The sequence below is a fragment of the Larimichthys crocea genome, chromosome XVII (assembly GCF_000972845.2).
Source record: "Larimichthys crocea isolate SSNF chromosome XVII, L_crocea_2.0, whole genome shotgun sequence".
Taxonomy (NCBI): domain Eukaryota; kingdom Metazoa; phylum Chordata; class Actinopteri; family Sciaenidae; genus Larimichthys; species Larimichthys crocea.
Window position 1 is genome coordinate 16457943 of NC_040027.1, and position 52074 is coordinate 16510016.

Genomic DNA, 52074 nt, shown 5'->3' on the forward strand with positions numbered 1-52074 from the left:
TCTTCCGGCTCCCAAATGGCTCTTCATTTAGTATCACTTGGAGCCTTCTATCTTAGCCTAATTTAGCAATTATGAATGCCATTTGGAGTTTTCATAGTCTTATTTTTATGCATTTTATAATTACAACATTACAAAAATAAATAAATAATAAAATCCACAGTTAGGGGTGGGCAGTTCTTAGATGTCTGTGCAATTTTACAAGTTCTGCACTCAGCTTTGCAGTGTTCAGTATGTTGCTGGATGCTGCTTCTTTTACGGTTTCTGCTCACTTCTTCACTTCTGCCTGCAGGAATTCTCAGCTGACTTAAGACTTAAGACTCGACTCTCCTCGACGGGAGTCTGCGCTTCTCATTCGCTACAAAGCATCGGCTCTTAGAGCCGACTTGTTCATGAACAACACATCACTAAATTGAACAACTGCACACACGCAATGACCTGACACTGGGAGTACTGTGGTAACTTAATAAAACAACTCAACTTAAAGTCAACTCACTAGCTTTTCCAAGAGCTTTCAACTGCATCTCACAGTCTTCTTCAGGTGCTCCATGACTACAAGCTTTTTACCAGAGCTTTCAACTGCATGCCTCGGGCTTCATTAATTAAAAACACCTCTTAGAGTCTAACATGTATTATTATACAGCAGGCATTTCACACTTCTGTCTTCGGTCGGGCATAAAAACTGAATAAGTGAGCACAAAAGAAACATTTTACGAAGGAAGTCAATAATTATATTTTCTTCTCTCAAGAGAACGGCATCACCTTTGTACAATATGTTTTCCTAATAAATCAACACAATGTTAATCTCTGGAGAGGAGCTGTAATGGAAGCTATCTGACTATTTCCTGCTACAAGCGGTGTTCGACAGCAGATATCCAAGAGAAACTGAGACAAGCCCATCAAAGGAACTGCAATTTGCTGTAAGGACATCTTCAATATCCGGTTTACTGTATTTCAGCCAGTGGACAGTAGGTTACGCCTCAAAATACAAACGTCATCCCAACGACAACAAACCTTGACGTGTGAAGGTTCCTGACCTGCTCCCTCCGTACTGACCCTGCTACGTGTTCTACCTTTTTAAGTGTTGTAGCATTCTAAGACTAATTCATCGACGTCCCACAGTCTCTGCGGCATGAGTCACAGCTATTGATTGAGCCACTTATACCGTCAGCATCCACCAATCCACCAATCCATCCACCCACTCATGACCACTCCTTGCTGTTGAGCTCAGGTCATATACTAGTGCAGTACAGCCGCGTGTAGGAGATAAGTTGTGAAATGTAATATGTGTTAAGTATGTGAGATCCTGAGAGCACTTTACAGGAGAGGGCTCTGTCCTTGACAACAAGCCTCAAAGAGACAAAAGGGAGAGGACAAAATTTAGTGTACAAATATGACAGACAACTTCTAATCTAAGCAAGACGTATTCTATCTATTCTATTAACAGACATAACTAGAAAACATATTACTGTCATCAACTGCTGCTGTTAAAGGTTAAAATGGCTGTAAGCACAAAAAGGAAAATCAAATTGTTATATTATCAATACTAATCTGTTGAGAAACACACAGACCCTTTTCATTAATATACAGTGTGCAGGGAGAGCATGAAAGGAAGACATCACTGTGAAATCAAGTCATTAGGTGAAAGCTCATTTTTACTCAAAAGGTAAAATATCTGATCTGGTTACACACATCAGAAAATGTGAGAAATGTGCGTGCTGCCATGCAAATAATCTGAAAACAGTCCAATCAGCAACACTATGTGTGCCCCCTCAAAGATTATTTCCATTTCATTACAGTCACTCAGCCAGCTTTGTTTGTCTGAGCCTACATTTTCCCTTTGAACATCAACCGCACCTTTTGTCTGAAACTGCTGTAACGTTTCCAGCAATGATCAGATAGCGCTTCTGCTATTTTTACTTCTAAATGCGACACTGGCCCAGAAAAATAAGATCGGAGTTGATTAGCTGAAGCCTTCAAACCCTTTGTGCTGCATCTAAAAAGGAGGCCTTCATCTCATGATACACAATAGAAACGAAATATGCAGATATAACTAAATAGCAGGCTCTCCCATTCATCCTAGTTAAGCATACTCAGAATACCAGCTATTTCTTTGAACCACTGAATGACTAAGGACACATTTTTAAAAAAACATTTATTTTAGAGCAATTGTCAAGTGCTTAGTCACTCCAAGAAGGTAAGAATCAAGAGTAAACAGACACACAATGATGTCCAAAAGCCCCTTAGCTTTTCCCTTCACATTTCTCTTTCTCAGAGTTTTGTATCCCCCCCATTTCAGTACAGTACATGATTTCTTCATCAAAAGTCTCCTCAAACTTCTCCAGAAAAGGTTTAAAATGTTTGAACATTGTGTCAGAGAGCACCCTGCCATCCAGTAAGTGATGGGATCGACGATAAGGTGAGATAGTCGCAGAGGCAGGTCAGCACGCCGGAGGGGGGGGCGAGGTCTCCACAGCTTGAAAATGCTCGCACACCAGTCACCGGCAATTACAGCTTTGCAGTTGAAACCTTTCTGCTTGATCTTATCGAGTAGTGGAAGTGTTGCTGAGTGATGAAGGATTCAGTCAGTTCGGCACGCACTCACACACAAATATATACACCTGAATATATCCACTATAAGACGTACTTTTCACTGATTGAAGTCCTAACATTCCTATTCGGTGCTGATTCCCTCAGCTTTCGCCTGGATGAGTGTCCAACCCTCTCCTTCCATCAGCCCACTAGTCAGTTAATCAGGCGTCTCCAGTAACTCCAGCATCTCCAGCCAGCACCGTGAATCAGGAAGAAGGCAGGGTGCGGCCGGATCAATGTCCTGATGTCTGTGGGAGACAGTCGAGACCCTGGGGTTTGCAACCTCCCTGCTGAATTGTGTCAAATCCATTCATCTCCCTCCGCTGGCTCGCCCTCACGGACCTCTCAGCTGAAGAAATAAGTGGATTCTTTCACCTGTTCGAGATCAAAATCACCTGGAGAGACAAGAGGCGAAGTGTCAGAGCAGGTTAACATCTGTGGATGGCAGTTACACAAATTACATTTACTGAAGTTTTAATTATAAAGAAAACTTAAAAACAACCACGTACAGGATGAATTTGGCACAAACCAGTCAGCATAGCATTAACAAGAAACACAATAAAAATTATTGGGATATCCATCTAAAAATTATTTCAGTGGAACAAGCTTTCATTGCCTTTTCTTTAACTTAATACTCACAATGTGAAGCTAGACCTGTGTTAAGGCAGGATGTGATGTCACATGTTCAATTAATAAAATCAATGAAATAACTGTTGTTGATCAGTTAAAAACAAAACAAAACATACTAGCGGCTCTGTGAGGCTCTACTTCAGTCAACAGTGGTGCTGATGTTGAGCAGGTATAATGTTCACAGATATGGGTAAAATAAACCAAATTATTGCACAAATTTAAATTTTGACTGGATGATAGAGCAGTCGGAGGATCACCAAAGTCATTACAATAAATCCTAAGAGGGACGCGACTGTCTAAATATTTATTATTTATCAAAACATTTTAAGTGAAAGCCATCAAATTCATCCTTTGGGAACCATGAATGTCTGGACCAAATGTCAGTTGTGGATTTTGACTGACTGGAGCACTGACATGTAAATGTAATTATCTTAAAAATGTCTGTCACTTTGTATTTTGTAAGATTTTAATTTTTAGAGACTTGGACAATTTGCACAGTGATCATTTTTGCTGATTAATGATCAATTAAGGAAACTGCCAAGCATTTAAAGATGTAGGTGGGATGTAGCTAGTTTTGAGGTGTCCTGACTCCAGTGAAAAGAGTTCATGAGATGAAGAGTAGAAGTTATTTCATAAATGGGTTGAACTTTAATTTTTAAATTAGATATAACTTCTTAGTTTTACTGGGCGCCGGTAAATTTTCGATGAACTTTAAAGCGCAGCATGAATAGTAATTTTAGCTGAGGCTGAGGCCTTGTCCTTGTCCTGTACTCTGTGCTTTGCCTTGTGCGCTCTTTGTCTCTCTGACAGCTGCGTGCACCAGCAGGAGCTGCCGTGTGAATTATTGAGGAAAGACCATAAAAAGCTTAAGAATGCAAAAACCTGACGTAGATAGAGTATGATAGGTAGACGTGAACGCTTAAAGCTGAAATACAAACCAAGTACATAAATGTTTAGCTGCTTGTGACAACATTAACACACGGGTGGTATCGATAAACTCATAATAAGTTTCTGCTCATTAATATGCTAATCCTCGCAGCAAGGAGCGACAAACTTCACTCTACTCTACACAGTTTATTTCAGAATTTTACTTTTTATCTTGTGTTTTTCTTAAGTTACTGTGGATTCCACTCTAAAGAGAAAGGACGTGTTTCTTGACAACTGCTCGCCTTGGGTCTTACTTGCAGCCTCTGTGGCGTTAAATGACACCCAAGTACAAACGTCAGTGTTTAAAATAGAAAAGACATGAGCACACTGAATAAATTAAAGCATTTACTATCCTAACAGACAGCTACTGTATCATCAACAGTCAGACTCCAGCTGGAGAAGCATTAGCGTCTTTGCACAGTCATGGCTCGGAGTTATTCAGTGAACTTTCCGGCCTTTGTGGTCATAGATGCACCTGATTTTCTGATCTGCTGCCAGATTATGCAGAGTGAAACCAGACTCACCTTATTAATAAGTTCAGGATCCTTCATAGTGAAGATTATAATGGCTCATATTGAACACAGTGGGCATTCAGGGACAGACACAAACACACACACACACACACCTGACTGGTCTCAGCCACATAAGCTGATTATGCAGAGGAGGAACACAATTAACAGTAATCAATTTATACAACCCAGCTGTCGGTGCCAAGCAGACAGTAAGTGTACAGATGGAGATGAAGCGAGGGGGGTTACATAATAGCAAAGCCTCCATCCACCTGACTGACAAAGTGCCTCTGTAGCTCCGCTCTGGACAACAATGGGCAGATGCTCGCAGTGGCGTCAAAGCAAAACAGAATCTGGACCTGCTGGTGGACACGCAGGCAGGCATGAATCCAGCACTCATGACATAAGCTGTAAATTGAATTTTAGCCAAACTCAGTGGCTTTTCCTGTTTGAATCAATCATGTCTGAGCAACGCAGACAGCTGGACAACCGACTACAGACAATGGGATAACTATACAAACAATAGGCGACCGCAATTATACAACAAAACAGAAGATACGGGATTGTGCAGGAACGCAATTTAATATCGTACCGCAAACAGAGCTTACATAAAAGGTCCTCTTCAATCCAATTAGAACAAAGAAAGAAAAAAAACAACAGCTCCCTGTGTGTTCTCCCTCAAACAACAGTCGAACCTTTGGCAAGACCAGGGGAGCAGACAGCTGCATACAAACTGACCTGTCTTGGGCACTTTGGCGATCAGCAGCATTAACCTCCTGTACTCCTGGTATTTCTTGCTAATGGCCTCAGTCCTGAAAACAAAGGAGAAAAAAAAAGTTAAGCTTTAGTAACTTTGAGAAGATCATGTTTGTGAGTACTGACTCAAAGACGACTTTCTAAGTTGTTTCAGTCCACATTAAAGTCTTCATCGGTTCTCAAATGATGGTACGACGAAACTCTTCAGGTCTAGCTCGACAGCGTGAGCTTACACGCGAGTTGTTTTTCAGTCCGAACAGCCAGTTCAGCGAGTAACCGCTTTAAGACTGGCACATATTACTAGTTTTAATGTGATGTGGTAGAGGTGGCATAACACACCTGTTAATGTGCGAGATCTGACTGGTACACTCAAAAAGTATTTTAATCTTTTACCACTCACTGTTGTACCATTTAGAACAGACTGGTAGTACTGTAAACAGCTGAAAAACATATAAAAACATGTTTATGTATGATATAATATATGTGAAGATATGTAAACTCTTCAAATTAGAAATAAACTATCAGAAACAATATCTATGTTTTGACTTTACACACATTGCGGCCAACTGAAAGAATCTATAAAGACTTTCTGTTCTCACACGTCTGTTTTTCCGTGCCAAGGAGAATTAATATTGTATTTTGTGAGGAGCAGTAACGTGTCTGTGTGAAAGGGAGCGAGAAAGACAAAGAGGACAGGGGTATTTTGCGAAGTAAAGCCTGTAGAGAAGGTGTCCAATTATCTCAAAAGAGCGAAAAACACAGTGAGATGATGAGCGCAACCCAGCCTGAGGCCAGTAAGACGGATACAGGAAGAGAGCTATGAGAGGTTTGTATCTAATGTCATAAACAAGTTGAGGGAAAACGCTGATGAACCATAGAAGCACTTAAAGATAAAATACAGCCTTGAATAAACACAGAGCCAGAGACTGATGGCAGTGATGGTTGCTGGGTAAGAATAATTCAAACATAATAAAAGAGGCACAGATTACACACAGTAATAAAACAGTCTGGAAAGATGACCTTGTACCAAATTTGCTAAAATGCAAATGTTGTATCAATTATTATTTATACATGAATTTGAGATGCTGTGAGATGAGATGCTTAGTGTTGCTCCTGACACTTCACGTGTGTGTATGTGAGCGTGAACGATCAAATGTGTTCCTGCATGCAGGTGTGTAAACTCACTGCAGCCCAGCGCAGTATTTGTACAGCAGGAAGTTGGACAGCTCTTGAAGGATTGGCTGGTTGTGCAGGGCGACAAACTGTTCCCGACAGACCTGACAGGAAAGGGAAGAAGCAGAGAGAGAGTGTACTTGGAGTTAATCTGGTCCAAACTCTTGAGCAGAGGTGCCCAGACTTTCGTGCCTGTTGATCTGGTAAAAGACTAAAAGGAAAAGACTGAAGAGAGGACAGCAAAGGAAGCCAGAGAACAAATCAGGCAAAGTTATCAGGAATCTTGCTTCAGCTGCATGTTTTCTCTATTCCTGCTTGAATTATACTATGACATCTGTCAAAACAGAAAGTGGAGAGTATAGTGTGGATTGGATTTACGTTGTTGTTGACACACGGCAGTATCACCTGGGAGAAATTGTGTTATTAATTTCTGTGCAGGTTATCAGAATCATCCCTATGGTACAGATGGGTTTCCCCAGGATGTGTGCTCAGTTCAGCAGGGGTTAGAAAACATGTTGCCATGATGTAATAACAGCTTATACTGTATTTCAAGTAGAAACACAGAAACTAGAAAAAAAAAACAGTACAATTGCAAAAACAAAAAACATTTGGAGTCTTTGGCTAGCTAACATGACACATGAAGCCAGTGAGAAACAGCAGCTAACTGCAGTGACGATGCTGAGACACACCATACAACAACAGCTCTATAGGAAGTAAGAAACGATCTCTGGGTGTCAGAGCATCAGCAGGCAGCAAAGGATCAAGAGCAAAGAGTAACACTAAATAAAAAATGTTATTATGTATGAACTTATCTACAGTTTACCATCAAATAAATGCCTTACACTAGATATATAACAGACATGTAATGGTATGTTATAGTGTGTATGAGGGAAAACCGAAAATTCAGTGCAAATTTTAACCAACTTTTTTAGAAAAAGAGGTAAAAAGAAAATGCAAATGAATGTGTCCACTGCAGTTATGCAGATTTCATGATGTAGGCACAGAAATAAACATGGAGTGTAATGAAATGTTAAGATTAGAATAGTGCCTCGTCAAACCTCAAACAATAATAAAGCAGAAAACATAACAGTGATATGACGTTTATGTTGTGTACATCATTTGAGGAATGTTACAATGTCCTTATTGCTGTTCATGCAAATCACATTTATCTGCTTTATCTGTTTTTTGAGCGGATTGCTTCAGTGGATAATTTATTCGGTGTGCCATTGCCCTTCTGGCACTTTGCTTTTATGTAGACACCAACTTTCCCACCTCAGCCGGGCATAAAAACACAGTTCCTGTGCAAAACCTTATTATTTACAAGATAATTACAGTGATATGACCAGTAGAGCTAACAGTGAGGGTTCCTGCTATGAATATTAAACATTTTCTGCACATTACTCTCTAGGTTTGTGCAGTTTATAGGACAAAAATAACTCACACATATTGATCATGTCATACTGTCTTAGTCATTCTGGTTTGTTTTCTACCCCCACGTGTGCGTGCTTCTCACAGTGACATCAATCAGAAACCCGTCTATACTGGCAGCCTGGCAGTTCAGAAAACGATTGGATGAAAAATGGAGGGAGGATCAGTTGCCATTCAAATAAAGACCTTCTTCATGCGCTTAGGTATTGACTAAGATATTTAAAACCCCCTCCTCTGCCGCTGTGTTCAATTACCTGTGTAATGAGGAAGGCGTACACTCACACATCAGGAGAGTAAATGTACTGAAGGGGAACTGCTTCATTGGCTGCAACTCTTTGGAAATTGGGTAAGGACATAAAACTGGGACTGGTCCTCTGAAGCTACGTCTACAGAAAATTGGGATTTTATGGTAATTCGATCCATTTTATTCTGTGCAGTGTCTCAGTCTGCACCTGTTAACAAGCTAGTTTAAGCAGGCGGGGGCAGACAGTCATTTATTCAGCACAACAGGCTCTGTCTAATGCTGCTACCTGCAGCCAGCAGCCTGTAGATAGATGAAACAGTGAAAATATCTGACTTGATTTGCTGACTTCACAAAGCTGATGCCTCTACTTTTACACGAGCAGTTGTGATGCTCCAGAAATGATTTTTATCACCAGCACCTGCTGTAAAGGTACAAATAAAAAAAACCTGAGTTCTCAGTGGTTTCAAATCACACAATAATATTTCTGTTCCACTCAGCAAAAATGAGCTAAAACAAGCTTACACGTAAAGGCAAGAGAGAGGCAGAATTACTGAATCACATGTGTCACCTTAGGCTTTAATTAATCAGCAAAAAAGGAGAATCCTAAACCCTGATGTTACACGATCAGAGGGCTGAGGACATTTCTGAAAGGACACTAAGGACAAGGAGTGGTCAACGAGTCTAAACAGGTAGAATTAAAAGTACTACTGTGATTTGATACCTTGTTCATGGTGTCCACAGTGAGGGCGTGGGTCCAGAAACAGTCGTGAACTGAGACGAAAGTCAGGCCAGCACTGAGAGGAGAGGAGAGGAGAGGAGAGGAGAGGAGAGGAAACAAGACAGTGAGTCCATGTGCAGGGATTGAAATTAGAAAGAGCTGACTTAGTTATTAAAAAAGTGCATTACAGTGACAAGAATTTCTAAAGCTATAGCAGACCTTCATTCAAAGCCTGTGCGAGTCTGTCATGAATTATAAAAACTGTCAAGAGGATCGTTCTGTGAAATTAGCTTATATTACAAGTCATATGATACAACGCCTTTTCGGAGGTGAAAATTGCAATATGACATTCAGAAAGTCATTTGAGGTCATGTATACATGAAGAGTCAATGTCAGAAGCATATTACAGACTGAAGATCTTACAGTATCATACCTATAGCAGTGGAGAGAGGTCAGCATCATGTGTGTGGAGTCCAGTGAGTGGATGAAGTTTGGGGGGAAGGCATTCTTCTGTTTGACTGTGTCTGGCCTCCTGAAGAATGGACAGAAAGAAAAGCATAAATATAAAATACACCTTTGTAATAGCACCCTGTACTTTGATGCTTTCTAATATAAAGTTGTTTCATAAGTCTGTAGTGGTCCCAGTGTAACCCAGATGATAATTCTCAGGGAGACAGTTAGCAAACCTTTGTTTTGACTCCCTTTTTAAGTTTGTGCACTGCTTGGAAGACAGCATGTCTTAGTAACTACTGAATAAAAAGCACTGTGAGGACTGAGGATGGTTTTAAGTCTGATAATGCAGCACAGAGTTTGCAGATAAAGTAACTGCCAGGAGGAGTGTTTGGACAAATATTCTGTGCATTAACAATCCTAAAAAGAACTGTACAAGTAGTACATGTACTGCATTTTAAACACTGTATTATTAAGCACAAACAGTCCATTATGTGCAGTGTCTGCAAACACTATTAAAATGATTAATCTGACACCAATCAATTTTTAATATGTGAATATTGTCATATTATGTACAATTAAAGCTACTATTTAAGTGATGGTCAAATGGACGTAAGAACATTTTTATCAAACATTATATGATGCATTTCTGAGTGGAAAATTGTGCCTGCATCCCTCAAAATTGGTCATAAGCTGGAGCTATATATAGCGCCGTAGCAGACTGCTGGCATTCACCCACTCCACCATCACCTGTGCTGTTAGATCAGGAGGCAGATTACGCCTGAGAAATTAATAAATTAGAAGCACAACCTGATTCTCAACAAGGTGTTTGCTGTCTGAGGTCGAAACCTCTTGAGACCTCTGACGCTTGAGCCAACGCCGGAGTGTGGTTTTATATGAAGGGCCTGCTCACGAGTCACCTCAAATCACATCGGATTCATACATTTTTAAAACGAGTCAACAAAGGAAAGATGAAAAGTTAGGATTGATAACAAAAGAAATATACACATGGTAAGTCATAATAATGAGATAAAAAGATGAAATTATGAGTTTAAATGTCATCATGTGAATACTTCTTATTATCAAAGCTAAGCTTTCATTTTATTTATTTCTTTTACTGGCAGAAATGGGCTTCCATAATCCATAAAACCACAATTTTTCTTTTACACTTCCGTTTTTGTGCACATTAAAACAAAATTAACTCTTTAATTAGCAAGCTTTAGGAGGTGCTTGAAGGCCGATTTTGGTACCTTTCGACAGAGCCAGCCTGTTTCCCGCCATTTACAGCGAACACAGAGGCATTTGTGAAAAAGTACTTGTGTAATTAGTAACAATATCGGAGGCTGTATCACCAATATTACAACTAATTCCCTGCTAAGTCAAAATGTCTTGAAAAAGATCTATTTTCTATAAGATACCTGGGGGACTCTGTGGCTCTGTGCTTTCTAAACAACATCTATATGAGAACATACAAATATAGACGTGATATAAAGGAAGTACAAGGTAATATAATATGTATATATATAAATATAGTGCTGCTGTTACTCATGATGGAACTGGTGGTAAAAAAAGCATCCTGCCAATCTGTATTCCCGTGTTCCCATTACCCTGAGCCTGTGCCATTCAAATCCTTTGGGGTGCCACAGATCAGTACACTTTTCTAATGGGAATGGAGACAGAGCAGAGAGAGCCTGGTCCAAACCCAAAGTGACACATAGGCATGCACGATGCCAGTCTGTCAGTACCGTTTTTGTTTTCGGTCCATTTTATTTTTGGCTTGGAAATGTTACACTTTTATCTTTTGTTGCTTTTAGTTCTGCTGTTTTGGAGCTTGAGCTGAGCAAAAACAAGATTCCTAGAAATCTATGTGCAGGCAGTCAGCAATTTACACTTAGAACAAGACTGTCTTCCTCTTCCTTTCCCCTTTGTCTCACACATACACTCACACTCTAAAACAAACATGTCACCTTCAAATCCCAGAGGCCTGACAGACTGGAAAAGGTGCACAGTCAGTACTCTAAGGGTTAGCAACCGCAGCTCTCTAAAGTGCAACTGTTCTCCCAATAGAGCTGATGGTTCACTTCATATCACAAGAGAGACTGAAAGATGACATAGGGCTGAGCGTTTTTGTTTTTTTCTTTTATCCTCACTGCAGTTTAGCAGCCTGGATAATCAGCACTCATCTGAAGATGAGAGCGACATGAAAGCAAGAAAAGCAAGGACTTGAACTTCTCCGTTTGTGACTTCATTTACATGTTTAGGCGCTGGACGAACTTTAAACACACACGTACAATTGTGTGTACTCTTATTTGTGTGTGTGTGTGTGTGTCTGTGTGTGTGTGTCTGCAGAGGGAAAGCTGAGAAAAATCAGCCATAGTGATACTGTCAAGTTTAGCTCAAAATATCAGCCTGTGAAACACTGATGCTTTTCCCTGACAGCAAATTTCAGGCGAGACTGCCTTTCAAAGTGGCATCTCTTCCTCTCCAACTCCCTCCATCCCTCCCTCTGCTTTGGCTGTTTTTTTTCCAGTATTCACACTGCTGGATCTGCAGTGTACTGTAGATGTCAGATTGAGGAGGACGGCTGTCAGTCTCTGCCATCTCTGTCTGCTTTGCTCTCGCTCCATCCTCCCACGACTCTCCGTCGCTGTCTCTCATTCTGTCTCTTTTTGTCCTCTACTCACCTCTATCACCCTTTCCTCTGTCATCTCTTTAAAAACCTTATCTACACACGCGCATCTACACTTTTCTCTCGCAGTCATTCACACAGCCCAAACTAGCACTTATTCAGGAAAGACCACAAATCATTCCAAAAGGGCAAATATCATCTACTGAAGTGGGCTGCCACTCACTTACTCACAGGTGCAAAAGAAGGCATAAAAAATGTATGTGAAATGTCTCAAGTGTATTAACTTATCAGTTATTTCACTGCTCATCACCCAGTCGGCATTAAAAGGATGTCATTTGTCATGCATAACTGCACTAGAGTAAACAAATGCATATTTAGCTATATAAGCCAGCTGAGGCTACGGCTACATAAACTGCACATGTTTCTATCGTTTTTTTTTTTGTCATGTTGAGTCATGCATTGTTAAATAATGCCACATGTAGTTCTGGGATCTATTCTTAAACATTTCTAAAGCATTTTTGCTGCGGCAGTGTGCCTTTTTCTTGCATAATTCCGCTTTCTTCTGGTTATGATGTACATCTATAAATGGAGCTTCTGGACAAAGGAGTTTAAACTACCTTTAAAACTAATTTCTGAGAAGACTTCTTCCATCTGAAACTGGGAGTGTTCAAATTAGTTTCAAAACACTTCTGATGGCACTTCCTACTTTATGACAAATGCAAAAGTAACATCGGAGTTCGAGTAGGCAATTAGTGAAAATATCCACTGGAGACAGAGCTTTTGTGCAGCTGAAAGTATTAAAAATGTAAGCTAATTGCTTCAAGAGAGCTCTACTTTCTACTTCACCTCTAAAAGCTGAACAGAGAGTTGTCGAGTCTACATTTTGAAAACTTGAGGGTGCAAACTCACGACGGCCAAAGACACAGACCTGCTGGAAACACAACATCTCTCACCAGCTATCCCCCTGTCTTTGTTCCAGATCACTAATATGACATTTCAGCACAAAATGTCAACGAGACGAGTGCCACGAGAGAATAAAGTGGTTACATCTGCTGTGGGTTAGTTTTAGTATGAGCGTGGTGAAACAGATGTTAGCTGCAGGAGGACTTACTGTTTGGTGTCATGGCTGATCTGGAGGTTGATATGTTGGATAGTACTCTTCAGCTGGAGAGGGAAAACAAAGACAAAGAAATGACATGGTTAATGATGTCAAGTCAAATCTCTAGGCTGATAATTGCTCTTACTTATGATCTAAGCATGAATCTTAACTCATATGTCTGTTAATCAAACATCAGATAACAAGGGCTCAGAGTAAAAGAAGAAAGTTAAAAAGAACACAGACGCATGACAAGAGGATATCCAATTTTATAAGCGCAATGAGCTAAACACAAACTTTAAATGTATTACATTTGATGTTGGGTGTGATGTAGTTTAATCAGTCAATTTCCAAACTGCAATGTTAAAATAAAGTTGAATACCCGGTTCATTATTTGAGGTGCCCTTCACATCTTGCAGATAACAAATTCAATACAAGGCTGTAGCTGACATGAGTCACTCTACTAATTAGATTTTCCAAAAAAACGATCAAACCAAAGTTCCATTTCGTACTTCAGGTTGACCTATAATTGGTTGTCACAGACTCTCAGCCTCCCTCACCAGAATCCAGGGTGGAAGTACATTCATGTACAATCAAAATACTCTTGAAGTAGAATGACCCCCCTTCCACGCATCCTTCCATCTATCCATACATCCATCGTCCAACTGCTTGCAGCAACAGGAAGCCAAATCAGTTAGCACAAAGCGGGCTACTTTACACCTAAAAGCTGTGACTGTTTCCAAGGCTCAAAAGTGCATCACTAAATTAAATAAAAAAATATATATATATTAAAAATAGCTGCTGTGGTCATCTATGTAACGGTAGGTAGAGGCCTTTATTGGTGGATTAAACCCAGCATCAGACAAACAGCATATTTCTAAATGGGGCTTAATAGTTATTCTCTTAAATGACATTATACCATTTTTTTTCCATTTAGTGCTCAATTATATCTAGAGATATTTTGCAGCTTCCTTTGTGCTTGCTGGCGTTGCTGGTTCCAGTGGATCTCAGCTAAAAAACTGATTAAAGTGAGCTGTTTGGTACTGCTTCAGAGTGGCAAAGTGCTCATCAGGCATAGTGCCGGTAATTGTTCTCAGGTAAACAGTCCGCTGAGTAAGAGTAGCTTTTGGATCAGAGAGAAGTGTTTGTGACCTTGTCATGACGCACCTCAATCACTTCACTGGTTTCTGTAACGACTGCACCACACTGGGACTATATCCTGGAAAATTGTCACTTGTCACTTCAACCAGTGAATCTTTAATCTGGTGACCTCATCCTGCACAGGTGAAATTAAAACCCCAACAAATAAGGCCATCAAAGTTTTTTAAGACATCCAACCCCTCCCTCTGTTTTTGCTTAAGTGATGCCACTGCTACACAGATTAAGATGATGCCACCGTCACCTTGACATCTTGTTTTAAAAGGAATTAAAGGAAATAAAGATAATGTTTCATGCAGTTGTGATGCAGCTTTTTAAGACGTCACCTGTTCTCACCTTACCTGTACGTTACACATGTGTTCGCTCACTTATCGAGAATATGTTAAAGGATGACTCATCTGACTACATCACTTTCTTCCATGTCTTTGTAGACCGGGTGCAAATGTTGTTTTGCGCCACTGAACTCTCAAATGTTCATTCATCTTCGTAATAAGAGGTATAATATCCTCTCTATGTAACTGTCGTCAGAGTGTTCATGCTGATAGTCTGATCACGTCCTGCACTCCCATTCTCAGTCACCTGAGGAAGAGTTGCTCTTCTGTTGTTCCTTACATAATCGCACTAATTTACGAGCATCACGGTCATCAACTGTGCGCTGTTGAACCAAACAGTGAACCCTCTTTCAAGGTCACTCAGATCAGAATCAGCTAGGCATACAAACTGTTTTTAGAAATGCCACAGAGCATCAATTGATGTTAATTTTCAAGTAAAGAGGGGACATCAACCACCTGTCAAAGTACCAAGAGTATGGCACAAAAATTACATTAAAAGTAGGTGGTAATGAATCATGCTGATTCCTCACTCATTTTTTAATTAATTGAAGAAAGTCTCAAAATGAAGGGGCAAAGAGCACAATAGCAATTATCAATTACACTAACTGATATTTCTTTAAATAACAACTACGGGAGATAACTAGGATAGGACTATTATCAGTACAACTCTAGTGACCAACCATCAGAGGAAGATGAAGAATAAATTAAGCACAGCATGCTATTTCCCAGTCCCAGGGCATCGGGCAAATACCTTCTTTTGATCTCTGCTGCTCTTCATTTGATTTTAAAATTTTTTTTTTTTTACACTCACTCTCTGAGACCAACACTTAAGCCTTTCCTTGTGCAGGCAAGACTTCGCACTCTAATCTCCCGAGGTTGAGGGTCCATACAGTCAGCCGTGCCAAGGCATCTGTGGCAGGCCAGTCTTTCCCTGACCCTTGGAACCGTGCCTGGGTGGGAACGACAGGCTTATTATCAGGAAGGAGATATGGCTGACAACAGGCAGCCAACTCCTCGTCAATGTGAGCACTCTGCATTAGTCTGTTTACCTCGCATTGAGCCTACACTAATGTATCTGAGAATCTCTGTGTCTGTTACTATCCCTGAACGCGTTTTATCTTTTCACCGATGGAAAATGTTTTGCCATTTCAATTTAATTATATTCAGAGTGCTCCAAACACTTAGAACGTTTAGTGCTCTGAAAAAAAATCAAAGTGCTTTTAACGTAAAAAGTTATTCGACGTCATCACTGTCGGTCACTGTTCAAAAAAAGACTTACACATAATAATATGAATGGGTTTGTTTGTTCCCAATCATTAATGTGCTCACATGAGGACAAATTTGCAATCAGTTCCTTGTTTTTGAGTCAAATACATAGAACTGTATCACAAACAGACAAAATATATAAAGTTTCAATATAAAAATATATCAAAACTTTAACCAAACTGTGGAAAATTCAACAAAAGAAAACACAAATGAACGCTCGTTTCCGTCCACTCCTCTCATGTAAACATTCCATATGTTCAGTTTTAAAACAAGAAGATTAGAAGAGAGCAAAAAAAAAAAAGATCAAACAATGCAGAAAACACAATGGAAATAAGACATTTCTGTATGTTTCATGTATTACTGTGAGGAGGGTCACATCAGACCTGTGAGGAGAGATCATGGATGTTTTATAGCAGCATGGAAATGATGAGAAGGCTGTCAAAGCAGAAACAGCTGACCAGTTATGTGTTAATTTTTCGCTATGCAGAAAAAAAAAATCCAACCATCAAACTTTTCTAAGATTATACTTCAAAATGTTTCTGAGAACACTGCTGACTGTAAACTCAACAAAGTCGTTGCTGGATGAGGTGTTTGAATTCAACTCTTTTATCATCCATAATACATAGAACTCCTCTGAACAGGGGCACAGGAGACCACAGCATGAACACTTTAACACACTTTAATATCCATGAGTTTGGTGCTAATGTACAGCTCTTTTATTTGATCGTGCTTGCTTCTCTGTGGGATGAACACTAAGGACACATAGGCCCTTTGAAGTGCACATCCTTCCACGATTCAAACTATTCCCCATTCAGCTCCATGCTCCTTTTGAGTCTATAATGACCAGCTGGAAAGCTGGAATACAGACATTTCATGTGGAACACTCTTGGGTGCTATGAAGATTTTAGGAGGATTACAATATCTTGTGGGCCATGATGGTAAAGTGTTTTTACACATTTAAAATGGGAAAATTGCACCCTGGGGCAGAATTACACAGTGCTATGCCAATGATTCTGGTATGTGATTCGACAAAAACACTGAGCTGGAAATTGGGGCATCAAGAACTCCATTTGTAACAACATTAAGTGACACTTTTTGAAACTGCTTCACTGGATGTGTACACTCACTCAACTTTTGTTTAAGATATTAGCATAGATGTGCAACAGTGCAGACCTCCACCAAGGCCATTAGTCTGGTCTTCTATGATATGCAAAGTATAGTTTCATTAAAACAGGGTCAGTAGTTTTTGCCATAGTCTTGCTCGTAGTCAAATAAACAAACAAACCTCACCGAAAACATAACCTCCCTGGCGAGGTAATGCAAGTTTCCCAGTGAAATCACTGTGGGTGCTGTCAGGTGTCCTAATAGTTCTTCTATTATTCAGTGGCAACTTCAGCCAGGATGTCCTTGTATGGTCTTACCAATTCAATGTGTCTCTCTGTTGTTTTTCGTCAAATTCAAAATAAACCAAAAATATTGGACAAATTAAAATTTGGTCTGTTACAGGATTCAACATGTCAACAAGGTTAGTATAATTAATCCTCAGGAACATGTGAATGTCTGTACCAAATTTCAATCCATCCAATAGTTTTACAGACATTTTAACACTGATGGAAGTAGCTTGAAAAAAAAGTGTGCTAATTAATCAAGTAGATCTTGAGATATTTCATAGACCAAGTGAAAACTGGAAAAATCAGATCAGGATCATCTATATGATGATGATGATTCATCCTCTGGGGACCATGAACATCAGCACCAAATTTCCTGGCAATCTTAAATGGTCGTTGAGATATTTCCCTATAAACCAAATTGATCATGATGTCACAAAAGGAAAAGCCAGGTGATCAATATGGTTCATCCTCTGGGGACTGTGACGTATAAAAACAGTCTTAAATCTAGTATTCTCAAGTTCATGAAGATAATGTTACATATCACACGTTTGTGGCATTTTATCTCTTTACATAATCTACTTTTCACAGTGACTGTAGCGCTTTGTTGATAATAAGGCTCCAGTAACGTATACTCTACTTTTCGGTAATTGAAGTTTCTTTGACAGCCTGGTTATAAAATCAAACGTGTGAATAAAGAAGGCACGGATATACAGGGATTAAAGAGACAGGTGTTTACATTGATCAAAGCACATTAAAGCTAGCCTTAGGCAGCCAGCCAGCTGCTTGGTTTGATGACTTCAGTCAAATCCTTGAAGGACGCTGTGTGATGAATGACATGATCACACAATTATCAAGAAATGGTTTTAAAATAGAAGCAGTGTGGTAAAACCCCCATTAGTTTCTGCTATGGCTCCTATCCCATCCATCATTGCTCTAGGAGGACTTCTGGGGGTAGTCTGTCCATCATTTCCACTTTACCTCCCCTCATTGTGTCCTAATGGAAGGGTCAGGGGGAGGGGAGGGAGAAGCTGTGATGTAAAAAGGTGTGCGGGTGAAAGAAATGGAGGTTACCTTTGGTGTGAGTAATGGACTGCCATGGCATAAATGAGGTCGCTTACGCACACTGCACCCCTGTTCATTATAATGCATATGTGCATGATTTGTGTACAAGACCTGGCTTAAAACCTGAGGCTGTGATGAATGAGACCTTGGCTAACCCTTGTTGTGTGTCTGTGCGGAATAACTACCTGTAGTCTAAAGAGTTGTTGCACAAATGGCCATGGATACAGCCATCAGTAACCATATAAGCCATGCTGCCAAGAGGGGAATCCCTATTCATCACATAGTGGTTGATATCATGTCTCATCAATTTAAGTGGTAGCAGTTCTGCATTCCCCCTCTCACACACATACACCTACTTTCTCTGCTATTTTCGGGTCACCTGGTACTTTCTAATCTCGCTTTCTCCCCCTGAAGAGATATGAAGACAGCTGCAAACTCATACACACCCCTGTGTCTTGCCACACTTCCACTGACCTTTTCCCAGACCTTCTTTCTGCCAAACTTTCTACTACTCGGGGGTGTCCTTGAAACTTGAATTGCATTTATTATTTCACCCCAAAATGCCACAAGATTCTGCAAGACCATCAAAACCCTGTGCTACCCCTGGGAATGACTCGCTTCCGTTCCAAAGCAAAAAGAGGACATTTAGATACACAGTTCCCCTGAATTACAGCGAAAAGTCAACTCATGCTGATTGTCTAAGTTCCAAGTATTGCAATCCTCCTTCTAGAGTAGAGCCCATCTGATATACTGAAAGGCTGATTAGCCAATAGGCCTATCACAGATATATTAGGACTGGCATATATGTTGTCTTATGTGCACCAATAAGAATTGATGCTACATTATAGGGGCAATTTAGATCTATTAATTATATGATATTTATATAACTATTGCCTCACAGCAAGACGGTTCCTGGTTCGAACCCCAGCTGGGGCTCTGTGTGGAGTTTGTGTTTTCCACATTTGTGACATAGGTGTGAATGTGTGAATGAATGGTCGTTTCACAGCACACGAGTGTGTGGCAACTTGTCCAGGGTGTAACCCGCCTTAGCTGTGATAGGCTTGACCCTGGTGAGGATAAGCGATTACCTAAAATTGATGGATCAGCATCAGCCCCAAAGGAAAAGTAAGCCAGACAGACACAAAATGGCATCAGTTAAGCAAGGTAACATATGATTGGAAATGGGAATAAAAGTCTGATATGAGTTTGTCATTAGTAACATGGATGGATTAGATAGACACAAGATGGGAGATGCAAAATGATTACAAAGAGGCACAGAGCCACTAGAAAATATCGACAAAACAACCACAGAGAGGTGCAAATTCACCACAAACAACTAAAAACAGACGGAAAACTTAAATTATTAATTAATGTTGACAGTGGACCCTCAGTGGACCACAAGTAACTACTGTGCTGCCACCACTTGCCACCTGCAAACTGATTCTTTCCACATAGAGGAAACCAGATCACAAGCTTTTAGTCATGCTTTAAAATCACAAATCCAGTCAAATCCAGGCAATCTAACTGACGACTCCCTTGTGTCACCATCCAGAGTGAGATTTCTCTGTAACCTTGCCTGGTAGAGAGAATTAAAAATAAACAAGGAATCTGAGCTAGAGTGACCTCTGATCCGATTAGTATCTCCCAATCCTGTTAAGCAGCCTCCGAGATATATGTTCATGGTCCATTCTGCTACTCCATCCTACTCTAATTTCCTCACCTCTCATGAGCCATGGAAAATACTTGATTACACAGGTTGGCATTTGTACTCATCTCTGTATTCACATTGAGAAAGAACCAAACAAACTAAAATGCTAAGATACACAAACATGAACACACACTCCTGTCTGATTATGTGATGCTATTGAGGCTACTTTCTCTCCACTTATTGGTTTTCTTACTGCGCATCACACTTCATCTTCCCATTTCATCTGGAGTCTAATTACGAACGACCCCAAGAAACACTGTGGCCTTGGATTTAAGAGGCAGAGAGGAGACTGGGAGATTGAATTTAATCCAGCTATGCAGGGAAAAGGTGACCTTTCTGCTTAGTTGGTTTCATTTTTGTTGCCCAGTGATGCAACTGGATTATAGAATTATTGCAGAGGATGAAGAAAGTTATCTGTGAAAATGTAAGTTTAAACCTCATTCATCCATGAAGTCATTGCTTTATTCATTTATTCATCTTTATGTCTTGAAAAGAAAAAGAAAAAAAACACACGCTAATCAACTTCCTTGTCCCTGCTGGACATTAGAAGAAGCAGATCAAATCAAGGGAACGCACCCTACTACACCGACGGAGAGAGATGCACCCTCAGGAGACCCACCATCTGTCACCCTTGCTCTCTTGCACCTGCTTGTGAGGTGTCACAGTCCCTCTAAGCCAACCTTCTGCTTGATGTCATACTAAAAGAGCAGGCGTCACGCTGCGTCTGCCTATGAGCTCGCTGTCTGCCTGTGCCTGGCATATGCTATATGTCTGTCCCCTCTTTTAACGTAGGTAATAGGATTAAAGATGTATGATGCCAACATGGATTTTATATAAAATCACACATATGTGTAGACATATGTGCTCCTTTTTCCATGTACACACACACAGACACAGACACACACACACAAAAGCATGTTATCTGCACATGTGCTGGCACACAGACATGCTATCTCTAAAATGTGCTACTGTCAGGATCTCTATAGTGACGGACAACTCGGGTGATGTTGTTGAGCTCCATTAAAGTTTGGCCACTCACAGCAATCACAATACACCATCAGTGGTACACTCCTTCAACAAACCTATCGAGTCTTGGAAAGCCCAGCTGGGACATTCCACCTGCAAAGCATCCGGTACTTCAAAGCTTCCTGATAGGTTGTGTGTCCTGTATAAATAATTATTTTGGATTTTTTGTGGAGCAGAAGAAATTGAAAGAGGACTGAAGAGAGAGTGAATTAAAAAGAGCAAACACAAAGATGAGAAGAACCTAACAAACAAACAAACAACCGGATGGGTTGGTAAACCAAAAGCCAGACTACAAAATATCTCATGAGCTAACTTCTAGCTTTGAGAGATTACTTTTGAAAAGAAATCTCGACAGCCTTTGAGGATTGCATCTAGTGATGTTCACGTTTGAGCCAAAAAGACTACTTGTCAATTATCTATTTAATGGATGATCAAATTGTATGCAAAGTAGTTTTGGTCTATGCACAGTGGCAGTGCTCCTAATTCAAATAAATGGTTGTTGTGGCTTGCCAGACCACAATGAGCGAAGTTAAAATCGTGGGCTGGCTGTGTGAGGACAACAGCTTGCTCACACAGGATAAAAACACTGACTTTTCACAATTTTTTTTAGCTTGTTAAGAGCTGACAGCAATTAGGAGAGCTGCTGTTCTTAGTCTTTTTTTATTTGTGTGTAAATACTCCTTCGTCTCATATGTGTGATGGCCTACTGTGACTTAAAACCAACCGAATGACTCACAGCTAACCGGCCACCCTCATTTATTATCAGCTTCATCAGAAATTCCATCAAAAGACCAATGAAATATAATGAGTGGAAATTACTCTATGAAATTATCATTACAGTGAAAGTAATGATCCAAAGCACCCCACTACCTCCTGGAAATATGAGAGCAAAAAGACAATGATGGGTCAAATCTAATACATATTAAAATATAACCGCACTAAGCTGGTACACACAGGGGTTTCTATTATTGGTCAGTGTGTCAAGAGAGAGATTAATGACTACGGTCTACACTTGTACTAATGTGAGCTAAAAAGCAGCATGTGCTGTGAAAAGGTCAGCTGGGGGAATATTGAGAACATTAAAAGGCAAGAAAAAGAGCAAAGAGAAACAGACGATATAAGACAAGAACGTGAAAAAGGCCACCCAGTGAATTCATGAAAATATAGAAAAGTGAAGTGACTATAATTGGCTAAGCCATCTTTCATTAGGCATATGAAACAATGCCGTCACGATGGCATCAAAATAAGAGGTAAATGCTACAACTGACTTCTAATACCAACTGTAAGCAGCTACAGAAATAGCACAAATACTTACAAAAACCTCTCCTTTGAAAATGTGTGTGAAATTACGTGTGAAATCATGAGAAAGCTTTGCAGTGTAATGGCTGACAGAGAGTGGAGTATGTCCAAACAATTAACCGCTTAAAGAGACTGGTAGAGAGATGCCACACATGCCTCAGGATGGGACTTACCATTTGGGTGCGAGTGCGGTGATAGGGCTGAATAATGGGTAAACCCAGGGGTGTCACCCACTCCACAGTGTGGCCAGACTTGGAGATGAGCCTGGCGCTCTCTGTCAGCCAATCCTGCGACACACAGATAAAGACAGTGGTTAAAATGAAGGCACACAGTGGGTTGAGGAGCATACGCACACAATATTCAAAGCCCTTTACCATGCAGAGTGTGAATACTTGCTTATTTGTTGTGTTTGTAAGTGTGTGTGTGTGTATAAAGTTCAAATCAGTGAGTTTGGACAACTGGGTAATAAAGTTTTCATGTTCTGCTGGGTGGAGGATTTAATAAAAATCAAAAAACTATGGTGCATTTGGAACAACAGGCAGAAAATAGGAAGTTCCTCTCCACGGGATCAACACATGATCTATGCATTTAGGTCTGCTGTTCTACTCCCTGGAGCGGAAAACAATTGTTGCGAACTTGCTGAGGAACAGGTGAGGAGTTGTTTCGTACTCTAAAAATTGCAAGTGCAACAGCAATGTCTGAATAAGCGTCTGGCACAGTTTATAAGAATAGAAGCCCTATTAATGTCCCACAAGTGCCTCCTCACACATGCGGGCACAGAGAGAGCTGCAGCAAAGATAAATATATCCTAGCAACTCGAGGTAGCAGTCTAGCCCAAAGCTGCACCATTCATCATCAGCCCCCTCTATATTTTCCCCAGGTACAATAAAATGAAGATGGCATGAAAGCAAAGGAAGTGTAAGAGAGTAAGTAAATGATTAACTAGTGAGATAGTTAGAGACACTGACTGATCAATCAATAGATGGAAAAGAGGAAGAGAAAATGGAAAGGTGAAGCGTGGACAGACAGTGGGAGAAGGAACAGCAGTGTTGACAGAATAAATGGGAAATGTACAGAGAATGTAGGAGAGGTCAGGGATGACAGCACCAGGGATTGATGAGCTACCTCACTCTCACTCATACTTCAACTCACCGCTGCAAAACTTGAGAGGATGTGACCTATTTAATAGCAGCAGGTGCACAGACACATACATACAGAGGAGCATTAGGTCGGCACCAAGGTATGATGGGAAGGGGATTTTTCATCCCAGACTGGGCTGTCCCCACACATTCCCCGAAGGACACACAGAGCAGCAGTGGGTGGTGTTTCTATTTTCTCACCAGACTCCTCTCTGCCTGTGGAGATAATATACAATCCCCTACCAGGTGCACGTCCTACACCTATAAATGGAGTCTATCTGATAAATGGGCACGGATGCTGCCGTAATAGTGAGGTAAACTAGCCATCAATAAAAAATGAAGTTACATCCTATATGCAGTAGTAGGTCAGTTGTCAGAAATTGGATTAACTTTTATTTTATGGGTCTTTCCTAGGAGGTTTCCTGGAATGAATAATCTAAATTCGTATTAATTACAGCAATAATAGAGACAGTCACTTTATTTAGTTTATTCTAGTAAGGGTTTAATTTTGTTGAGCTCATACATAGCAGTTGATTTCAGGATACATTTCTTAAATCCAGTTCAATATATTTATTCTTTATTGGCAACTTTATTGTTGTTAATATGTTCATGATGAATTATGTGTTAGTCTGTAGAGAAATTGCATATAAAGGTTATAATCGACTGTTTCTAAGTCTCTACCTTACTTTTTATGTGCTATCTTAACGACCAATTTTTGCAGACAGTTAATAATAATAACAATATTTTTAAGAAATGTCTGCCCTGTTATGGAATTTGTTACTTTCAAGTATGAGTTTATGCTGGTGGTAATTGGGGGATGAGAACATTGTATGTATTTGACTTCATGTAGGTGTAATGAACCCACCTGGATCTCTCTGGTCCCTGTAAACATCTCTTTTAAGCCACTGAAGACCAGACGCACCAGGTAATGAGATGCATCCCAAACATGCTCCTGGGAAATACAACACATGATTATGTTTGTATATTATTTCCACACAGTAAACGTTACGCTCTACTGCATTTCTCAATTAAAACAAACTATAGATTATTTTATTTCCTACTTAGTTATCATTAGAGATTAAATGTATAAAACAAAAATAAGACACAAAAGCTGCAGCACTACATGAGAGTGGTATATTTCCCATATCATTACAGTGATACAATCTCCTCCTCAGTAGGAGCTGCCTCTTCCTCCATCTATCCCCCGTGTAATTACCCACAATTACACTTCACCCAAATTCCCTGTTTAAACAATTAGGGACATTATGCAGAAGTCATTTAGCACAAGCCTCTGGCTGTGAGATGGGAGATACACTGACAGCAGGATCATGCCGATTTCATCTATACACACAATGAGATTAACTCAAAGTATTGCCATGAACTATATAGCTATTTGACAGATAACAAGCACTACAGAGCTGTAAGAACATTAAATGCGTTCATTCTCCTTCCATGGTGTCATTTGACAGGATGGGTGTGCCCACCAAAGAACCATTTACATCCACCTAGATCGAAGTGCAATGGTTTTAAACTAAAAATAGATTTATAATGACGCATGGAGGATATCAAATATTGTTGTATTACGCTACTGGTCTCCCTGATACAACCGTGCAATATCTTCTTTCACTGCAATAAGATATAACTATACAACATATAAATAAACTTGACTAAAATACATTTTAGAAGCTTCTGTTCTTGCTTCATGCAGCACACCTGGAACGACTTGGCGTGGCGGGACTATTAACGTCAAGGTCAAAGTTACTGAAATCCCTTTGGGTGCACAATCAAATGTGCTCAAATTGTACGGTCACTGTCATCTGTGTGATAAATGCCCCCATGCACATGTGACAATGGAGCAATAGTGTGCAAGGATGATAGACCTGAGTAGAGAAGACCTTATACTTAATTATGAGTCCCTCTAGCCTCAATATAAGAATGTATAACCTAAAGGTGTAAGGGGAGGCCCATATAGAGGAGATCCTGTACCAAAAGGCCACTCTGTCTGATACAACACTAAAAATAAAACAGTGTGCAGGACGAGGGAAGCTCCTGTCCACCACCCTCCACTGCGGTTGTACCTTGGGGAACTCATCAATCTCCTTCAGTCTTTTCTCTATCTGGAGGCGCCCCCCGTAGCGTGTGACCCCGTACACCACAGTCATCACGGTCTGCTTGACCACTTTCCTGCTGATGAAGCCCTCCAAAGCCTGGGCAATCTTTAGACCGCTTGCTGCATCCCTCGCTCGGAACTCCTCCACCTGAAACACGCAAAGTCCCCCAAGAAAATGTGTTCAAGACACGTCTTTTGCAGCACATCAAATTCACATAAAATGGAAAAAAGCAGAACATTCCTCACAGTTTAGAAGAACAGAAAATATTTGGCAACATTTGCTTAAAAAGTATTAAATAATAGTTTCTGTTGATCAACTAATATAGTAATCAACTAATCATTTTGGCTCTACTAGTCTCCAATCATGTGAATTTTTCCACAATAACTTATTGCGCAGCATATCCTTGCGAGTAACAAGATTTATTTATTTATCAAGGTAGATCAACAGACTGATATAATGTAAATCATCTAAAAATAGCTGTAATTTCCAGAGGTAAAAATACAACAGTGACATCGCGACAGCAAAGTGCATCCTCTTAGCTCATTGACAAATCCACCAAATATTTTGCAGTTACAGTCACTGTCCTTGGAAAGACTCAGCATACTCCGATTCCTCCTGTACTGGAATGTCAGTACATCACAGTTAGGTTCAGACTGTGTGTGCAGGTTCATAGTACGCAGTGTTCTTTAATAGAATCTTTGGATATGGGAGGCAGGTTTTACTCTACTCTCACTTTGATGCAAGTTATGAGAGACTAAGCACATTTAAATGCAAGACCTAAAGTGAGAAACCTGAAATATATTCTAAATGCCTAGTCTGTCACTCACTATGGGATACAGTGAGTCATCTGAATATTAAAAAGCTAAGCTACTGTGACGTGCCTTGCAACTGAAATCAGCCACAATTTAGTTACTTTAAGTTCAAAGAAGGGAACAAAACACTGCAGACCAAAAACCTGCTGACCTGCTGTGCTACTCCGCTGTACACATCCTGGGGCACCTCACAGGGCATGAGGTTGACCGATTTGGCACCTATAACATCTCTGCCTAGAGCAGCATAGTGCTGGAGACCATTACAGGAGCCGTCCTGGAGGAGAAGTGGAGAGAGACGAAAAACAAAAAAGAAAAGATTAAAGCAGTGAAGAACAGAGAAAAAATTACTGAGGTCAGCAGCGTAGGGAGAAAGGTTAAGGGCGGACAAGACAAGAAGAAAACAGATGATGAAAAATGTGGAAGTAAAAGAACAACAAAGGAACAGAAGAGAACAAAGACAAAACAGAAACATGGGACAAAGGGCAATATGAAACACATGAAAAAAACATTTGGTTGTGGCCGTTGATGCTATCAAACCATCTAAGATCAATTCAAAGCAACATCTGGGTTGGATTTAGCATCAGACAACAGCAGAACTAGAGGTATACATATTCAACTGATGATAAATGAATACTGGTCATTCACACCAAATGATAGGTCCATTTTTATATTGAATTTGTGTTTGATTGTCCCAGTCGAAATGAAATGCATTAGGCTGTCCACCAGCAACATCCCCATAATCAGCTCAATATAAATATTGCAGTGAAGTTGGCAACATTCCTGCCAACTGTAGAATTTGTCTTTTTCATTTCACTCCCATCAAAATGTGGAATTTGACCTTGCTTGTCCATTATGCCTATATGACGCTTACACTGTTGCATCTGCAGAGAGCAGCAGCTGGCCTTCGGTGTGCTTAAGTGATAGTGACAGTTCTGTAACAGCAGTTAAAAGTCTCTCACTCAAACCAGACTCCTTTTGGCTATTTAGATCTTTTCCTGTCTTTTATTTACTCATTTAATTTTTTATTTTATCAGGGATAGTACTTGTTAATTAACATCAATTTGATGTGTGACAGATTTAGCTGAAAGGGAAACTTTCATTTACAGTCACTGAACAGGTTAAAGCTGCACTCAGTGAAAACCTTGGAGCTATTGTCCTTTCAAATAGCTGCAAAGAGGTGCTAAATACATTTAACCATATTGATTTCACTGCATTTTTATGCTTTTTCTTTTGAATATGCTTAAAGCCCAGAGTCAGGAAAATTACTGCCACTTGTATGACTTTTGTTTGTGCTTTAATGGAATTTGCCATGACAATTTTCAGCAATTTGTGTGTTTGGTATAATTAGCATTAATCAATCAAAAGGGATTATATAAATGTGTAACATAAATGAGAGACATTTTCTCAAGTGCCAAATAAAAGCTTCATTAAAATAAGGCTTTTAACAAAGGCCTGAGGAGCAGAGAGCACTGCTTTACTCTGGAAAATTATAACAGCCACAGATGATGCTTAAACCCCGTAAAATGATTTCCTGACATAAGGATGCACAGTTAGTGGGCTACACAGTGCAATACATATACAAGCAACACTGGCACTCTTCTAGATGATTTGTTCAGTGCTTTGGTTTGTGTAAGAGAAGGCTGAGGCTTAAATGCCAGATCTCAGTACAGGGTAACTGGAGCTGTGGTCTGGTTGGTAAGATTAGAGCTACAGGTTTATGGCAGATAACATTAAATGGCCCCAGATGGCTGGGGAGGTCTTGCCTTGTTAACTTTGATGTGCCCTCTGAAACTGCACTATAAAACACGACTGAATGGCACACCTTATTTTTAGAAGGCTATAAACTAGAAATATGACTGGCCTGGGGCGTCGTCAGATGAGTAAATTCCTAAGGATAATCTGCTCTAACATGAAGAAAAATAAATGTACCTTTACATATTTGTTTTGCAGTTGAATGTCTTATTAAAGAACACGTGAGTAGGAGATTGAACATGACATTCGAATCGCAAACAGATAAATAATTCTGGGTTTTATGGTACCTGGTGAACAGGAAAATGAGAGATGAACTGTGTTGGGTCAGGAGATCTCACAGCATTGGATATCTCCATGCAGCAGGCCAGAGCCTGCCAAGGCTCATCTGCATTCATCCACCACTTCTTACCCTGAGAAAGACAAACACAAGCACATGGCACGTTATCCTGCATGCAGAAACGCAGCCTGTTTTTTTCACTTTTTGTTTCTACAGATATTCATATGACCTTTAGATTTTGTCACTGCTTTAAGTAGCCGGTCAGGGGTTGTGCTATAATCTGCATATTTACAGAATTTGTAAATCATAACTGAGTAGTTTTCATAAGAAATGTTATGAATGTATGTTGGACTAAGCTATCAATGAACGAGTGAAGAGAAATAAAGACCAACTGACATTGAGAGGATTGTCGGCAGAGTCCAGTATGTCCTCCATGATGGTGTCGGCGTACTCCAAACGTCCCTGTAGTGAGCTTCTCTTTTTCAGTCCTGTCAGATTGACTAAGTGGATCTTAAGCCAGTCCAGGCCCTTCGGACCGAGGGGCTTTCCCTCTGCAAACACAAGGACAGCCCGTGTGACATCACTGCCTAGGTGATTAAAGTATGGTGGACAGGGGTAGGTTCGTCCACGGAAGTCCATGTTGTGTGGGAACCAAAAGATCTCATCCCGCATGTGATTAGCGATGGAAAGTTTATATAGAGCATCCATACGCAGGCTGTGCATCTCACTGCATTTCTTTTTAGCATTAATCACCTGCTTCTTCATGTGGGCTTTCTCAGAAGCAGTATAAGAGGGATCTTGGGGGTTGAAGTGAGGTATTTGGGGGGCCTCTGACAGAGGTGGAGGGATGTCTAACTTATCACTACCCCGATCATTGAAGATGGAGATAATAATATCCAACAAGGGTTTGTTGATTGTCCAGGCACAGTTTCCCAGCTGGTTGAGAGAGTCAAGGACTGGTTGGAGGTTCTGGCATTTCTCCAACAACACCTCATGTTGTGTGGCCCCTTCCACAGTGCGCATCAGTTTGGTAGGTGTCAGGAGGTAGGCTCCAAACTTAACAGAAGTCCAGGGTACGGGAGGGCACAGCATTGGCATCACATAGGAGTCAAAGGTCAACTTGGTCTCCGTGGCGTCCTGCTGCATCTGAGTCAATATGGGGTGGGGCTTGATGAAGCCAATCTGGAGGGTGAAACATGATAGGAAATCCAATTGGATGCAGCAATCTTAAACTCAGCAGACACAAACAAATTTCCAATGAGATCATTCCACCATTCACACAACCAGAAAATATCAGATCAAGTATGATAAAGTACGTAGCCTCACAGCTAAACAGGTTAGTCCCATTTTCATTTTATAAATAGTGATGTGAAGTGTGGCTTACAATACTGGAGCTTCTCCCATTGCAGATGATGTAGTGGAACATTTTTCTTTTCTTTATTAAATTATATAAACCCTGGTCATGTGTCATTGTAGCACACTATGGAAGTTTTTTCCCCCAGGCCATTGCTTTGAAGCAACAGTTATTTTGTCCTAGTTTTAACTACTTAACACCTGCAGTATGTAGAACTGGACATAAAGAAAATGATCAGAAGAAAGAAAAAAAAAAACAGTAAGCTGACAGAAAAATAAAACACCTCAGCATTGCTTGCATGAGTCAGACTGCCATGCTGTGCTGTAAAATCATTAGGATGCTCCCCTGATGGGCTAACCTCCAAAGAGAAAGAAAGGGGATGGGAGAATATGAGAAAAGAGAGTACAGGGAGGAGGAGAGATATATAAATAAACACACCAAAACAAAATTCTGCAACAGTACGCCCTACTGTCAAAGTCCATCAAGTCCAAAAAAGTTCACGGTTCTTTTTGCCTTTCTCCCCTGACACGGTCGGCTCACCCTCCTGCTGGGCCCCATGGCAGTAAATCAGTGAGCCAATTAAGGGGACGCTAAAAAAGGGATTAGCCTGGAACCTATTCATCTTACTCACCTGTTCACCCTGCCAACTCACACAGGAGGGAAATGGTTTTCTAATTCACACTCTTTGGCGCTCCACACTGGATAGGAGGGAGCACATGTGTACAAGCTAATAGGCTTAGAGTGACAGACAGACTTCTTATGTGAAGTGAAGGTCAAGTGTTTTCAGGTATTTCCTTTGCTTGTATGCAAATATTTAGCCACTACTTCAATGGTACCAGGTAAATCTCTTAATCAGACTAATTGTGTGTAATTTTCAGATATGGATTTGATCTTTTTCTCATAATGAACAGCCCGCTGTGTTTTATTTTTAATCCTTTTCAATATTTTTCTCAATGGAGAGCGTATAATTGTGGACCATTTTCCACATAAATCTCAGCTGACAGGATCTGTTTTTTGGTCTGGTTTAATGCTCAGAAATCCTGTCACCATGTTATCGAAACCGTCTATTTGGAAAGATCACTTAAGCATTAATCACTACCAACGCCAGGGTAGCCAACTTCTTTGATACCCATGTGGAATAGACCAATTCAGCATTTGGAAAGTGCACTTCTACTGTACCTGGCGTGTGCTACGGAAGGTGTACATGTGATAGAGGATTGGGATGAGCTTCCTGTCAAAAGCCGGGTTCAGGATGTCGCTATTGATTTTGAGGTTCTTAACCATTATATCCACCATCCAAGTGCCCAGCTCCAGGGTTACTATGTACGGCCATTGGATCTCTCCTCCCTGTAGCGTTGGTCCTGAACTCTGCTCCATCTCCAGCTTACACCACTGCTCCCTGGGAAGGACGTCATACTCCTAAAAAGACACACACAGTGAGCTACATTGTTTGGAAGACACGTCAACATGTGTGAGAAAGATATCAGTTTTAACATTCAGACCTAAGAGAATTCATCAAACAGGTGCTGTTTTGTGATCTAATCAAAAAATAGCCATAAGTTCTTAAGAAATGTGATTAATATTTTGACTCATTATAGTTACAACAAAAGAACACAATGATGAACGCATTATTTTAACTACAAAGGCTGCATGTGAAATAACTTGCATGAAACAAACACCTTACCTAACTTCTAGACTAACTTGCTCCTCCAGTATAATGAGCTCTTGCTTATTATAGTCTTGATGACTTTAGCAGTTTTCCCCAGTGAACCAGAACCATCAAAACACTGGTGGAACACTGAGTCAGTGATACTGGCTATGAAATCCCATTGAGGTCATTTATTCCACTAAAAAAATACAACAACGCATCGATGAGGTGATGAATATGGTAACAAAATATTCCACCCATTTAAACATCTGTCACATTTCTGATTTATTTAATATTTTGTCTTTCATCTTAGTTAATTAGTTTATTTATATTCTTCACTGCTGAATTTGAGGACCTGCATATGTACACATATGAGAAGATATATGGAGCACGATGATGATGATTTCTTTACCTTGGTGTCTTTGGCAAGCAGGTCTGTGTAATCGTTGTAAATGTTGCTCAGTTTTTCCACCGCCTGACTCTGGTACTTCTGCCGCACAAAGTATTTGGTGTAGACCCTGTTGCCCAGATCGCTGGCTAAAACCTTCAGTGACTCTCCACTGGGAGGCATGTTGGCAACACTCTGGACATGTTTCAAAAGGTCAAACAGGAGAAAACATTTATCACAATTTTGTAATAAAAAGCAGATCTTTTAGCAGATCCGATGAAAAAGAAATCCTTCAGTCAGAGGGGAAATCAAAGTGAAAATGCTCTTTTCAGAATTAACATCTCATCCTGTGTGTTTCTCTAAGCCGGAAGCAAAGGTGTCTGATCAAAGCAGGCTCTCCTTTGCTGCCAAAGATGAAGCCTGATCCTTTTGCAGCTGCTGTCACTGTCAGCCACTTGATTTGAGTTTTGTGGTTTCCCAGATTGGCTGGGTCGTATTGCACAACGACAGTGTTGAGAAAACAAAAGAAGCGTAACAGTGACATCACAACACATCTTTTTATAATGTTGTAGTAAAGTGAAGCGGCTGTCAATCAAATCTCTTTGTCTCAAACACTGACATGTCTTTGTTAAAGATGAGACTTCTGGCGTTTCACTGAGTGGTAGGCTTGGTTAGGTGGTTTGTATTACCTGTATCATGATGTCAACATACTCGCTATCCTGCAGCAGGCAAAGATAGGGATAAAGGTTAAGCCTGTAGTCCTTGGTGTTGGTGTTAGCCAGGATCATCTTGCTCTCCCTCAGGGCCTGGAGGAGAATATTCTGCCAATGTGCCCGCTGATCCGCCAGCAGCTTCCTCTGAAAGGACAAAACAACTGGAGGTCATCCATGCCATGACAGTGACTGCCAGCGGGAAACCCTTAAAGAATGTGTCAAATGAAACAAACACTCCTGCAGCAATCCTTGTTTATCACACACTGCATGGACCAGATGGGAAGCCATTATAAATTGTGAGGCTGCAGATAGGACCACCTCTCACTGGAGACAGAGGTATTGTGCAACATGACTGTGCATTAGATTTGATGGTTAGGCTTGTTTGCCTCCAGATGACAGATGGAGAAAACAACTGGGTCACAGAGTTATTCATCTTGTTTGGGGTGACTTGTTTGGTTTGGAGCTGGGATGTATATAATTTATCAGTGATAGATTTAGATTTATCATCCCCATTCCAGTATATTTAAGTTAATGGAATAGTTTAATGTTTTGGGAAACACTATATGCTCAATATTCACTTTCTATCCAGGAAGTGAGAGAAGACTAATAAGACTCTTATATGAAGCTATAGCCAGTAGACCGGTGGTTTAGCTTAGCACAAAGACTAAAAAACAAGGTAAAGAGCTACCCAGGCTGTATACACAAGTAAAAAATCTGCCTACCAGCACATCTAAAGTCCTCTAATTAAAAGAATTACATGGACACAGCCAGACTAGCTGCTTAAGTGAATCGCTTTGTGGTTATAGACTAATACTAATAATTTAGCTGTACCTGACAAGACATGACTGACATGATGTACATGTGTCTGTGGCAGTATTGTGGTTATACCTATGTTCTCTGCATGACTGTGTCTATGTATTAATCTTCACTATTCAGAGTTTTACCCAGTCTGACTGAAGCAGAGACACAGCCTGGATGGTGGCAGGAGAGGTGACTCTGAGTTCTCTCCAGAGGCCTCCATTACAATACATTATTATTCTGCTCTGCCTGTCTGTAAATGCTTCCTGACCACCAGAGACTCTCAGCCTGCTCGCTTCCCACATAGCCCATCTGCAGAGGCAGACGAGCCAGGCTAGACTGTAAATGCCAGAGTTGGAAAGAAGGGACACCACAGGAATATGATGTTTCTGCCTCTAACCTGTCAGGCCTAAATGCATATCATTTCAAAGTTTATATCAGAGAAACTTTACTCATAGGAGACAAAGATAAATAGGAAAGGTATACGTGCAATTTTCTGCAGCTTAAAGAGACAAAATTTCAGCACAAAAGGAGAAGTTCATCACAATCTGACAATAAAATACTGATGTTTTGATTTCTAGCATGTTTTAGGATTTAAGGTTCATCAGAGATTAGAAGGTTGAACACTGAGCACCAAAAAGTCTATTTATGACAACTCAATTTCATAACACAGCATTTTTGAGTATTTAAAGTATTTCCAGATTTTTAGTAGTCTTGTGTACTGCAAATGCAATGAAGATGAAGAGAGACAACAGGTGGGTATGTTTACCATTTTGGCCATGTTTTTTGTGACGGGCTTAACAGCTTCCACAGAGTCAATGGTGACTGTGCAGGACTGTTCGATGCTGAGCTGTTGCTTGAAACGCTCCTGAAGCTCCTCCCGAGTGAAGTCCAGTTTGGGGTACTGGTGATCTACCCTCTAAAAGACACACAAAGACAGAAAGAATAATGCATGACATTAAGGGACTTTCTTGCCCTGTTATTAACCTCTCAAGACAGCAAGATTGTCAGCTTAGTTTTAAGCATCTCTACACTACTTAAATAGAACCACTTGAATTCTGGACACTGGCACTACACAACCTGCGAATAAGCTTTGTCTGAAAGGATCAATTCAGGGCAAGAAGTAAAGACAGCTTTTTCAGGCCAGTGAGTGGTAGCCAAGTCATAAAAGCAAGTCAGTCTGCTGCCAAGAGTTTCAGTCGCACATGCTTTGGCTCAGAATTGCACAAAAGCAAACAATGAATTTGTTATTCTCAGTTTATTACTTATTCTTATTTTCAGGATTCAACTGAACATTACATAGCAGGCTAGTCGACAAACAGATTGGTGGTGATGTTTAGAGCCAGATAATTTGTTGGTGACGTCCCTGGTACTTACAAAAGTTGATGAGTATAAAACCTTTACATGCAGTAATCTGTGGCATGATGGAAAATAAACCCAGCAAAGTGGTGTACTATTGATCAAAAATAGCCTGAGCTGAATTTCAGAATGTAGGTGTGTGTGGGGGCGTAGTAGTAAATCAACCCCTCACAGTCATACGCCTGACAGACCCCCTGCTGCTTTTTACATCCCGTCAGATCACAGTGGTTTGCACTGACAAGGTGACAAACTAGGTATCACACTAGTCATCGCCGCTTTTCTGCTAAAGAAATAGGATGTGCTTCAAAAGACAATTACTGTTTAAAGACATAGTGACCTTGCCAAGGTAATAAGAGCACAGGATATTATCGGTACACCTCGTAGAAAGGTTATAGACATGTGTGGATGCAGTACAGCAATAAGAACATTTACTAGCTCATAGACAGCAGACAAGATGTACTGCAAATCAGGACTCTAAAAGATGAAGCATGGACAGCAGCCAGAGCAAAGCTTAAGGAACTGTGGTAGAACATAAATCGCTCACCAGACAGCTCCTGTACAATAATAGAGCTTCAGAATATTTATATGAGCACAGAAGCAAACGCCTCATTATCAGCAGACCGGGGTGAAATCCATAGATAGCGATAGTGATAAATGTGCTGGCACAATGGTTCTGCAAGTACAAACTTGCTGCTTGTGGTCTATAAAGAAAAGCTCTAGAGCTGCTCTAAATTATTTTTAAAGTACAGCTGTGTGGTTTTATTTGAATACTTCATAAAACAGAATGAATTCAAATTATCATACCTATAATAATGTTTTCCTTCTTGTCTGTGCTGTGTAAATCTTGTAATGCATTTACTGGATGGATTAACAAGAGTTGACGAGGAGGCTGAGGAGCGTACAAACTACTTTTAGCATTGTGATGAAAGCAAAAATGTTGATAAAAGGGGAATACATATGTGCCTGTTTCCAGCTGTTAATAATAAATCAAACAACAGAACACCATAAAATCTCTGATGACAAGTTGAAACTAGATCAAACTGCATTTTGTACGAGCATCAACTTAATCAAAATTCCAGCTCACACCAACAAATAATATTCTAATTAGATTGTGTGTCTGCTGCTAACACTGATTCAAACCACTCCAGAGACCATCCAGTCTGCTCTTCTGTTATCTAGTGGGCCAGTTATTTGGACAGGCTTTCAGTCATTAAATCAATCTGACAAAAAGCCACAGTCACAATCAGATAACCAACATACTACTTAGTCAACCTTACAAATGCAATCAGTGGCAACAGCAATGGAGCTTTCACATTTGACCCCACTTTCACACACGCTCTTAAAGACAAAAATACACAACCTGCTGATTGCTACCATCACATACACAAGCCATCAATAATATAAAGTAGACCTGAAAATACTGACATGTCACTCAGATGAAGATCAAAGTAAATATGGTGGTGGACGGTATGATTGAGGCTAAAAATACTGCAATTGAACAAAAAGCTGTTAATGAATCATGTGAGAATCAGGAGGGGAAGGAAGGTGGGAAAAGGGAGGAGAGGTGAGAGGAGGAGAGGCAAGGAAAACGGAGGACCCATTAGAAAGCAGAGTTGGCTCACTATAAATAGGGCAGTGCCTGTCTGGCTGTGAAGGGGTGACAATCAAATCTTTCGTAGTCACGCTGGAGCCTTCTGACAGCTCTCTGCAGCTTTGACTCCCAAAACATACACAAGACTCATTTTTAATACATTTTCTTTTATGCTTATTAGCTTTGCATGTAATGGCACTGCTTATGCCACATTTAATTTACAGTAAGTAACACAAAGTGGGTTACAACAAACATCTAAAGCCAATGCATCTCTAAATGCTTAACTCAAAGTTAACTTTGATGAACCACAAGGTTTACTACTAGGTCCACTGATATTTCTCTGCTAATCATCAAATCACCTCCTACATTTTCATGATATTTCTCTGCTAATCATCAAATCACCTCCTACATTTTCATAAAATTTCCATAATAATTCCAGTCCATATGGCAATGATATTCAAAGATATACCAATGGAACAGCCAGACCACCACAAAAACAGGTGGTCTGGGTGTTGGTTAGTTCAGTCGATAGAGCGGATCCGACCTGCGGCCCTTTTGCTGCATGTCATTCCACTATCTCTCTCCCCACATTCCTGTCACTCTTCAGCTTGAAAAGGCCAAAACATATATCTTTTTAAAAAAGTGCCATTAAGTGTACCAGTAACTGTGACGGTCAACCAGCATGCACCAGCATGCACCAGCATGAACTCCCCTAATTGAAGTCCTTTTGAGTTTCCTGCTTTGACATGTCAAAATGCCTGCTGTGCAACAATCCATTAAAGACCCTAAAAATCTGGTTTCAGATCTTAAGTATTGAACATTTAGTGTCCATAACAAAAAGAACAACAATAAAAGTATGAGTCTGGAAAAAATGTAGTTTCACATTCAAAAACTCTGATTATCTGTCTCAAAAGGACTATGTGGGTGTAGTTGGATTGGACTTGATTGACAGTGGTCTGGGAACATCAGCAAATAGGATGATATTAAAAGCATTTCAATAAAATTCATGAATCATGTTCCAGTCTCAACATAGGTGGTACAAATGTTGAAGCTAGCCTGTTATACCTGTGTGTAGAAGTCCTGAACCAGCGATGAGGAGCAAGGGCTTGCGTTCACATTGAGGTTGGGTTGGTAGTCAGGCTGGACGATGCGTAAGGCCTTTAGCACCATGTCTCTCTCATCTTGTCGGAACACACACTGACTGAACACATCATCGACAGACAGGCCGTCCTCCTCCATCTGGCTCAGGCACCTAGATATACAGAGACATATACAGAGAGGTTCTTATTGGCCTTTAGGCAGCTGTGGAGACCTGGGAATGCTCTTCAGAACTAGTGACTCAATAAATATTTATTATTTTGCCAGGTTCTGAGATTTATGGCTTTTAAATCTTACTTATTGGATTTGGGATAGAAACATGCCGTACAGGCTCTCTCCAATGACTCATATGAGAGCTCTGTGAGTAAGAACTGCCAATGGGACAATCAATGGGGAGTGTTATAGTAGCATTAAACTGATAGAACAGCATCTGGTTAAGCTGTCAAACAAAGGATATTAAGGGAGTTTAATATAATAGTGTGACATGTGTGCACAGTACATGGATAAAACCAAGAAGAAATAAAAACAAGATAAGAAATGGTATATTCTTTGCATTTATTAGTTTTCTACACAACAGCATACAAACACTGTAAGTCCTAGATATTGGCCTGTCTCACCAGCACATGCTCACAGTGTGTAATACCTATGGCTAACACAACTGGAATAACCAACTCCTAAAAATTTACTTCTAAAATACTTTTACTACTTACTACAGGACTTTTTCTTTCCATTAGCGGAGCTCAGTTTCTCTTTAGATTTAGCATTCAGAAAGCTAGCCAGAAAATCGTCCGATCAGATGACACAATAAGTAGATTTTAACTTACGTGGGAGATTATAGTCATTATGATGGAGCAAACTCTGGAGAATGATCACAAGTTCAGAGTTCACAACCTTCTGACCTGCCTGTTTGATGCGGGAATAGGACTGAGATAATCATTTAACCTGCTGGGCTACGGATTAATTAATCTTAAAATAAATAAATAAAACTCCTCTGTCTATCGGATCATTGTATATCTCTCAGCTTCCCTGATTGACAGATGCAGAATATCGCTTCAGGTAATTTGCATTGACAAGCTTTTCCGTCAGACTCAAAGTTTGATTCTGAGGCAGATGGGCGCTTGACGACATGAGTGAAATGTTTATTTAAATAGAATCTCACAGAGATCTCCTACGGAGAAGCGCAGTCTCCATGAGTGGACTGCAAAATGCAGATAATACCGATGTGCAACCAGTCCATGGAATACAAATGAGCGGTGTAGATTATTCCATAACTCAATTTCATTTATAACACCAAAGAAGGTCTATGAATATTTTCAGACTAGTGGATTTTTAATCATGTGTGATTACAGGGATTCAGGGGTTAAAGTGATAACTGTTTTGTTTGTATAAATTATTCATGAATGGTACTAAGCTGTACAATGACATATTCTTGGTCCAATTAAATATTTTCTACAAAGTCAAACATTAACAGGAAGCACAGACACAAAGGCTGTGTACTATAAATTATACAAATATAAAAAGCGCGAAGAGAGAGTGAAAACCTATTTAATTAGCAGTGTATTTCACGCTAACTGGATGTCATCCAAGTAATGTATGTATCTATGAGTATGACCTGCAGGGTACACTATGCTTTATTCATTAAGGATGTCACATGTCTACAGGGGTAAAACCGTATTAGTGCCATTCACACTTTGAGGTATAAAGCCTCTACCCAACAAAGATTGGGGAACCCGAAGAGCACGTTTGGTTGCACTGCCTCCTAAAGGCTAACAACAGAACTACATGACTAAGCCAAGAGACCTATTTGTCATCAACCACAGAGGATGAGAGAGCTCTGCTTCCCACCGCAACACCTTTCCCTCAAGACAATTATAGACAACAGCACACTAATTACCATCTGAAGGAAACCTTTACTCAGCAGCTTCCACCAACTTAATCTAATCAAAGGTGAGCAGGGCTCTGCTCATGAATGAATAGATGCAACAAATAAAACTTTCTGTAAGAATATTCTGTCATATGTTTACAGTTAAAAAGGTATTATGTTATTAAGCATGTTATTTAAAATTTCTAAAGCAAGCCAAAGAGGTCAAATTTTTTTGTATTTCCACTCATGCCTCGGAGTCTCTTGTGATGCAATGTGCAATTTTGGTCTAAGTAAATGAGAGAGCCTTGAACAAAGAAAGGATTAGTCTGGGTGCTGCCAGTGTGGTCCAAAGAGAACAAAGAGAGCAGAGAGGTTGAAAGATAGAGTATAATCAGCCTGGTGACTGCTCTGCTGCACCCTAGGGAGCAAAGAGCTCTGGAGGACACAGCACTTACAAAGGGGAAAACTTAAAGGGATAAATGTGTTCGTGAGTGTGTTAGAGAGACAGGAGGAGCAGGGTAAGGAATGGGTACATCGAGGGCAAGGATGCTGCAGGGGAGACTTCAGAGGCGAGAGTGATATTAGGAGAGAACAGGAGACAACACAGTAAAAGAAAAGACGGGCAGACAACAAACAACAAACCGAGTGGCAAAGAAAACAAAGATAGTGAGGAAGGTAAGAAAAAAAAGAGAGAGGCTGCTTGGAAAGAGACTGAGCAGAAGTGCTCCACTGCAGAACAACAATGTCATATAAGCATCGGTTTACTGTGATCGATGGACCAACCAGATACTTGCCGCCAACCCTGCCGCCCTGCCACCTGTCCCTCTATTGGACCACGCTGCATAGGGTGATATCCCCAGGGTCCAGGAAGAAAGTATGTGTGTCTCTCTGTGTATGTGTGTGGTTTGTACAACAGCTGTCAACGGGACTGAGGACAATGAAGCTTTCAAATAACTTATCAAACCGGCAGTGACATAGGGGAGTGATAAGACGTCTCGTTCTAACTGCAAAATCATCAGTTGTAGGAGTGGGTTATATTATACAGTGTGTTTCAAAGGTTTACAAGGTGCCTTCTCCAAAGGGACTTAATCCATGAAGGTCAGACTTTCAGAAGACTGAAGGTCAGACCTTCAGTAGACTGAAGGTTGTGGGCTAAAAGTCAATATTCTTTTAACTCAGACATTTCTGATGACGAGATAAGACTCTCTCTCCAGTGGACAAACAATGTAATTGCGACACCATTTCTAAATGACCTCAAACCAACCTTTTGCATTTGTGTACTGCAATTTATCAGTACCTAACCAATAACAACATATACAGCATGTGCGATATGTTAAAAGTGGCTGATAAGTTCTCGTGACTTATGACACCTAAACACAAATACCTGATAAATAAACCAGATTCAAATAACTTTTGTGGAATTAACTGATTTTGACAAGGACTGTCTGAATACACCTGTAAACACCTGACCAGTGTAATAGGTGCTCTGGGATACGGAAGGCTACAAAGACACATTACTAGTGTCCTGCAAAGTCGAATAGAAATTGATATGATATAGTCTTGAAATGTAGACTACAAAGAGGGCAACTCCTGACCTGGTACATGACTTATGTAGTCTATTTCGGACAAGGGCGTGTGTTTTATGAAAGTACATGTTCAGCTATATAAACACGTCACCAGCTATATAAACACGTCACCATGCATTACATTAAATGAAACAAACATCCTGTGCCCTGTAGTTTTTCCTGCTATAATAACTCCAGACTAATGCTAGGCTCCTCAAGAAAATTCAATATGAGTCCTGCCACTGCCTGGACAGCAGGCCAGCTAATTGTATTGGCTGCCATCAAACAGGCTCGCACACTGTGACACATGTAGTCTTCTGCTGGAGCTGTGAGCTGTGCCCAGAAGGTTTATACTGCATGTGTTAAATGTCACGTAATAATAATAATAATAAGTGTGGGACTGACACAAAGTCAGTGACATAACAATTCAATTAATAATACTTAATAAACAGTGATTTGTCAGGATCACCTAGTTACCACAGAGACAAAACTGGGCTACTGGCTGCCAAGGTTGTCCTTCATGAAAAAAGTTGCAACAACCTTATTGCTACAAAAATGAATGAAATACACCACAATGCATGTCAGCAGAATTCTGCTGTATTGTAACAATTCAATAAGTCGAAGCCAACTTAATTACTGCTGTCAGCATGCAGCCACAACCAAAAGGTGTAAGCCGTGCAAAGCTGTAATAATCATTAGAGAAACAGAATCAATCAACAAAATAAAAAGACACTCCTGTTGGATGCTCAAAAGCACAAAAAAGGAAAATCATAATAAACACAATTGGGTTTTAGATGCATATTAACCTGTAGCAAAGGAATCATGATTTAGATTGTAAATGCCCCATGCATGTTGAGCACTGTTGAGCTGATTTACCTGTTGCATCATGAGTCACACTGTACAGACTGTATGAGATGCCAGTCAATATATTATATTGATTAACACTTAAAATGTATTTAAATATTGTACAGTAAATTAGTCTAAATAGAATTTATATGAAACATTTTACACAATCTTAGTAACCAGAATAATCGGGATATAATGTCAAGTCCAGGGTTTCCACTCGTAATTGTTATCTCTTGCAGTAATTAAACCACTGTAGCATGCAGTGGAAAAATTAATGCTTGACATTATAAAATACAACATGAAGAAAACACAGTAGATGCTTTCAAAGTAAGCGGGCTATTCAGCAACTACCAGAGGGCGCATTACTGCACTACTTCTCTGACATCCTTATTTTTAGATCAAATCTGCCACAAATAATGACAACCACAGCTACAATCATAAATAAGTAATATATGCCAGGACTCAGAAAGCATGTGCAAAAGTGTAAACCATGAGCATAACATGACCCCTGCTGGTAAGCCTCTATATTGCCACTGCCCTGCTTTAAAAACTGACATCGCTAAGAATCCTCACAGTAATAACCCTCTTGTTAAGTATAAAATGATAATGAATAAATATGTCAAATGTTATCACAAATGCACTTTTCATGAGCCTTGTTCATGGGTGGTGGTGAGCATGTGTGTGTGTGTGTGCGCGTGCGTGCATACCTTGTGACAATCTTTGGGGAGCAGTTGGGATTGCGACCCATACACTCTAGGGCAGCACAGTAGGAACCCAGATTTGGCTTCAGACCAGCCTCTTCTAACAAAATGAAGATGCGGCCAATGTGATTCAATGTGCCCTATAAACAGAGAGAGAGAGTTTTATGGGGGGAGCATTGAACTTTGCTTTCACACACACACACTTTATACCAATGTTCACTCCAGAAATGTTTAATGACATCAAGGAAACAAGTGTCTTAGTGTGTTGAACTCACTTTCTTGGCCCACACCCTCATCAAGATGTTGTAGATGTCTGTGTTCAGATGTTTACGTCGACTCATAACTCTGTGCTGGCTGAGCAGGAAAGAGTGTGCCCTGTCAATGTCCCCGGCAAACACACACCCCTCCAGGTAAGCGCAGATGCTCAGCACGATGTCCCCACATGCTGTTCCTACAGTGGCCTCCTGTAGGCGCTCTGGGTTATGTGAAGACGTCCACTGGTTCAGTTGCTCATTGAGCCTTTTCTCCAGCTCCTCCAGCTCAGCCAGCTCTTTGGCATCGGTAACTGTCTGATTTTGGTCCTCTTTACTGCAAACCTGTTTTTTAGCGTGCTTCGGTTTCCCTTTAGATACTTTATGTGGCATGGCTGCTGCTGGCATGGGTGCTCTCCCTGCTGCAGCAGTAACAGCAGCAGTAGCAGCACCAGCCGTAGCAGTAGCAGTAGCAGCGGGGGCAAGCGTTGAAGAAACTGCAGCACGAATCTCATCAGACAATGTCATGTGCCCTCTTTTCTTCTTATTAAAGGGCACAGTCTTTTTAGCTGTGGTAGATATAATTTTTTTTGAAGTACCAGGTAGCATTAAGCTGCTTTTGCTCGCTTTAGATTGGGCTGTAGGTTTCTCCTTGACATTCTTCTGTATTTTCAGCTCGAGGTGCTGCTGTTTCTTAAGTTTGTTTTTCTTTTCCTCAGTTAATTTTTTCATCCAGCGGCTGGTCTGAGATTTAGAAGCTCCTTTAGCAACAGTCTGTCGTGATTTAGGAATGTCAGTTTTTTCCTTAGGTGTGCTTTTGGGACCCTTGCCAGATATACCCCCCCTTCCAGCGGACGGGGCTTTAATAAACTGCACCTTTGCATGCTGGACATCTAGAACGACGTCGGATTGGAGTTGGGTAATCCTGGCCTCAAGCACTGAGAGCGAGAAACAGAAAAGACATGTGATGTAAAATTTGTACTACACTGAAATTCAGAAAGAGCTATAGGCAACTACAACAGCGGATTAGGCTTTGCAGGTATTCAAGTGTACACGTATTGTAGGACATACCAGATTGTTATTGTAATGTGATGAGATACATTTTTTGTGATGATTTCTTTTATAGATTACCTTATTTTTCCGAGGTTTATTAAATGAATTGGCATAATTGAATTAATGATAACTATTTGTATTCTGTTACTTCATTTAGAACAGTAACTATATACTGTATTATGGCACACCTTGCCTTTAACATACACATAACATTTAGGTGATATGCCACATTCGTTGTTAGTGTTCAGTTGTCCCACTGTTGAAAGGGACATTAAAAATGTGATTATGGAAAAGTCAAGTTTATAGCTAAGTGTAATCAGCGTTACACTATTTTCAGCATGCTACTTAGCGTGGTTTGGTATTAGAAAAACATATTAGAAATGCAGCAATATGCTGTTGTCTACAATAACATACCGTCTAACAACTGAGACTGTTCCAGTACACGCTTCTTTCCGTCTTCTGCCTTTGGGAATACAAACGAAACATTTCTTTTTTGAAGCTGCAGAGGTGTCACTGAAAAACAAACAAACAAATAGATTATATAATAAATGTTATAGACTTAACATAAATGCATAAATGTGTCTTCTATTCCTTACCTAATGTTCATTTTGCTACTTTTTCCTCCACATACACACAAGGAACATTTGGTGGATTCAGAGGTGTTTCAGTTTAACAAGTGACCGTGTTAACTAGTGACCAACAGTCGAACGGTTGTCGTAGTTACGACAGGTGTTGAAACAGGAATGCCTTCTTTGTTTAGTTTGTCTGTTTGTTTGTTTTTTTCTCTTATCAACGTCACCATGTCAAAAATGTCGGTGTTTTGTTTGACAGCTATTCTCGTCCTGTTTCAACAGCTGTCGTAACAACCGCTACGTCAGTCGCTAACGGTCACCAGTTAGCACGGTCACTGGTTAAACCGAAACACCGTCTGCTAAAAAAAGGAGTGTTATTGTTAAGTAGTAGTCCAACAGGCTTTTCCCATAGAGTCTCTAGCATTATTAGTGTAAGTTACATCACGTTTAGTTATTTTAATGAACAAATTCAACTAAAAAACAGAAGTTTACTCACCAACCGTTAAACGCTAACAGTCAACAAACAAAGCAGGACCTTTTTTTTCTGTTACATGAGCTAACCCAGCATTATTATATATATTATATATATATTATATAACCCATAGAGTTACTTTGGGTTTAAACCCACACGTGTGTGTGCAGGCGGTGCATGTTGTGTGTCCTGTCACTGTACTTCATGTGTGACATCGGACAGCACTCACCTGATATCCGTCTGACTGCGCCGCTGCTCCTCGACACGCACAGGTGACAGCAGTCCGCGAAGGACACGCGAGCAGCACACCTCTCAAACAAACCGCGGCGGTGCAGACATCTGGCGAGGGCACACACTCTGAGAAGGGACATGTCGACATGTAATAACCGCGTTACCTCTCTGCACTAAGTCGCCATCTTAAATGAGACTAAGCTAGACGCGAGGAGCCGTCGATGATCATCGTTTTCAGACGCGGTTAGATGATCGCAGATGCATCGAGTGCAGCTTTTCTCTGCTTTGCTGATTTATACTTTGTGTTTCCAAGGTGACAGTCATCATCAGCTGGGGTAAGCTTTGCACTTTACACTTTACTCTTTTAACAAGGATTTGAAAAGGTGTAATAACATCATTTGTCTTACTGACTTGCAGGGTCAGCTGAGTTTTGCAAATGTTTAAAATATTGTTATATGATTACACAACATTGTGTAACAGACTTTCCTGTCTTCTGTACTTTTCCAAGGCCCATAGTCTGTGATTTGCATGTTCAACTATCAATAAGTTAAACATATTGACAGACTTGGAGCCATGTAGTATTGAGTTTCAAACGACAAGTAGTCCAATACTAACTGTTAAAGTTACACAGCTCATGATCTTGTATTATCATTAAAATACCACAAATTGGACAGAGTTTTATATTAAGTTTTTAATGTGCACATGATGTCTTAGACACATTGAACACGCTATTTAGAAATAAGGCTCAGACTATACAAACTTTCCATCTGTCACAATTAGGCTAGGTTAGGTCTTTTAAATATATAATATTCAAATGTATTTAAATATACACGTTTATTATTTCAGTTCATTAAAATGAACCAGATATGATGGGAAAGAAAAATGCTTCAGTAACTTATCTACTTTTTACTACCCACTGATGAGTAGGTAGTATATATCTGTATATGGATGTCCAACTTTGTCAGATTTTGACATATTTAAAACAGCACACTAGCAATATTTGGCAACACTAAGTATTACTTACCAACCAGATTATGCTAGATTGACTTAATAAGGTTTTTTTTCAATATCTAAACTGCATATCAAAATATGTCCTTCTCTTTTTCTTTATATTTTCAGTGGCTAGACTGAAATGTTCATAGACAGTACATAACATTAGTTTGAAATATGGTGAGTTATGTTTGGCCTACAGGTGGCAGTGTCATCACAGTGATTTAAAACAGGACTAGAGGTCAAACAGGAGGTGAAAATGAGTGTCCTGCAATGATACAAGAAACATGTTTTACACCCCACAGAAACATAGGTTTCCCTAAAATGTCATGTAAGTTTAAAGTCAGTGGTATAGCATATAGTTTAGGTTCAAAAGGAAAAGGGCACGTTCTGACTATACTCTTGTGTACTGGTTATAAAAAAACTGGCTGACATTCTGTAGGTTTTCTTGTTCAGACATGAATATATTAAATGCAGCAGGAAAAGTTATGAATTATTTCGCATTAAAGAAATGAAATTCCCAGAGTTTCAAGCTTCTTTTTGAGCATGGAACACATTTTAACATATTGTATTTTAGTGTATGTTATCTCAGGACGTGTGCAGCAACTACTGCTATAAAGTTATTGTAATACTTCGTAAGAAAACACTGTGTATAAGGTTCCATTTCGTTTAATTCAGTCTGAACCTGGTAGTATATATATGCAACCCGCATTCATGATGTAAAAAGTACTTGTCACAGCCCATTGAAAATGATTGTCTTCTTCTTCGAGTCGATTTAAGAAGTTCAAATATCATACAGTTTAAATCAAATCAAGTGTGATTCAGCTTCAAATTGAAAGTAAAACTAAATGTATCTCATTCACATCCTGTATACTTTCTGACCCCCAGCAGTGTCAGCCTCCCCTTGTCATGCATCCATAAAGCATTCTTAAACACTTTAGCAGCCCTTTGTGTCTCGGCAGGCTGGAGGTTAACACAAGCACTACTTGACAGAGAGAGGAAGAGAGAGAGAGAGAGAGAGAGAGAGAGAGAGAGAGAGAAGGGGGGCTGCAGAGAGGGAAATGAGGTCCAAGCAGTACATCTTTTCTCAGTGGAGGCAGTGGCTGAGAGCACAGCGGTGGGTGTCTGCTGCTGAGCTGTAGGTGAGGATCAGGAGGTGTTTGTTGCCACGGTTCATGAGCAGGGCCCCTTGACAGCCTCGTTTGATGTGGTTGGCCCCTGTCGGCGGCTGGCTCTTTGCGCTAGTGTGACAGTCATTGCCGGGTGAGTGACTGTCAATGCCTCGACCGACAAAAGAGGAGAAGACAGGCATTCATGGGGCCTGATAATGGCCAGGCCAGGACAAGGCTGCCATTCTCGTACACTTTGATCATGTGGATTCTTTTGCACACCTTTGTAGGGGCTCCCTATTTGTTTAACAGATGGAGAGAAGGCTGTTTTTGATGGAGATACTTCTCTGTGAGATGCTTGTGTTGGTAAATGCCTTTGGCATGTGTTTGTGTTTGCGTGTGAGTCTCTTGTGTGTGTGTGTGTGTGTGTGTGTGTCTGCACCACTTACATGGAATTAGTGACCTGTCACCATGTGGGAAAAAGTGCTTCTAAGGAACTTCACTGTGAGACTCCACATACGGGATATCTGAGAGGTCATATTTAGGAAAACTTTATTAAAACTTTACTTTTATTTGGAGACAGCACATTAGTAACTTTCACAGTCTAGACAGATGCAGACATTAATTCTAAATTATTAGTCATCACATCACATATTTTATGTCCATTACTGTCCATTACAGAGGCAAACATCAAAATGATCCTCCAGGATTATCCACATGCCTTTACTGGACTGCTATGACTCACACAGCTCTTACTGGGTTCCCCACACATGCATTTAAAGATGGATTCAATTAGTGAGTCAGTTAAAACGTTTTAAGCTGTGTCATGCTACCAATGTTCTATTTACAAGTGTATCTTAACAGAATATTTTGAAAGAATGATGTACACTTCGAACTTTAATGACGTTAGGCCATTCACACGAAGCTACTGAACCTATTAGGAGAGTGGAGAAACGCCGAGTCAGCAAAGCATTTTTTAGAGTGCTTTTTTTTCCCATCCGCACCACCACCAGCCATCCTGTCGTGTCCGTGTCATCTGTTATGTGCTTCTGATATATCAGATTAGCAGTGCACAGATGTTTCACCCCTGACAAGTCACATTTTTTTCATCAAGTTGTATCAGTCTATTGGATCGCTATCCTGTGAAGATCTGAATCTCTCAGAACTCTTCACAGCATCAGATAGACAACCCACTTATCATAATGCCACTGACAATAGACAATTGTCACGAAGCAGGATATGCAAAGGCCATATCCTCAGTGGGGCTGAGTTAGAGTGATCTGGTCAGTTCCTTTAACCACGTCCGGATGTTTTTCAGCCAACCGCAGCGGACAGCTTCAAAGATATGAAGCACACCTGTGTTGGACACCACAGGCATTGTTGGACAAGCAGAAAGGATAAATTGCATAATCGGTGAAATTATAAGAATTTGCTGCCCGTGAATAATATGTGTGAGATAATTTCCTTATGTGAGTGTTGTAACTCTCTAACTGTCGCTTAGCATCTACAATCGAGAGAGTTGAGATTGTTGTGTATCTGGAAACACTTTCATTTGAAAGATAAATACCTTCCTACCACTGAGTTACAAACTGGCAGCGTGTCAGTACACTTAAAAGCACCAGGTCATGGGTGAGCTGCTAAAACACAACTACAAGAGTAAGAGAGAAAAAAGAGAGAGACAAGGACTTAGCAGGCCGGCAAAACAATTAATAATAGGGAGCTATTACTGAGGGATTGTCAGTGCTAGGAGGGAGGTCGGGTTTCAGACCCTTTTGAAGACTTTGATGGTACAAAACAGGCCTCATTATAGAGATATTATCTCTATTCATACACTTACAGAGCCGCTTGGATTCCTGCTGGGAAAGATTAGGTTCCTCCACTTGAGAACATCCTCCTTGGGTGCCTGGCTCACAGAGTGGTGTTCTCAGCTCAGGGCACACCCACACAGCACGGCTCGACTCAGCTCAGTGGATACAGATCCAATATAATCCATCTGTGGCAGACAGGCATTGGGCATGTTGTGGTAGTTATACTAACGCGCTAGATTGCAGCAAGCAAACGCAGCAGGATCTCTTTAGCCACGTTAGGAATTTGGCTCTAGAGATAGCAATGCCTGTCTGACAGTCCACCACGTTGGTCCAGACTGAAATATCTCAACAGCTATTAGATGGATTGAGACCAAATTTTGAAACTGATGGTTCCCAGAGGATAAATCATGTTCAAATTTTCTTGATAACAGGACTGTTGATATTTGTGGTTTTGAGAACTATTGGACGGATTGCCATGAACTACAAATCACCATAGGGTTGTGAAATGAACTATGTAAGAATTCAACCGAGAGAGTATCATTGTTCATAGTTCATGAACTTGAGGCTGACTGTTGAGGACTTGAATCTCCGCCACAGTTCACTACAGGGTTGTTGTTTTTTTGTTAGTTTTTTTGGCATTTCCTGTGACCTGCAATGCTGTATCTGCGTTCGAATGAATGGTAAAACCTAAGTTTTTGCTGCAGCACAGGATTTGTTCTCAATTCGACCCTAGATATGTTAGCATTTAGCTCAAAGCACCACTCAGTCTAAGTATAGCCTCACAGAGCTGCTAGCATCAGTCTTGGTTTTTATCCCCAAAAGGTTCTTTGCGTCTGTTTCTGATCTATATTAGAAGTTACGCAGTGGATTCCTCCCTGACTTGATTATAAAGTAAGACAACACAATTGTAAACAGAGATTAAACTGGGAATTTAAGAAATCCCCAGTATGTGTTATGACCCTGAAATAATGTAAATTACTCTAGTTTTCAAACGTTAAAGATGCACAATGTGAAACAGCAGGAGATCGCATGTTAAGACATTTAACAAAGAAATACAGTATGCTTGTGTCTTCTCTGGCCACTGAGCTCAGAGCCCAAACATTTGCGTCCAAGACACCACAAAGCAATCTGCTGCCACATCTGACACTCACATGAGGCCCGAGCTTTGTTGTTGACCTCAGGGGACACTCTGATTTTTGAGTTTTTAAGTTTTTGAAGTTATACAGTACATAGAATGATTGTATGATTTTAATTATGGGGAATTTCAACAAAGAAAGGACAACTGGAACTTCCTAGGGGTCCTTACACTTGTTTTCTCTCTCACTTTCTCTGTTTCTCTGTTTGCATGTGTTTGGCAGAGAGAACGATTACAACAGAAAATAATAAGAAGCTGTGTCCTATATCAAATGTCATATGTTTTCATTTGTATTTATCTTATATAAGAGAAATAGAACCACATACTACAGTTAATAAGGATGCCATTTTAATTTAATCTAATGTATTGTGTTACATAGCATGCCTCTATATTGTTCCATAAAGATCTACCATGATTTTTAGGGTTTCTAAAGTAGTTAGTATACTTTTAACACCAATCATGATAAAATGACTGCATTTCTAAACTTCTTATCTACACATTATGTCACATATGTAACATTTGTATAAAAATATTCACAGTCATTTTTCTAGAAATGATATCCAAACAACTTAACTAAGTAGGAGGATGATTGTCGTGATTTAGACTAGTTCAAGATAAAACTAATATTTTAATTTGGCTACAACAGAATGACTTCTTGTCTGAAAGAAGCAATTGTAGTAGTAATTTCTATGACTTTACTCTGCTTTGAACATTATTAATGTCATACTGGAAGAAGAAAAGGTTAAGGCTGTCGGAGAGTTCATAATTGACATATGTAGTCTGTTGGTACTATTAGCTGGAAGCATCATCTGAGTAGAGAGCATGTGCAGCAAAACAATCTGCCTCAATCAGCAAAGAGAAGGGAAGGGAGCAGTAATATGAGATGTTAATTTTACAGTGATCTTAAATATATATTAATAACTAGCCGATAAGTTTACCAAGACAAAGTCAGACATGATCATGCAACTTCATCAGTGTTCCAATTACATATTTTCATAAAAAAGCATTTAAAATTGTTGTTGATCACACAGCGAAGGCAACTGCTGTCCAAATTACTTTGATAACTTTGTTAACAGATAGTATTTCCTATTTCCAATAGAGAAAGAGAATAATAAATAAATTTCTGAGCCAAGCCTGCAAACACTCAGATGTCCTGAAAACTACATGTTTTTTTTTTTTGGGCTGGTTTTTTGAAGATGGGGAAACAACTTCATATGACACTAACAAAAAACACATTTACGATGCTCTCTGTCCCTCTCTGTTTCTCTTGTTGTTTCTCATTCTGACTTTATTTCCAGTAATGTTGGAAAGCTCACGTAGGTGGTGACTAAGAAGAATCCTACACAGAACATATTTGACTTTCAAGGGAAGAGACGGTAGGAGAGAAAAGACGAGTTAAGAACCGGCAGTGTGGTTTAATTTAGGGTGAAAGACTGTGATTTTACGAAGGGCCCACATAGATCTATGCTGTAAGTAGCTTTGATGAGGAGCCTTGTGGGCACCAAGGACCAGAGCATACCGGCAGGTAGACAGGAATGGCTTGGGGGGAGTTGGGGGCTGAAGCAGGGAGTGTGGAGAAAGAGATGACTGGTCTCTTTCCCATAGAGTTTTTTTTTTTTATGATAGTAAGATTTAAATGGGGACTAGGGGGACAGCAAGTCTCTGGGGGAATTTAACAAGCTACAGAGTGTGAAGTGACTGTCACCCTCACTGAGCCCACACTCCTCAAACACACTTCCAGCACCGGACAAACTTGGCCTCAGGGTGGTACTTGAAACAGGGACTCTTTTAAAAAGGAGGTAATTGCCACCGTTAACTGGACAGCCCCACTTGAGAATTTCTACATCTTCTCTTTCTCTCTCTCTATTTCTCTTTCATCAAGTCTGCAGCTGTTCACAACAGCACCTGTATATGAAGTATGACCAAAGCTTTAGCTCCAAAGATCGATGTGTGGAAATATGTCTATATGCAGCTGGAGCCAGCATGCAGTTATCTTAGCTTAGCACAAAGAAACAAGGGGAAACAGTTGTAATAAAATCTACCCAC

The 52074-nt window shown here is 40.2% G+C and overlaps 1 protein-coding gene across 2 annotated transcripts; it reads right to left on the bottom strand.

Annotated features, from left to right (window-relative positions):
* Positions 1–2143: 2143 nt before the first annotated feature.
* polrmt (polymerase (RNA) mitochondrial (DNA directed)) lies at positions 2144–45305 on the bottom strand. Of its 2 annotated transcripts, XR_003464049.1 has the most exons (22): positions 44985–45305; positions 44126–44224; positions 42683–43596; positions 42414–42547; positions 37399–37585; positions 34153–34302; positions 32562–32729; positions 31897–32067; positions 31016–31255; positions 28879–29664; positions 28493–28615; positions 26605–26727; positions 25609–25788; positions 24396–24482; positions 22565–22678; positions 13165–13217; positions 9408–9506; positions 8978–9050; positions 6597–6688; positions 5394–5467; positions 2645–2984; positions 2144–2562 (listed from the first exon to the last, which is right to left on the bottom strand). XR_003464049.1 is itself a non-coding variant. In XM_027290336.1 (21 exons), the coding sequence occupies exons 1-21, from the start codon at positions 45124–45126 to the stop codon at positions 2935–2937; spliced, it is 4059 nt and encodes a 1352-aa protein (XP_027146137.1). In that variant the 5' UTR covers positions 45127–45305; the 3' UTR covers positions 2144–2934. The 2 variants fall into 2 exon arrangements, 1 of the variants encoding a protein (XP_027146137.1); XM_027290336.1 differs by having other exon boundaries at positions 2144–2984.
* Positions 45306–52074: the final 6769 nt, after the last annotated feature.

Bases quoted from the DNA above. Each gene is read 5' to 3' on its own strand.
- polrmt (XM_027290336.1), bottom strand. From the start codon at position 45,126: ATGTCCCTTCTCAGAGTGTGTGCCCTCGCCAGATGTCTGCACCGCCGC. The intron at 9,051-9,407 runs GTATGATACTGT...CTCTCCTCTCAG, and splicing joins ACCTCTCTCCACTGCTATAG to TGCTGGCCTGACTTTCGTCT. The intron at 5,468-6,596 runs GTGAGTTTACAC...CTTTGTTTTCAG, and splicing joins AAATACTGCGCTGGGCTGCA to GACTGAGGCCATTAGCAAGA.